This window comes from Barbus barbus, assembly GCF_936440315.1.
Source record: "Barbus barbus genome assembly, chromosome: 27".
In the NCBI taxonomy this organism is placed as follows: domain Eukaryota; kingdom Metazoa; phylum Chordata; class Actinopteri; order Cypriniformes; family Cyprinidae; genus Barbus; species Barbus barbus.
In genome coordinates, this window is record NC_136755.1 from 26,342,988 (window position 1) to 26,404,932 (window position 61,945).

Consider the following 61,945-nt stretch of genomic DNA (forward strand, 5'->3'; position numbering starts at 1 on the left):
ATCTCATTTCAGCGAAAGACAGACCACAGATCTCCAGTAACGTCTGCCCACGTCTCTCTTCCTGCAGGAAAGCAGCTATCACGTTTAATAATGGACCATTTAACGGCTTTCTCCAGGTAATGAGGCAGATGACTCAACTTCCTGTTAACACCAACAGCAGCTAACTGTCTGGGAGCGAGACAAACTAAGAGAGAACGAGACAGCAAGGTGGGAGTAAATACATCGAAATGAAAATGAGATGGGTGTGTGCCAGTGCAAAACTCGATGTTTTCAGTGTTTGCTGGTTTCAGAAAGGGGGTTCAAAATGAAGAAAATGATTGTTTCAAAAAGTGGTTTTCGCAGCAAACCATAGAAGAACTATTTTTGCTTCTTCAAAAAACCTTCCTGTGAACCATTATTAATAGACCACCCTTTCTTAATGTGAAGAACGTTTTAAGATCTAAAGAACTTTTTTCAAAATAAAGAACCATTTGTGGAATTAATAGGTTCCCTGGATGGTAAATGTTCTTCATGAAACCGTCAATGCTATTAAAGAATCTTGATTTTTTTTTATTTTATTTTTTTATTCCAAGCTGGTAATTAACAGATCTACCAGGCATGACGTTCTTTTCATCTTTAAACTGGAATGACTAACCGGTACCTGGTTTGTTGGTGATCCAAGACAAGCCTGGCTTAATCAATATTGGCTTGCTGTAAACCAGTTACAATGTTCTAAAACAAAGCTGCTTAAGATTAATTTCCAGCAGGGTTAGACTTCTCTAATGTAAATATGTGGGATTTGTGTCACTCTCACTTACCTAATAACACAGCTCCTCGAAAAGCCACATGAGTAGAGGCATTTTTCATGCCTGCTCTTAAAAATAAAGGTTTCAGAAGTTTTTTTCAGCAATGCCATAGAAGAACCATTTTGGGTTCCCTAAAGAACCTTTCAGTGAACAGTTCTTAAAAGAACTTGTGCGAAGAACATTTTGAAAAACTTAAGAATCTTTTTCCAGTATAAAGAACCTTTTGTCCAGTGGAAGGATTCCATGAATTCTAAATGTTCTTTCGGAACACACCAAGCCGACGCTGATGAACTAGTGGAAACGAAAGCAGACTGTGGGGTCGGCTCACGCCGGCAGCGTCTGGGTCCAAAGTTGCCCAGACACAACAAGCCGACGTTTGACATCCGATGGCCAAGTAGCACGTCCGTTCTGCACCTGCGTAAGAAAAAATGTCTTTCAGTACCAGCAGGTGGCAGTAGTCTCATGCACTGGTTTGCCAGCTGAACAGCCAATCAGAATAATCAGATGGGCCAACTGACCGAAGATCTCCGATTCAACATGTCGAATCGGCAGAAAAAAAGCAGACGACGACCAACTTCAGCCGACGGTGTGGAACACACTGAGAAGACATAAGCCCGGTACACACCAAGCCGGCGGTTGGTCGGCCGACTAAGTTTTCTCAGTGTGTTCTGCGACATTGGCTGAAGTTGGTCCTCATCGGCTTTTTTTCAGCCGATTCGACATGTTGAATCGGCGTCGGGGCTTCTGTCGGTCAGTCGGGCCATCTGATCATTCTGATTGGCTGTTCAGCTGGTGAACCGGTGCACGAGAAAAGCGCAGAACAGACGTGCTACTTGGCCATCAGGTGTTGAGCGTCGGCTTGTTGTGTCTTGGCAACTTTGGATCCAGACGCTGCCGACGTGACCCAACCCCGCAGTCTGCTTTCATCGCCACTAGTTTGTCGCCAGGAACAAAAACTCAGTGTGCTCTGGGCTCTCGATGCCAACAAAGAACCTTTATTTTTAGCAAAAATGCTGCCAAATGAGTTTAAATCTCTAACTCTAAGCATGAGCAATGGTAATAGTGATTCTTGCCTTTGCAAACACCTCTCATCAACACTTTGCTTTAACATTGTAACAGTGCTCAAAAGACAAAGCACAGATGGCCACATTCATAGTTGATAAGTGTACATCTTCAGCTGTCTCTTAAGAACAAGCCCTTAAAAGTAACTGAACATGGCAGAAAGCGATGTAACATTCACGAGGATGTGTACTGTGATGGACACTTGATTTCTCCGCTGGCTTTAGCTTCTTGTCAAACTTCTGTTTCGAAGGTATTTGGAGTGTCAGGCTCTTGAGAGCGTGTGGATTGAAGAGTAGCTTTGTGTAAAGGAATGTCACGGAACAGAATGTGTTTTATATTAAGTCATCTCATACCTGCAGACTTCATCTGTTTGCTAGCAGAAAACAGCTTGTCAAAAAAATCTTTTGAACCTTTTGCTATATAACATTTATTCAAAGGAATAGTTCAGCTAAACATGAAAATCCTCATGTTATTTCAAACCTGTGTGACTTTCTTTCTTCAGTGGAACATAAAGGGAAACATTTAGCCGAAAATTGAATGGTGACCTTTCTCAAAGCTCAAAAAAAGGACAGAAAGCATCATAAAGTGACTCATCTGTTATATGTGACCCTGGACCACAAAACCAGTCTTAAGTGTCAATTTTTCAAAATTGAGATTTATACATCATCTGAAAGCTGAATAAATAAGCTTTGCATCGATGCATGGTTTGTTAGGATCGGACAATATTTGGCCGAGATACAACTATTTGAAAATCTGGAATCTGAGGGTGTAAAAAAATCTAAATACTGAGAAAATCACCTTTAAAGTTGTCCAAATGAAGTTCGTAGCAATGCATATTACTAATCAAAAATGAAGTTTTTATATATTTACGCTACAAAATTTACAAAATATCTTTATGGAACATGATCTTTACTTAATATGCTTTTGATTTTTGCCATAAAAGAAAAATCGATAATTTTGACCCATACAATGCATTTTTGGCTATTGCTACAAATATACCCCAGCGATTTAGGACTGGTTTTGTGGTCCAGGGTCACATATTCCAAGCCTCCTCAAGTGAGGATCAGACTGAAGTGCTATTGAGCTGCTATTCACTGAAAACCGTCTCTACCACATGCAGCAATCTCATTCACATGTGCATTTTCAAATATGACACATCAAGATGTATTACACCGGGTTTGAAGCCAGTGATGTCATATGCTCTCATAACCAATAAAAACATGCCTAATTTGAATAATGCACAATGAATCGCTGAAAAGGGTAAATCATTTGAATGTGCAAGTATTCAAATGACACGGATGAGATTTGAGAGCTAGAAGATTTACAATGAATAACAACTGAAATTTCAACTGAAACTGAAATGCTATTATATGATTTCAGAAGTCTTTGAATATACACTAGCATTTATTTTTTAAGAAATGAATTATGTTTGTTCAGCAAGGATGCATTAAATCCCTTAAAAGACATTCAAATTATTACAAAAATGTTCTATTTCTAATAAATGCTGCTCTTTTGAACTTTCAGTGACATCAAAGAATTCATCATAGAATCCTGGAAAAATGGTTTCCACAAAAATAACAACATTATGCTTTTTAACATCGATAATATTAGGAAATATTTGTTGAGCAGCAAATCAGCATATTCGAATGATTTCTGAAGGATCATGTGACACTGAAGACTGGATTAATGATGCTGAAAATTCAGCTTTGATCACAGGAATAAGTTACATTTTAAAATATATTCAAATAAAAAAAGTGTGATTTGTTTTTAATTTTTAAAAACCATTTGTGGTCAGCATACAGTAGGTCAAAAACATTAAATACAAAAACATTAAAAAAATATTCTCAACTCCAAACTTTTAAACAGTAGTGTAGCGCTAAATAGAGAATTGAATAAAGAAACTACTTTTATAGCGCCTTTTTTTTTTCTTTTTTGAGCTGGACAGCACTGGGTCACCATTCACTTTCATTGCAGTGAAAAAAATGGCATGAACATCCTGCATAAAATCTCCTTTAATGTTCCAAATAAATCTTAAGAATTTGAAGCAACATGAGGGTGAGTAAAAGAGAGCTAATGAAATTGATTTGTTATAATTTTTTGACCATTTGTCTGGTTCACTTGTGCTGTAACACAAGCTCAAGGATGGGATCCTGAGCTGTTAGGAATGCTTGCAAAATAAGCAAAGATAGCGGCTCAACTTCTTTTGCAGAAAAACATACTGTACAGTAAGAATGCTACTTGCTCCTTTTGTCCTTTTTAATCTGGCTATCATTCTCCCATCGGTGTATCGGTGAGGATAGTACTGTCCATGCAGTTGGATTTCTAGGACGCTAATTTATCCTGCCGGAGTTCTCGTTTATTGACAATGGCTTCCTTGAAAAAGCTCGTCGAGGGACTAATAATGACCAGCTGCTTCCCACACTGCAGCGCAAACTAATGAATATTCTTTCAATCAGGGCTGTGATGGATTTAATGACAAAAATAATTTCCGTCCACAGGCTGCACGAAAAAACGCACCGTTATAAGCAGAATTGCATTGGTCCCAGAAGACCAGCGCCACCCGTTCTTGAAATCCGCGTGACCTGGATCAAACGCCGGTGGTAAATGGGCTTTGCTGTCTTTGTTTCATTTCATTTTGTGCTTGTTTTTGCTTGATAAGTGATGAATGAAAAGCTTTATTGTATCAGCCTGTATCTCAACGGCTGCCATCTGTCTGAGAGCCCCGTTCGTTCGCCGTTGTGGGAGGAAGCGGCTTTATTGATTTGATTCTGAGCTGAATTTCCCGCAAGTCTCCTTGCGGACTATGCCAAATCTTTGAGTTAAATGACAAACAGGCTGACAGAAAAGAAAAATGACTCTTCTAAGCGTGTGCCAGGATGTGAATATATTTCCTGAGGACATTCCTCGCAGTCAGGGGACTCACATTTTGGCAGGCTTTGATTGGTTTCCGGCTGTGCCAGAACGCTTGTTTCTCAACGTGCAAGACCTTTAAGAGGATTTACAGCATTTTGCGCTGGTAGCCTTCGGGTTTGTGTCTCATTAATACCTGGGAATCTCTCTGGATTTGTTCTGGGATGAATTGAATGTTGCGTACTTGCTGTCGTGCTTTGAATTGTGTAATTCTCCTCCAATTTAAGGTCAAGTTATGGAGGTCTGCGCTTCATTATTAAAGGGGTCATCGGATGCCCATTTTACACAAGTTGATATGATTCTGTAGGGTCTTAATGAAAAGTCTATAACATACTTTGGTAAAAAATTCTCAATGGTAGTGTAAAAAACACATTTTTAAACCTGTCAAAATCAGCACGCTGTCCTAGTCCATGGCTGTGTCCAAATTCAGGGTCTGCATCCTTCGGAGTACTCATTTGAAGGATGTTACGTCACAGCGCCGCGACGAAGGCTGTCCAAATTCGTAGGATCCTTCAAATGCGGCCCACAAATACGTCCTCCTTTTCCCCGAATTGGAAGGATGGGTGTGGTGGATCCTTTCCCGTCCTACCTATCCCATAATTCTTTTCGGCAGAGCGTAATGGCGGACGAAGCGAGCGGTAGCGGAGTGGGAGAGGAGTTTCTCTGACAAAACAAGCTAAAGTTTATGCTTCGGCTCAATGAATTTGTAGGAGAAATTAGTAGAATACTTAAAAACAAATAAAAACAGGCTATAATGGCTTACCTGGATGTGACTGTCTTGTAGTCTGATATAAAAAACTCTCCGACAACGAGCAAAGAAAGTATTTAATTTATTTAATTGCTTTATTTCTTCCAAAATAATTAAAATGAGGAGAATAACTCTTTGTTTGTCCATTTTCCCGCTTCTTGCTTGGCGCTGTCACGGTTGCTAGGCGACAGGATATGAGCAACGGGTAAGGGAGGGAACTGAAAGAAGGGTAGGCTGTCCAAATTCACAAACACCGACTTCCGGGTTTTGCGGACCTCGGAGGATCCCTCCTCCTTCAACCGGGTAGGAAGGATCCTAAGGAGGATGCAGACCCTGAATTTAGACACAGCCCATGTCTCTTCATATCCTATTGAGCTCTGCTGACTCCGCCCCTCTCTTCTGTAGAGTGACGAGCAGACCATAGATATGTGTAGATTCCCCATTCGACCGCTCCAGATACGTTGACGCTTCAGCCATCTCTCATTCACCATAATAATCAATGAATATTCAAAGATATACAAGCGTATAACTTGCTGTTGTAGACGCACACAGTCAATGCGCTCAAAGATTCGCAGACCGTTCCAAAAATGGCGGATGGCTTACATATCGCAGCCCATAGAAACAGTCAATAACGAGGCATAGGTATATATATCTATGGAGCATACTAAACTTAAGCTGCGAAACTGGCTAACTAGCACATTATTAGGAAAGGCGATTTGCAAAAATTCACAAAAAACCCTTCTACTCACTTCTTATGTAGATAAAGCGGGATCACGAATGATTCTGGCGAACATAGATGCATTTATGTCTCAGATGTTGGGAGTAAAGGACGATTATATTCATTATTACATCCAACAACTAAACACTTCAATCGCTTAATTGGAGACATCTTGTCTTCCCTTGCATCAGAGGCAGACAGCTCTCTCAGCTCACTCAGGGCAGGTCTAAGGTAAGACGGCTTGTCAATCAACTATTGTGGGAGTGGCCTGTACAGAACTACTCATTCTGACTGGGTGGATTTGTATATTATAGTATGGATGTGTACACACACTTCCAACACACAAATCCCCCCAAAAATACAAAAATTATCCAGTTTTTTTGAGGAAGTTGTTACACCCTCTCAGTAGGTTCTAGTCCAATGTAAGTTTTAGTCCAATGCCATAACATCAACTAGCATTTTCTGAAAAAAAGAAAGTATTGTCTGTGTCAAAATGACCAGAACACAACTTAAATAAAATGTCAAGTGTTTTTTGGCTTATTGTGAGTTTGCTGCAAAGAAACAAAGAAGCAAAGTCTACTTTTAAAAGAAGAATACTATTTATTGTAATACTTCATTTGATCATAATATAATGTCATATTTCTTAATGTACACAGAATATATACTTATTTATATATTTGGGCATAAGCTACTACAAGGGACGCATACAGTAATTAAAGCAAACAGAAAAAAAAACATCAGAATATCATTGGCACAGATGTGAAGAATACATATTGAAAAAAAAAAAACTTTACAGTCTCACAGTGAATACATTTTCATCTGTTTACACATTCATGGCTTAATACACAGATCTGGATGAAAACACAAACATATGCGAAAAAAACAAAAAGGCTCCAAATTAAGAACCACTTACCCAACATTTACAGAGACGAGCTGCCTCTTTGTAGAAACTCCTAAATATTTGATTTGAATGGCAGTTATTTAAATATAAAAATAATACTGAATATGGGTCAATGATAGAAAGTATTTCTTTTTTAAATGTATAGGTTCTGTTAATACCACTGTGAGACAAATACACTTTTTTCCCAGCATCTGAGTAACCATATTTTACACTTGCTTTTGCCCTTGGTCAGTATTCGCACCGCAGATCAGCTCTATTTCCCTAATTAATATGCTTGACTTGTGTGAGCAAACTCTGCCATCAACCCAAATTAGCTAGCAAACAAACAAACAAGCTCAGCGCAGCAGAGCATGATGGGTAATGGAGCGTTATGCCTTATGGCTCCTTCAGCGGTAACAAAAGCAGCAGAGTCACGTGACACAGTGATGTGTGCTGAGAGGTGGAGTTAAATTAGCGTCAATCACGGTGACAGTGTATTTACGACTAATCAAGCGTCAGTCAGCACGTACATAAAAGCTCAGCGGGGACAGAAAGGGCATCTTCTAACTCTGCTGACAGGGCGGCGCTGATCTAAACCCAATCAGACCCTGCTGACTACGGCTGAATTAGACCCAGAACTCACTGAAAACAAGAGCTAAAGATGCTGAACAAGGTGAAAACTTGAGGTGTGGCTGCAGTGAGATGTTTGTAAGTGTTACTCTTGAGGAGCAGACAGCTGAAGAACTCACTTTATGGGAAAACTAAGTGTTATGGGGCCACAAAGAGATCAATTCAAGGTCAATCGAGTGTGATTCAATACAATAAATAAGATAAGCTGCTCAAGAGGAGTACAGTGCTAAAGCGGACCAGAAAGAACCAAAAGCTAACATAACCACATGTGAATTTGAACCTTTTTGCTTCTTACTACAACCAAACAATATGCAGAAATTTGCAAACAGATCGTTACACGACAAAGAACAGATGATACATTTATATAAAACAAACACAACAGGGCTGCAATCACCATAAACACTGGGACATTTCAATGAACGCTTCCTAACTGAAACAATTTTAAATAAAATATGAATCTAAAAATAAATAAAAATAAAAGGAACATCAGTGCTAAAAAGCAAGGTGATAACGTTTTATATATGCTACCGTTCAAGAGTCAAAAGATTCTTTTTTTTGTTTTGAAAGAAATGAATACTTTTATTCAGAAAGGATGCATTCAATTTATCGAAAGTGATAGACATTTAGAATGTAAAAAAATATATATATTTTAAATAAACACTGTTCTTTTGAACTTTCTAGTCATCAAAAAAAATAAAAAATAATTAATAAATTGCAGTTTGCACAAAAATATTAAACGGCACTCTAAAGACTCTCCAGTGTTCAGAATTACTTTCATTATTCCAGTCTTCATGATGCTGAAAATCCAGCTTTGCATCACAGGAATATTTTTTTTTTTCAGCATAGTAAAATAGAAACAGTTTTAAATTTTAAATTGTAATATTTCACAATTTAACTGTAATTGTTGATCAAATAAATGCAGCCCTAGTGAGCATAAAAGTATTCTTTCAAAAACAATCCCAAACTTCAACAGTAGTTTCAGTGTAGATTCAGTGTGAACTGAATTCTGTATTTTTATCCATTTCTGTTTTAAAACTTTCCATACAATCAAATACTTTTCTTTCAAACATATTTTCTGTCAATTGTGCACAAAATCTATTTCTGTGCTTCTTTTGCTGTGTAAAGACGGCTATAGATATTCGGATTCATATAAAAAATGAAGAATGGAATCTACCACATTTCAGTTTTCAAGAAAGAAGACCAGTTGCAATTCAAGTATCTTGCTGTGCTGCCCTGCAAACATAGTAAGTAAAGTATGAACGTGTTATCTTAAGAGTATTTTACAAAAGAACAGCATGTGTTGTTGGCAAAACCTCTGTCCCATTTATTTGAGCCCATCCAATCCTGAATATGTAGTCATCCTGAATGGCAGCCATATAAACTGTTGAACAGCTGCAAATTAATTTGAAAATTACCTATAATAATGTATCATTTTAAAATCAGCTTATAAGGACTGCATTTATCATGTTTCTATAGGGCTATATTATCATTAATGGACACTACACTACTTTGTGTACCATGGAAGAAAGAAGAACACAGGTTTGGAACGACATGAAGGGTGAGTAAATGATGACAGAATGGTTATATTTGTGAACTAACCATTTAAAATGAATGAACGTAACGTTGAAATGATAGAATCGGAGATGTTCAGAAACACTCACTTTGTGAAAGTTAAGGCTGGAATGGTAAACACATTCAGATCATGTTCTCTGCACATCTAATGGACACGTTTAAGGGGAAAACAGACAATGTATTCCATCACAATACAGAAAACACAATGGATTTGGCTTATTTCACAGTGGGACTCACTTCACAACATAACAGTCGAGACACACAAACCATAAAATAATGATTGTAAAAAGAAACATGAAAACACAGGTGTTCTCGTAACGCGAAACTCAAACGCCAGTGACCCAATTTACTCTTCAAGTATAAAGTCCAGTGATATCGACCTCTTCAAGTTACGAACGGCGCAGCAAATATATGTTCGGGGACTGGAGGGAATGAAGAACCAAGGCTGTTTTTACAACACCAGCTACACACCGAATTTACATTCAAAAGATAAGTTTTGCAGCTAGGATTATTCAACGTGAAGTTATTACGCCATAAAGCTTTTTTAAGGCTTGTGTAGGCCTCCAGCTGTTAGTTTCCTCTATTTGCTTAGTATACAATGTTCTTTATATACAGATTTTACATATATGTGCTCAGATTCACCGTCTGAAGCTTCATTTTCTGTTTTATTCTTTGTATCTAAAGACTGAACTTATTGAAAAAACATTCCAGACTCTCTTTGACTCTGAAATGAAATATGATTGGCTGACGTTACATGTAATCTGATTGGCTCTCCCACCCAACTCAAGGCATGATGTCTATTTGAAGTAGTTGAGCCCGGCCACCAGAAGGAACTTCTCCAGGAAGAGTTCAGAGTCGAGCACCGCGATGTGAGCCGCACGTCCGATCAGCGTGTTGGCCGTGTTCGGTAACGCGTGGAACACGTTCTGTCTGATCAAACGACAGTTTGGAGCACTCAGCAATGGCTGGAGTAAGTTATTGATCATCTCCGTATATACTGGACCTGTTAAAAAGCAAATATATTTATCACACACACTGCATACAAGCACAACATTTTGACAATCACAAATATATTATAATAGATGTTTTGCTGATGCTTTTATTTACTTTTTTTGTTTTTTGTAACTATTCATAGCCTACATATTAAAATATAAATAAATAAATAAATAAATATAGTGCTGTCAAATGATTAATCGTGATTAATCGTATCCAAAATAAGTTGTTTACATAATGTGTCTACTGTGTATATTTATTATGTACATATAAATACACACATGCATGCATAAATTTCAGATTGTTATATATATATATATATATATATATATATATATATATATATATATATATATATATATATATATATATATATATATATTTATTTATTTATAATATAAATTATATGAATATAAATATAGACGTAAATATTTTCAAAATATATACTGTATGTGTGTGTATTTATATATACATAATAAATATACACAGAACACACATTACGTAAACAAACTTAGTTTGGATGCGATTTATTGCGATATATCGTTTGACAGCACAAAAATAAATACATAAATAAATAGGTAGGTTGGTAGTTAGTTACTGTTTAAATGATTAAACTTTAAAAATTATTACGGTTTAATTTATTAAATTAAAATTATTAAACTATTAAACTGTTTATATTATTTTAACCATTACTGTTTACTGAGTTTTGTTCGTTCATTCTCGTGAGTGTCTACATTTCACCGCAAGCGAACGTGAGCTCAGCTTTACAGAAACTCGTTGATCTGATCACAGACAAAGAACAAAAACACCCGGACTCTGTTTTAATCATTCTCGGGGACTTTAATAAAGCAAATCTCTCCCGTGAACTGCCAAAATAAAGACAGCACATCACATGTCCCACCAGAGACGGTAATATATCGGATCACTGTTACACAGCGATAAAGGACGCATATCACTCTGTTCCACGAGCAGCTTTAGGACTCTCTGTTCACTGTTTGGGTCATCTTATTTCAACCTACAAGCAGAAACTGAAATCAGCTAAACCTGTATTAAAACTGTTCAAAGTTGGACTAATGAAACAGAAAGGGATTTACAAGCCTGTTTCTCTCTCACTGATTGGACTGTTTTTGAAGCTGCTGCCACCGATCTGGACAAGCTCAAAGAGACTGTAACATCATATATCAGTTTCTGTGAGGATATGTGCATTCCTACCAAGACTCATCTAACTTACAGCAACAACAAACCATGGTTCACTGCAAAACTCAGACAGCTCTGTCAGGCCAAAGAAGATGCTTACAGAAAGGGGGATAAAGTTTTGTATAAACAGGCCAAATACACACTGGAAAAGGAGATCAGAGTGGCAAAGAGGAATTATTCTGGCAAGCTAAGGAACAAATTCTCTTCCAGTGATTCTGCTTCAGTGTAAAAAGGTATGAAAGATATCACCAGTTACAAGACACCATCCCCCAGCACTTTGGAGAATCAACAACAGGCAGATGACCTGAATGAGTTCTACTGCAACCCCACACCTGCACTGAACACCTCTCCACACAACCATTCACACCCCCAGCAACCCAGATGTTCAACAGATCACTGGAGCTGTGCGAAGTCCCCTCATGCTTCAAATGCTCTACCATCATCCCCGTCCCAAAGAAACACAAACTTACTGGACTTAATGACTACAGACCTGTGGCTCTAACGTCTGTGGTCATGAAATCATTTGAAAGACTGGTTTTGGCTTATCTGAAGGCCTCCACTGGACCCTTACTGGACCTCCTGCAGTTTGCCTACAGAGCAAACAGGTCTGTGGATGATGCAGTCAACATGGGACTGCACTTCATCCTGCAGCATCTGGACAGACCAGGGACTTATGTGAGGATCCTGTTCGTAGACTTCAGCTCCGATTTTAACACAATCATCCCAGACACCCTTCAGAATAAACTGACACAGCTCTCCGTCCCCACCTCCGTCTGTCAGTGGATCACCAGCTTTCTGACAGACAGGCAGCAGCTAGTGAGGCTAGGAAAATGCTCATCCAGCACCCGCACCATCAGCACTGGAGCTCCTCAGGGCTGCGTTCTCTCCCCACTGCTCTTCTCCCTCTACACCAACGACTGCACATCTAAAGACCCCTCTGTCAAGCTCCTGAAGTTTGCAGACGAGACCACACTGATTGGCCTCATCCAGGACTGTGACGAGTCTGCTTACAGACAGGAGGTTAAGGAGCTAGCTGCAGTCTTAACAACCTGGAGCTTAACACGCTCAAAACTGTGGAGATGATGGTGGACTTCAGGAGAAACCCCCCTGCCCTCCCCCCACTCACCATCATGAACAGCACTGTGACTGCAGTGGAGTCATTCAGATTCCTTGGCACCACAATTTCTCAGGACCTGAAGTGGCACAATCACATTGAGTCCATTGTGAAAAAGACCCAGCAGAGGTTGTACTTCCTTCGCCAGCTGAGGAAGTTCAACCTGCCACAGGAGCTGCTGAAACAGTTCTACTCTGCGATAATTGAATCCGTCCTCCATTTCAATAACTGTCTGGTTCAGCTCGGCTACCAAATCTGACCTCAGAAGACTACAGAGGGTAGTCCGGACTGCTGAGCGAATCATTGGTACAACCCTCCCCACCCTCCAAGAACTGTACTTATCCAGTGTGAGCAAAAGGGCTGGTAAAATCCCTCTGGACCCCTCACATCCAGCACACTCCCTCTTTGAACTGTTTCCATCTGGTCGATGCTACAGAGTTCTGAGAACCAGAAAGACCAGACATAGGAACAGTTTCTTCCCTCAGGCAATCCATCATGAACACTTGACACTAAACTTGGAACACACAACTCTATTATACATTATTTATTCACCACATACTTATTTTTTCATTTCAAATTTTCACATATCAGACCTGTACACACATAATTGTCTATATTATATATTGTGTTTTTGCTATTTTCTACATTGCCTATTTGTATATTTGTATATTATTCTTTTATTATCTGTGTCCTGTCCTGTCTTTCTGCTGCACTGTGGGGCTTCTGTCACTATAAAAATTCCTCATATGTGTAAACATACCTGGCCAATAAAGCTCATTCTGATTCTGATTCTAAAACTGTGGGGTGAGTAAAATATTTTTCTTTCATATAAATGCTGTTTTTGAGCTTTTTATTAATCAAAGATTCCAGAAAAAAATGTATCACCAAAATAAAATATTAACTTTAAAAATGAAAATATTTGAATAAAATAATTCCTAAAGATATGTATAACAAAAATATTAAAATAAAATGAACTTTTGTTTATAAAATAAACAAAACTAAGATGTTAAAATTGTTTAAATATTAAAATTAAATTGTATTTTATTAACGTCAAACTTGAAAATATCCATCTATATTAAAATAACTGTTTTTAACACTGACAATAGAAAAAAAAAGTTTGTGCACCTAATAAGCATAATAGAATGATTTCTCGAGAATAAATTAAAAAAATCAGATTTGCTATCACAGAAATAAATTACATATTAGAACACATTAAAATAGAAAACAGCTGTTTCATTAATAATATTGTAATAATATTTAACAATATTACTGTTTTTGAATTCTTTATCATTAAATGCATCCTTTGTGCATTTATTAAAACTGTCTTTTTTTTTTTAAAGACTCCTTTCAAACACGTAGATTGGATACTAGTTTACCACAGACCAGGTTAATAAGTGAATTAGCATGTCTATACTTTTTAAACTGTATTCATCATGGCACAATGCCTTGCCCCTTAGACTTGCATTGTAAATGCATTGTAGATTTTTGCTTGTTTTTTAAATTAATCAACAGCATGCAAGGGCATCTTGCATGTTTTTCAAAGATTCGTTGCATAAACCCTGCAAACCCTGCAAGTCTAGTTCTATCCCAGAAGAGCCTGAGAACTCACAAACATGACTTCATCTCCAAGCGGATTGATAAAAACCTGTGCTCGCAGACTCTTGGAAAGCCTACCAATCTGATTGGAACTTGCCATGTTGAGAAAGCTCTTGCCATTTTTTGCCGTCTGCAGCTAGCTGTGCATTGACACCAACAGTCTGAATGCTCATATCTCAACAAAGTCTCTATTTCAAGGCATCCTTCATTGTTCTATGTGATCATAGTCTTGGTGTGTGTGTGTGTGTGTGACTGCTCAGAGTGCGTATCCTTAGCTCTGTCTGTCACACTGACACTCACAGAGAGCCAGAATTCTCTAATCTATCTCTCAAACCGAGAGAAAAATACCTGTCAAAGAGCCGCACGCCACTCTCAGAGGTCTCATAAAATGAAGAATGCTCTCTTCCCACTCGCTCTCTCTTTAACTTCATATCAGTTTCCTTTCATTTCATTTCATTCACACTGCTGGTAGAGTGATTTTCTGCTAATGGAATACGCGTGTAGAAAAAATCCCAGGTTTGTTCGTATTTTTAATATTAAAACTAAGGAACAGTTGAAGCGACTGATTCTAGAGCGTTCCAGCTGGTTATTAGGGTGATGCTATGTGCTTGCTAAAGTGTTCTAGTAAGTTCTGGGTTGGAACAGGAAGTTAACACACCTGTGGTTCTGTCTTTAAGCGCCGTCCGACACATCTCAATGCGGGCCGAGTGGAAGGGCACGTATCTGTCCTGTGGAGAGGCCACCAACACCACGTTCCTGAAGAACTGCAGACCTTGACAAAGAGAGAAAGAAAACATTGGTATGTGTGTATGTGTTTGTGTTCATTCTTGCTTATTTTTCAGTGAATCTCTACCTGGTTTCTTGCTGAGCATGTAGAGGAAGGTCTGTCGCGGGTCAGTGTGGTCTCTGAACGTAAGCTGCAGTAAGGAACCAGACTTCTTCAGTTTTTGCATTAGCCACAGCCCTGAAGAACAAGGATAGAAAGTCATATGGGTTTAGAATGATATGAAGTTGGGGAAATGATGACAGACTCCCAGGTCAACTCTACACCAGCTTCATATACACTACTGCTCAAATGTTTGGGGTCAGTAAGATTTTTATTGCTTTGAAAGAAGTCTCTTGTGCTCACCAAAGCTGCATTTATTTGAGCAAAAATATGGTAAAAACAGTAATATTATTACAATTTAAAATAACCATTTTCTATTTGAGTATGTTTTTAAAATATAATTTATTTCTGTGATGCAAAGCTGATTTTTTAGCATCATTGCTCCAGTCTTCAGTGTCACATGATCCTTCAGAAATCATTCTAAAATGCTGATTTGCTGCCCAAGACACATTTCTTATATTATCTATGTTAAAACCCTTTTTGTTCAAGATTCTTTGATGAATAGAAATGTCCAAAGAACATCACTTATTTAATATTTTGTAACATTATAAATGTCTTGTCACTTTTGATCAATGTAAAAGCATCCTTGCTAAATACAAGTATTAATTTCTTAAAAAACCAGACTGACCTCAAACTTTTGAACAGTGTATGTCTGTATCGGTGTGTGTGTACCTGTGCTGACCAGCGTGCTGTTATTATACAGTGTTCCCAGGTGGGGTCCAGACAGCGACAGGAAGGTGTGGAGTTTACAGAGGTAACAGCGGAATCTGGGTCGGGTCAGCACAGAGCGAATGATGACATTCCCCAAAGAGTGTCCGATAAAACTGGGGAAAAAAGATTTTGAGTAACTTTTTGGTCTCTATTCATTGCAAGTTATTCTTACATTTTACTTAGGAACTACAGTTTTGATCTGTCATGATCATTATGAAACTTTTAAACATTTGATTTTGAGAAGACTTCAGAGAGAAACAATGCAACGTGTATATATATAAAAAAATATTTCTGTGAGTGTAAAATTATTATTTAAAAGCTTTATATGAACTAGGAGACACATTGTTACATTTTCCAGTGTGTTGTGTGAATATCTTTAGATTTCATTTCTTCTGAATGCCAAACACTACCTTTCTTTTACTCTTCTGCCATCTTGTGGTAATAATAAGTATACCATATGCAGTTCTAGTGGGCTCAATGGAGCCATCACACTTCAGCTTCTGTATGCAGCTATTTATTACTCACTCTAAAGCATGTCTTTTATGTGAAGCTTTATACTTCATGCTATGATATCTGGATAATACATTTTGAATGCAAACCTTGTCTACAACATATGATTTTGTAACAAGCTGAAGTTCATAAATGTGTTAAATTGTTCATGAATATCCAGATGTAAAGACAAAACTAATGAGGCTTATATTACATGATTAACTACTCTGAAGTGGTTGTGGCAGATGTATCTATTGTCCAACCACAAGGGGACGCGCTAGTCTGTAATATGTATTTTTGTGTACAGTGTGTGGGATCACAGTGTTTTAATGAATCATATAGCATCGGTGTTAACATGGTGGTCAACACGGACTAGTTAGACCTTGCTGGTCAATGTCGTAACTATACCATCTGGATCAAAAGGCATGAAATTTGAATGTCTACAGACTGTTCAGACCCGTAGTTTGAGCTCTAAAGTAGTGCTGAGATTGACTGTGGTTTGGCTGCACTGATATAATGTCAATATGATGGCGAGTTTTGCTGCTGTTAAATGAAGTAAAGTCCAGAATTGATTAATAAAGGTTAAGGTAATGTGTATAAACCTGATCCGGTGGATGGTGAGGTTATACAGCTGGATGTGCTGAATTATCTCATCCAGAAGTCTGTCAGTCATGGTGTCAAAATCTGCAAATGTGTCCGTCTGCACACAGAAGATGAGAACAGAAACAGAAAGCTGATCAAACTTGTACTAGGAACCATATGAAAGTTGTGATTGGTTGTTGAGGGGAATTGAAGCTTTCTGATTGATTGTTGTGCACAGCTATCGTTAACTGTTCACACATTAAGTGTTGCTTGTTGTTGTGTTATGCCATTATGTCCTGGGTGCTCTAATTGGCTGAAAGCAGTGCAACAAATGTGCTGATTGGTTGGATGTTCTACCTGGTTGTGTTCTGACATGAGGAAGTCCAGTCTAGATCCAGGCAGCCCAAGCTCTATAAATGTCTTAACCAACCGCAGATCTGCACTGTTACCTGGTAATAACAAACACAAAAAACTATTTACTAAAGATGCAGCTATTATTTTTGATCTTTTATGAATCTAAATCTCTTCGAGATTGGCATGTTTACCATCAAGTCCATGGACACACACCACGAGGTGTATCCCATCCTCGAACTCAGTGTCGTCTTCCTCAGGAGGGAAGTATGGATGATCGGAGGCGAGGTAAGGCAGGTCACTGTAAAGAGTGCCTCTGAACACCAGCTCCCTCAGCAAGGCTTCCTTTGCCTTCTGGAAGCTTTAAGACATTAATGAAAAACATTAATGTTACAGTGAACAATGCATTCAAGTAATGTTTGAATAGTAACAGGGTGATCGCTGAAATTTCGGCTTGTACCAAAGATATCTCCTTATGACTGGTGAGTAAATATACATTTAAAATAGAAATATTGTTTTTGTTTTTTAATAATTTAACTTTGAACATGAAACTTGGTTGAAGTCACAGAAAAACTTACTTTATCATTCTTTCGTTGATTTCCTGATCAGCACCGATGAAAGAGTTCGAGGAGATTATTCCAAAGGAGCCCAGGGGTTGATGGGTAATGGGGGAGGTGGCCTGGCGTGTGGAGATTCCACTAACTGATGGCGAATCACGTAGTACGGATGAGAAAGGGAGACACGTGGGTGCGCACGACACCGACAGGTTGACAACCTCCACCACCTTTTTATTCACGAATGCCAGACCTGTACTTGGCACTTTACTGGCTCTGCTCTGCCCATTTAGTGCCTGCTGCTCTCTCTCATTGGCTGGTAGCTTAATGAGATCAGCGGACCTTTCTTTCTCATTGGCCACAATTTTGTGACTACTTTTGCCACTGGTTGGTGAATCTGGAAGGTTCTCCATACTTACTTCCTCAAGTTCATTCAAATGAATGTGACAGACACTGATGTCGTCGGGGTCCTTTTGATTTGTGTTTGATTCTAGCACCCCCTTGTGTTCGCGGTATTCATTTTCACATCTACAAACCTCTTTGTTGTCATTCATTAGACCAGAATATTCTTCAAGTAATACATTTGTTTGACATTCCTGTGAGTTTTCAGCCATTTCCTCCACTGTGGTGTTTTCAACACCATTATGCGTAACAAAGTGCTGGTATAGTAACATTTCTGGATTGGCAAAAATAAGATTTACTGCTTCCTGATTGGACAACTCATCCTTGTCGATCTCCTGATTGGTGTTTTCATTTCTGTCCTCCCTAGTATCGCCTTGAAGATTCTGCTTCACCTCATTGGCTTCTTCCTCACTCTGACTCAACTGATTGGCTGCACAAACATTCCTCTTCTCCTGATTGGTTGCTTCCTCTCTGTCCTCTGTAGTAATGCCTTGAACATTCCACTTCAAATCATTGGCTGCTTCATCCCTCAGACTCAGCTGATTGGCCACACAAACATTCCTCTTTTCCTTATTGGGTATTTCACGATCCTCCTCTGTGTCGTCAGGGCTACTGATCTGCGGCGCTGAGGCGGATTTGGTCAAAGTATTGAGCTGTCTCTCCTCCTCCTCTTCATACGGCAGGGAGCTTATGGAAGTCAAAGAGGCCTGTGTGGCACTGGGCAGGCTGCCATGACTTTCTGTCTTTAGGCCCTCCAAAGAGCTCTGATGCCCTGGCCGATGCCGCGCTAAGTTTTGCAAGACGTCACGACCCACTGCGACAACTCCTCGGCCCTCCAGGGTCCAGGCCACAGAGCTTGGCTCACTCTCAATACCGGAGTCCGAGATCAAGGAGGAGGAGCGGTTCATTAGCTTAGCCCCGCCCAAGAATACACCTTTGGGCGGGGTTTCGGACAAGCGGCGGTTCTGTTGTAGAATGTTACGAGAAGGAGACGTGGCTAAAGTGTCAGTTCCCATTGAGTTGGTGTTTAGTAGATTAGCTGGTGTTGTATCCTTGCTCCCATAATCCTTTGCAGGTGCTTCAATGTGTCTGTTATCCAATACCGACTGTGGCTCATCACTGCCAAGACTCCCAGTATTGCCTGGTGTTTCAAGATGGTTGTCATGGTTATGAGTGGGCAGGAACTCAAAGCTGTCAAGGCTGGTGAGGTCGGGAAGTTCTGCAGCATCCGTCGGAACAAGCAGCAACGATTGTCCGCTACTAAAATCAGTAATATTTGTTTGTTTTAGACCTGCATGATCAGATTCAACAAAGTCAACTGCTTCTTTTTGGCAGCTAGTTTTCTCCTGGTTACCTGTATCTATTGCTTCATCACAGTTTACAGACCTACAGTCAACATCGAATCCTTCCTCAGTTTCATATTGGCATGTGATCTTATCAACAGAATCAATTCTTGAATCTAAGGTCATGGTACATTTGCTTCTATCGATATGGGTCTCACCCACATGGCCAATCAGAGTCTCTGCTTGAGCTCTGGTCTCTTTATAGTCAGTGATGGAGTCCTCCTGCCGGCCAATCAGGGCCATGTATGTGGGTAAGTCCATGTAATCTTCACAGGGAGGTTCCTCAGGGGTTGTTGCTGGTGAATTGGTGTCCTTTGTTTCTTCAACGGTACTGATGATTTGGTTTTCCATCCTTGTTGGCTCAGGACATGGCTGAGAGTTTAAGATGCTTTGATTTTGCACATGGAGGTTGTAGTCTAGAACCGAGAAAGAGAAAATGCTCAGTTGTGTTAGTTTGTTTATTAAAAACTTAAGGATATTTTAAAATGCAACCAAAGATACTTTAAAAGTACCCACCCAACAATTTATTAAATAATTTGGTTTTAAATTCTTTAAATCACATTTTCATTCTTGTTCATGCATTCATTAGTTTAATTTACTCTTGTTTCTTATTGATTTGGTAGTATATTACATTTGTCTTTGTTCATCTGTCCATTATTTCAATTATTTGTTTGTCTGTTTACTTTATTCAGTCTATTTGTTCATTCTTTAGTTGTTAGTTCTTCAGATCTCATTCGTTTATTCATTTATAAATCAATTCATGATTTTTCGTTCATTCATAATGCAGTTCACTGATTTAGTTTTTGGTCATACATAAATTTGTTCATTCAGTGATTTGTTCAATCATTCATTAGTTTGGCCTTTCATTATTTTGTTTGTTCATTCATTCATTTGTACAATGATTTACACATTAATTCATACATATACAGTTCATAATGCAGTTCACTGATTCAGTAGTTCTTGTTTCTAAAACATTAGTTTGTTCATTTATTCTTTTGTTCATTTGTAAGTTTGTTCTTTCTTTCAGTGATTTGCTTGTTTAAAAGCTCATTGATTTGTATGTCCATTTGTTTGTTTGTACAGATGCTCATTCTTTTGTTCATTCATTTGCTCTCTTTTAAACAGGGTTTCTATTGGCTGTCACCTAAACAGGGTGTGTCCACGTATCTGTCCTCAAAGATGATTGGCAGGCTGCTCCAGTCTCCATCGATGTCCAGGCATTCCACAGGAAGTGGAGGCATTCGGAGCAGGTAATCAGAGCTGCGCATCTCTGTGGCCACCTGTGCGTGTCTATTGATACTGTCATCAGAGATACACAGCAGGTTTTTTTAAGGGTTATGAGTAGTTTTAATTAGAGTAGCTTTAATGAAAATATTTTAGTTTATTTCCCTATCTGCATAGCTAGGTATAGTGTGTATGTGTCTAAAAGAGAAAGACAGAAGCTATACTGAAATAAAATAAAAAATAAAAACTCACAGCTCCTCCTGAAATGTGAGCGAGGACTCTTTGGGATGTTCTGTGAAGAAATATGCTTCAGAAAATCTCCTGACCTGCACAGACACACACATTCAGTGTGTAGTTATATCATAGACAGCAGCTGTAAATCACAATGACACAGTCTTTGTTGTTTCATTAGAGTATTCTTTCTTTCTTATTAAAGTTAAATAATAATAAAAAAACAATATTATAATTAAATTAAAATATCCTACCCTAACAGTGTACTCTGAGAGTTAGTAGACATGTAGTTGCAATTTAATGATAATTAGTTGACATGTAGTTACAAAGTTACTTATAGTTGGTAGCATGTCTAAAGTGGACTATCGAAATAAAGTGTAACCATATTTTTTAACAAACTTTTCTTTTGTAAAATTTTTAATTGTCAAAAAAGTTCCCCTGTTGAAGAATCACCCATTTCAAAATAATTTCTATAAAACAAGCATAGTAAGTCACTGTAGATCATGCTGGGTCATATCTCATATTCATGCTGCATTTGAATCATTTCAGCTTTTCTCTCTGTAGTTGTCTTGCAGGTACATTTTGAATGCATTACAATCTTGCATTTTATATTTCTGTTTTAAGATCAGCAACAGCGAGCAGAAATATTTTATAAAGGAAATAAAAACAATTCTAGTAATAAAACTAAATTGGATTCATCTCTTCATCATTATAATAACTCTGTAATTAAAAGCTGAGCTGTCCTGTGGGTGAAATTACTGTATGTATCAAAAGAGATGAGGTTTCTACGTCTAATGCATCACTCAACAGGACGCAGAGTTGTGAGGGATGCTGGGAAATTCAGGATGTTTACGAGAAGCACAGTTTATTTCCGGCTTTAACGAGCAATACTTTAAGTCAGTCTGACTAGAAACTATTTCTCCTATTGGAATCATGTAATTTTGTTGCTAGGATTATTAAATGAGCTGTAAATATTTGAGTTTGTATATTTCATAAAGCAAATATAATCTGTCACGCTCAAAATTCACCCTGTATGGCACTGAATTTCAGGTTAAGCACCATCCATAGTAAGTTCTCGTAACTTAAGGCTGGAATTTAAGGCTTCGTAACCAATTTTTACTTCTTATGTGACATGTTTCTAAATGAAACATGACATTGAACAAGAAACACACTCACCCTGAGTGTGTGGTGCTCCTGGGCCAGATATGAGCGGATATGTGGATTAGGAACTGTGGCTTCCAAAAACTGTGTCCAAAGAGCAGACAGCTGAGCACAGAGCTGCGTCAGATCTTTACTGATCTGTTCTGCTACCTTCTCATGACCGCCCTGCAACTACAGGGAGGGAGAGAATTAAAACTGTCAATCATATTTAGTCACAGTGTTTAACCTACATCATATTGTATGTTTTTACAGGAATTTGATTAGTCAAGTGTTTCAAAAACCTTCAGTTCAATGGTGAGCTGGTTTAATGTTTCTTCAAGGGGGAGGTCCTCTGGAAACGAGAACATAAGGAAAGAGTTAGAGTCACAAACAAAAAAATATCATGATAATTCTGTGTTTTTACATCCCTTTGTATACTATGTAAATACCATGGTAAATGAACATGGTGATCATTCAGTACCACACAGTATAAAGTATGTCTAAGACCTAACATGTCTAATCAGGTTTATGATGTTTTTAGCTGGACAATTACTGATCACTCTGTGACTTGTGTCCTACAGAAGAAAGAAAACCTTATGGGTTCTGAAGGACAATGAGGGCGAGTAAGTGATCATGACAGGGAACCGTCTTTGAGAAATCCACACACATTTGAAGTGAGTGAGTTACATAAGAGTTTGTGATTATACCCATTTCTATGTGTTGCAGATGAGGGATCTCCTTCATTAGCGACGTGTAATAGGAGCGCAGAGTTCTGTGAGCCGCCAGCAACAGTTTACAGATGCGCCGGTGCCACGTGTAAGCTCTCTGCAGACAGTTCTCCGACGGCACGTAAAAACCGCCCTGCAATCAAATACACATTCACACAGGACATACGAGTCGAGGTTAGATTTTACTGCATGTTACACTTCTTTCCTATTATTTCCGCACACGCATAACCAGGTAGATAAACACTGAACAAAGGTTTACCCATGTGAACTAACCTACAACTTTGGTCACACAGCCTCTGTTCTCTTTTAAGAGCTAGGTTTCTCATGACAAAAAGAATATCATATTTGTGTGATGTGGTTGTTATGAGCAGCAGCTGTATGTTTATGTTTGGCTGAGCCTGAAGATCAAACGCAGGGTAAAACTTTAAACGCAGTCAGTTTCCCAGCAGTAAAATAGGAGAAGTGTGCATACGTGGCACTCATATGGAGAACGACACAGAGATGTCCTGTCGACAGGAAGTGCACACACATACAGCTCTACAGAGAGGAAAGACCCTCTCTGTTCATTTCATTTATACCATTTTTAGCAATTTTCACACTTCTGGGTAAAAACTAATTGAAATAAGAATAATAAGAGTACACTATCATTCTAAGGTTTGTTTTTGAAAGAAGTCTTTTATGCCCTCCAAAGCTGCTTTTTTTTTATCAGAATAAAGTGAAAACAGTAATACTGTGAAATATTATTACAATTTAAAAACTGTTTCTATTTGAAAATATTTGAAAATGTCATTTATTCCTGTGATGCAAAGCTGAATTGTCAGCATCATTACTCCAGTCTTGTGTCACACGATCCTTCAGAAATCATTCTAATATGCTGATTTGCTGCTCAAGAAACATTTCTGATTATTATCAGTTTTAAAAACAGTAGCACGTCTCAATATTTTTATGGATACCGTGATGCTTTTTTTTTTTTGCTTTGATGAAAAGAACGTTCAAAAGAACAGAATTTATTTGAAATGGAAATCTTTTGAAACATTGCAAATATTTTTACTGTCACTTTTGATCAATTTAATGTGTCCTTGCTGAAATGAAAGTAGTATTTATCAAAAAAAAAAAAAAAAAAAAACTTGAACTGTGGAGTCTATAAAGTGTCACTGTAAAATGTGTCAAATAAAGTAGACTTTTGACATTTTATTTTATATGACACTATTACCTTGTTACCTTTTCACACTGGTGGAGACAGGCTTCTATGAATCTAAAACACTAAATTCAAGCTATTTTTAAATGTACGGTTTTATGGTTTACAGAAAACGCAGGTGATGCTTTAAATGTTTGGAGCAAAGGCTCATAAAATGCTGATGCAGGGCTGATTGTGAGTCTGCTGGGCCTCTAATTTACTGCATACTTGTGTGTAATGTGTGTATGTTTGAGTGTAAAGAGAGTGCTGAACGCTGTCATTATATGTGTGAAGCTTTGTAATCTACATTCAGTTATGTCCCTTTGACTCAAACAGATTCGTTCTGAATTCAGTCTCTCTCGCACATACACAAACATCTGCTCTGTGTTTCTATTGACATTTCTCACATTTTAATACATGTGACAGCTGAAAACACAGAGTCAATATTACACTCACATACATGCAACAAAGGTTTTGTTCTGTTTGCAGGCAGTATGCGTGTGAATACTTTCATGCAAGTATGTACGCTATATAATATCTTAAGCCTTCAGGACCTATACAATAGTTTGATAAAGAAGTAGTGATGCCCAATTTGTGAACAATTGCTCTTATGAGTTGAATCTTTTCAGTGAATCATCTGATTCACAAAACCAGTCTGAATGATTTGTTTAGGAATCAGTTTGATTCAGTGAAAACAGTGAAAATGAGTGAATGACAATCTAAATTGACTTTTAAGTTGTTCACTGAACTAAGTTTTAGTTCTCACTGAAAGCTGTTGCATGATTCAGAAGTCTTGTAAGAATATATATGACTTTCATGATACTTTTATGCAGTTTTTTTTCATAAATTTAGATGTATATAGAGTCATTTCTCCTTACTGTTCTACGGATGAAAGAAAGCCATATGGGTTTGGAATTGCATAAAGGTGAGTAAATTATTCATTTTTGGGTGAACTGTTTCTTTAAGCGTCCAGATACATTTTGGGTTAACTATAAGTTGCTTTTACAGAAGACAAAAACATTAACCCATCACTAAATAAGCTTGAACAACTTATCTTTTGTCACTGAGTGAAAAGCATCACATTATGTCCTTCATTGTAGAGTAAAAGTGCTGAGAAGCGCTTACAGAAAGCAGAGAGAGAGGGAGAGATGCTTGCTCCTCATGTTTGAGGCTGTTAAAGCTGGGCTCGTTACGATGATCAAACGCTGCCTCCCTCCAGCGGAACACTGTACTTTAATAAAGTGCCCTGCAGGGGGGTGTAAACGTAGGACCCATACGGAGACAAGAGGCCTCGTTACGATTTCCTGCCTAAATGGAAATCTCCATAGGCAAGAGAAACCTCTCAGTTCATCCAGTCAGAAAAAAAAAACCAGAGGGCTACTTTGTCCTCAGCAAATGGCCAGAAAGGTCAAATTATCTATGCCGTTTAACTCTAAATTGCTCTGGTTAAGTGTCTACAGGTATTATTTGGAAATATTCCATGACTGTGTTCTGAATAAATACTGCACATTACATGCACTGCATACTGCCTGGTATTTTTGAAATAATTATAAATAAAGTAACAGGTGAAACTGAATTTTGAACACTTTTTTTATCTATCTATCTATCTATCTGATAGAAAAAACAGACATTTTTAATATTACAAAAGATTGTATTTTAAACAGATATTTCTATTAATAAAAGAATAAATGCATCATAGTTTCCACTAACATATTAGGAAAATCTATCAAGAAAAACTTTTGGTATTCATAATAATAATAATAAGAGTCATTATTAATAACTTCACCACAAATTACAGTTATTATATGTGTGTGTATCTGTGTATATATATATATATATATATATATATATATATATATATATAGAGAGAGAGAGAGAGAGAACGAGTAAATATATTACATTTATCTTTTCTAAAATCTTTGTAAAAAAATATTTTATTGTTATTTGTCTATTAATATTAATTAATATATTTTTATTATTTATTTTATTTAATTTTTTCTTTTAATTTTTTTTTCTATTTTTTTTTTAAGTCTACCAGGGGGTGGGATGGGTTCCACAGAATACAATTAAATAAACAGTTGTTAACAAAAAAAGAGATATTACACTTATAATATTGTGCATTACATTATAATTAAGAAGCTGAAGCATCTCACAGTGGGCCGTGCATTTTGGCAAATATAATCAGTCATTGGGTACAGAAAATATGCATACTGTATGTAAAACTTACTTGTGTAGTACGAATTCTGCTATTCAGAACAAAGCAGCCTTAGTTTCATCACTGTTTTTTTTTCTTAAGGTTTCATCAAAATGTAATGACCATTCTCTGCAACAGGTTTCTTTTTCTGACAGATACAGAAAGAGACTTGAACTATCTAAGAACCCAGAAGAGCACCATGGACCAGTTTCAATGCTGTCAGGTAAGATGTCAGATAGCAGGGTTGGATTTAATAGTTCAGTTGAGATCAGTACAGTCATTTAAACACATTATAATTATGTGTATGTGCAAAATGAGTGAGTTAGGTTAGATGTATGCGTTTACCTCTGTAGGCACAGGTTTGCAATATCCCGCCCCAAACATCAGATTCTCCACTGACATCGCAGAGGGCGGAGCTTCACTCTCTGGAGAGCCTTTACCCATCCATGCCCCTTTTCCACTGCGCGCAAAACTACAGAAAGACAAACGACAGACTGTAAGAACCTGTGGAGTGATCAATGTGTGCTGCTGTTATCAAGTGAATTAACGTAAGGGATCTCGGTGGGAACCGCTCACAAGATTCCTCATTATCCAGACACGCAAAATCATTTATACTGCATATCTGTCTGAAAACAATGTCTTCCGGTCCTCACGGAAAACCCAAAGACGCACAAATGCCTGATTAGTTTGTTAAAGTCAGCCTTGAGAATATTTGTCACTAATGAGGCGTCTGTTCTCTGAAATCCATTACACATGACAGCTGACAAACACACACACTTTGGATTTGACAGCTTTGCTTTCAGGAGAGTTCAGAGAAAGATCTAGCACTTTAAAAGCTCAGTTTTAAAGAACAGCTCCACAGCAGTGAAAATAGATCACATCCTGCCAATAACACCTCCTACGAACAGGAGGTACAGATCCAGCAAACAATACACGGTATTCAACATTCGACTAGAAAAGCTAGCTATTTTATACAACCATGCTAATAAGCACATTGTTGATTTGCAATTTAATTTTTTAAAAATTATTAAATTTTAAAAATTTAATGTAATAAAAAAATTCATTTAATTGGAAAAATGAAAACTAAATAATACTTGTCTTACAAAATTAATGATGAAATTATTAAAATTAAATGCTATACTTTAATGCTGTTTTATTATTTATTTATTCTTTCTTTCTTGTTGTTGTATAGTCATATTGGGTTACATAAAGTGTGAATGCGACCTGAAAATTGAATGTATTATTATTATTATTATTAATTCATATTAAATTAAAACAATATGATTTATCATTAACTATTAAATATACTACTACTAATAATAAGAATTATTATTATTTGATGTAATTTCATTTTGATCATCATTAGTTGTGTAAGGAAAGTATTTCGTTTATTTTTCAATTAAATTAATTAAATTACAAGGCAACAAAACAAAAACAACAACAAATAATAAAGCAATGCACAAAAACGGAACTGGTGGGCGGAGTTTGCGTGATCACCTGATCAGCGGTTGGTGCAGTGCCACCAGGGAGGCGTGGATTGAGACTGAGATGACGGACAGGTGGAAATAGTCAAACATGACGGGCAGGTGATGGTGTAGGCCTTGGTGTGGATGGAAGTGTAAACCTAAAGTCCTGCTGCTTATCAGAGGCACTGAAGAGAGATCTGCCAGCCTAATACAAACACATGACAAAATCACTCATTATAGAGAGACACAGTCACACTAGACCTTGTGTTTAATTTTGTTCATATGCATGTGAACAATGAAGACTGTTTCAAGTCAAAAACTAACAACTATACGGAGATGTGGCAGCCAAAGAATAAGAGCAGGAGAAAATGGACCTGAATAAAGGAAACACAGGAGAAGGAGAGAGAACGTGAGGACAGAGAGATGGACAGGGACTGTAGTTAATGAGCTTGCCTCAATGCCATCCCTTCAGAGCTCAGGGGCCGCAGGGGCCGACCCGCTGCTGCCGCTCTGAACTATGGGGCTCTGCTGCAGGTAATTGCTCTCATTTGTGCTGCTTTGAAACAGGACTCTCTCTCTCTGTCTCTGTGGGTGTGTGTGTATTTTAAGCTGAGGGCTGTTCTTGATTAATACACACACACACACTGTGCATGCCTGAGGCTCTACCATACTCTTACTGCAGCTCCTTAAATACCGACAGACAGAGAGATCATAGAGACGACAGGAAGGAGAGAAAAAATGGTTGTACATAGTGTTATTAACTGCATACTATTTTTTTTAAATAGTATGTGAAATATGCAAATATTTTTAAATGTATGCTACATTGTTGTCACACAGCTTCATTACGTTATGTTTAATTATGTCTGGAAGTTGTTTTCTACTGGATGTTTGGTATACCATATTTGGTATAAAGTACTGAATGGAGTGTGCTGTGTGGAATACACAACTCAATGCGTTTGATTTGATCTTCCATTTTCCCTGTGATGGATGAACCGGAAGCAATATCATTGATTTTTAACTGTGTTGACATTGTTGCATCGGACTTCCAAATGTAAAGATATTCAATATTGGATGGAGTGCATAATGTTTGATATACTATTGTCAAACAGCAAACATGTTATTATTATTAAAAAATTGTGGGCAATAAATAGTATTTCATTCTGGGAATACTGTACAATCCTGTTTAAAAGTTTGGTATCAGTAAGATTTAAAAAAATATATATTTTATTTAGCTAGATGTAATATATTAAATCAAAAGTGGCAAAAAAAAGTATGGTTTCCACAAAAATAAAAGGTGCAGTAAGTGATTTCTTAGAAACACTGTTGAAAGTGGCACAGAGCACCAAATGTATGTTTACACATACGAGGAATTTGTTTTAGTGTCAGAAGCTCCACAGTGCAACAGAGAGACAGCAACGACATTTAGAACGACATTTAACGAAATATGTACCTGAAACAACATAAAAACACAGCAATGCGTGCCTATATCAATGCAACAAATATGTGCCAGGGTCTTGCATTGACCCCGCATTTTAGCACCACTCACTGGACGCTTCACTTTGAAACATGCAGTAAGGTAACAATGGTGTTGCAGAAATGCATTTAGAGGCATGTATTTCCAATGAGCCTGGGTTGAAAAATCCAGCATTGCATCACAGGAATGAAATACATTTTAAGATATATTCAAATAGAAAACAGTTGTTTTAAATATTTTTGATTAAATAAATGCAACCTTGGTGAGCATAAGAGCCTTGTTTCTTACTGACCCCAAACTTCTGAATTCAGTGTAATGTGGTCTGCAGCGTTAAAAATGGTATTGCTTCTTCATTTGTCACTCTGTACATGGAAGATCAAATGCATTGCATTGTGATATACAGTGCTTAATGTTTAATATACAAGCAGAACTTAGGTAAAGATGTTGACATACTTTGCAGAGTATTCTGACCATATACTGCAAAATCATCATGATAGTACAAGCCATTCTGAACACAAGCAGTGATGATGCAGAGGGAGAAAATGATGGAAAAAGAAGTGCAAGAGACTCACTGCTGTTCATTGTCAGTGAAGTGCAGATCTAGTTTGAGCTGGACGTCCACCTCACTCACAGCTTCCTCCACCTGAGAGACACATCAACACACCTGTCAATCAAAACTAACTGCAGAAGTTTCGAAAACAAAGCAAGATCTCTACAGCATTCCTGCAGCTCAAACAATAGAGCATGTGTTCATATTTTCATCGAATGCTTTAGATCAGGGGTGCCCAAACTCGGTCCTGGAGGGCCAGTGTCCTGCAGAGTTTAGATCCAACCCCAATTAGACACACCTGAACCAGCTAATCAAGCTCTTACTAGAAACTTCCCGGCAGGTGTGTTGAGGCAAGTTGGAGCTAAACTCTGCAGGACACCGGTCCTCCAGGACCGAGTTTGGGCACCCCTGCTTTAGATAATCCATAAACGTAATGTGAGATAGAGTAAAGTGCAAGAAGACTCATATCAGTCTGTCATAAAACATAATAGTAATGTACCATCAATCAACTAATCAATATTAGTTTACGAACTGTCAGCTAGTTGAATTTTTTTAATCAAACAACATAAAACGGTTGCTATGTGGTTGCCGGGGTGTTTGGGTGATTGCATTCTATCTTTATGATCTCTGCATTTTGACCCCTTTATGGCTGGTTATTTCGTGAATGTTATGGGAAAAAAATGATAAAAACTAGCACAGCTGTCCTGAGGTGTTATTCATCATGTTGTAACAATGTTTAATGATGTTTCCCATGTGCAGAATCTTTATGATCTCATGTAAGTAAACAGAACCACATGAATCTTGGCCCTTGTATGTGATCATGCCAACAAGCCCATTGTTGCAATTAAATTAAATCGAATTTAATTTCATTATCAAACACAACTAATGATAAATATATCGAAATTAAATTACATTTTATATTTCATAATTAGTAATAGTAAATATAATTACATACAATACAACTTACAATATTAATAATACTAATAATATATATCTCATACATATACAAGAGACCTACCTGCAAAGCTGAAAAACTATGCACGAGTGCACCGAAGGCAAAAGCTGCTTTAAACGCAAAGGATGCTCCCACCAAATGTTGATTTAATTTAGTTACTAGAAGTTAATTGATAAAGAAAATCTATTTATGACATTATTTTTGACAGCATCCTAATTTCACAGCATTTTTACACAAGTGTCTAAAACTTTTAACAGTACTGTAGCTTTGCAGGTAGGTTTCTTGAAGCATCTTGGAGACGTTGCTTGCCACAGTTCTTCTAGATTTAGTCTCAGTTTGTTCTGTTTCTTCATGAGAGACTGGATGATGATCAGATCAGATCTGTGTGTGGAGCACTGGCTGTTGTCAGACAAAAATCTCACTGGATTATTACAGTTAATGGCAAAATCAGTGTTTGGAAATATAAACTGAAATTTCCCATACTGACACACTACAGCAAAAGATAGAAATAACTGAATTAAAACCATTTTAGCTGGTGAAAATACTAGCGTTCTAATAATTTTGGCCACCACTGTATATACCCTGTAAAATAAAATAGTACAACATTTTATTGTAAAATAACATGTTTAAACACTCAATTGAATACTAAAAAATGATTATATTGCAGTATTATTTAATTTTAATTTATATATTTTAATTAGTAGTATAATATTTATTTTCTTTTTTTACATTTTGTATGTTTAATATTTATTTCACATGTTTGCATATTACAGCATTGTTTCCCTTGTGTAGAATCTTTATGTGATCGCGTGCGAGTAACCACATGAATCTGATGTGCTCTCACATGTGCACACATAATTAATATATTATGTTTTTTTTTCACATTAGGATGTTTCAAATGAAAGCATGATTTTAGCATTTGCTGTTCCCACGTATCTCCTCTAGAAAGGAACCCTGATGTGATTTACACAGAAGGCTCCGCCCCCTTCTGAGAAACTGCTGCACTCCGCCAATCTTTGAAAACAAACAGGGTTGCTCCAATTATTGATACACAGATTGATTAAACTCACACTCTGAGGAAATGGAAAGTTATTTTTAGAAGGCTTATCTGAGGGGGAGAGACAGAGAGGAGCGCGGATACAGATAACTGCTTCAAGGTTAATAAGAAAGATGGCCTTAAGAAATCTGATAAGAAACTCTACCCACCCACAATTCCCTACCTCTCTCTGCTGCTCTCATTTCACATATTTCATAGCATCTAAAATGAGCTGGAATGACACAATAGGTCATAATGCTTGAGTATAATACAGTGCTGTCAAAAAGTAAGTACACCTTTTGAAAGGTGTAGCTTTCTTTTTGTTGCTGTTCTTCAATATAGTTGGTCATACTGATAGTAGAATGCAATTTCTGTAAATAGATAAGACAATAACAAATGGCCCTTGGAGTATACATTTTTAAACAACTTACACAAAAAAAAATTCCCTTTTATTGTGTGGAAAAAGGTAGTACATCTCCAACATACTGTAACGTCATAGATTAGTGTCAAATCTTTAAATCAAATACTGTTCAAATTTATATTTCAAATATATTTTTTGCAAAAGATGTTCTGTTTCAAATAAAATAGCTTTCTATTCATCAAAGAATCCTGAAAAAAGTATCACAGTTTCCATAAAATATTTACAATCACCACTATTTTCAACATTGATGATAATAAGAATCCTGAAAAATTGCATTGCTGTTTTTAACAAAATATTAAGCAATTGTTTCCAACATTGATAACAATAAATGTTTCTTGAGCAGCAAATCAGCATAATAGAATGATTTCTGAAGGATCATGTGACACTGAAGTTTGAAGAGTGATGATGCTGAAAATCCAGCTTTGTATCACAGTAATAAATTACATTAAATTAATATTCAAATAGAAAACAGTTATTTTAAACTGTAATACAATTTCACAATATTACTGTTTTTACAGTATTTTTCATCAAATAAATGTAGCAAGAGACTCTTATAATATAAAACCCCTATAATATTATGCAGTTTACCTCTGAACCTGTTTATTTAACAGGATTTTGACTGAATTATGTATAAAAGTTCAAATTATTTCAACTCATACTCGTACTTTCTTGGGGATTTGAACCATCTGGCTGCCATCCTGCTTCTTTAACCGCTAGCTTCACATGTGTTTGTCTCTTCTGTTGTCAGAGCAGCGGGACACTCACCCTCTCCCCGTCCAGCAGCAGGTGCACTCTGAAGTTCATGCGGTCCTCCAGGTTCACCTCCTCATTCCTGTACAGGATCTGAAAGATCCGACTGAACACGGCGCCATCGTGAACACCTGCGCTGCTGAAACTGCACTCGCCTACCCACAGCAAGACAGACAGACAGACAGACAGAGAGGAAGAAAAGGTAGATTATTTATCCGCTGTGCACATCACAGAATCTCCAGAGAGAGATTCTCAACTGCCTGAACATCAAAGCACATTCAGTGATGCTTCCTGCAGAAAGAGAGCTGTAGATGTTTCATTCATATTCAGTCTGTTGTTTTCAGACGGTATTTTCTGACAGCGTTTGGCAGGATCGTGATTTGAGGCTTTTAGAATTCGAGAGGAAATAAAGCATCAAATGAAAATACTTATGCTGTCAGAGAGCAGGGCCTGCAGGAATACTATTATTATATATCTCAATTGCAGCTCCTAGATAGTACCCTAGCTCCTAGATGGAGAACAAGAGGAGACTTTGGGTTGAAAGATAGCCCAAGTTTAAAACATTTGTACATTACATTTTTGTTTTGTAATGTCACAGTGCACTTTTACAATAATGCACGATTATAAAAAAAAAAAAAAATCTGTACAATATTTGTAATTGTTTTATGTTGCTGTGCAATATTTTAAAAATGTTTTAGAAAATAGTATATTGTTTTATCTTTTTGTTTTGTTTTATTATCAATTTATTTTATTTAGTTAAGTAATGTTGTAGTACAGTGTTTTAAAATATTTTAGAATGGACACAAAAAAAACGTAGTGTTTTGTAATTTATTAGTAGTAGTTGTTGTAGAAGTAATTTATTAAGTAATTTTGGAGTGCAATGTTATAAATATATTTTAGAAGCAGCCCAAAACACAGTATATTATTTTTTTTCTATTTTTATTTCTATTTTCTTTAGTAGTGCTTTAAAAATGTTTTAGAAACCACACAAAAACAGTACTTTTTTCTTTTCTTTTTTTATTCAGTTAGTTATATCATAGTGCAATGTTTTAAAACTATTTTAGAAAACACAAAGAAAACAGTATTGTTTTTATTAATTTAATAATTTTTTTTTTATCACTTGCCCCCATGTCGTTCCAAGCTCATAAAAGCTTAATTCGTCTTCGGAAACACAATTTTTTGATATTTTGGATGAAAACTTGGAGGATTGTGACTGTCCCATTGACTGCATAGTAAATTGCTATGTCCATAAAAGTATGAAAAGTATCATCAGAATAGTCCATCTGCCATCAGTGATTCAATCTGTATTTAATGAAGCGACGAGAACACTTTTTTCTGTGCAAAGAAAACATAAAAAGATTTTATTTTCTTAAAGAAAATCCACTGGACGCAAGCAGTGTTTTCATTCAATTCAAAGCGTAAACAAATGTAGAAGACGTATGCATGTGGTGTGGCTGACACAGAACAGCGTACGCTGCTGGCGTCCAGTGGATATTCTCCAAAATGGCGATACGCTGACACAGAGGAGACGAATTGTTGAATAAAATAGTTGTTTTTGTTTTCTTTGCGCAGAAAAAGTGTTCTTGCCGATTCATTAAATTCAGATTAAACCACTGATGGCAGATGGACTATTCTGATGATACTTTTCATACTTAAGTCGTGACATATTGTCAAGTATGGTGACCCATACTCGAAATTGGTGCTCTGCGTTTAACCCATCCAAGTGCACACACACAATAGTGAGTAGTGAACAAATGCACACACACACACACCGTGAACACACACCCGGAGCAGTGGGCAGCCATTTATGCTGCGGCGCCCGGGGAGCAGTTGGGGGTTCGGTGTCTTGCTCAAGGGCACTTCAGTTATGGTATTGAGGGTGGAGTGAGCGCTGGACATTCACTCCCCTCAACTACAATTCCTGCCGGCCGGGGACTCGAACCCGCAACCTTTCGATTACGAGTCCAATTCTCTAACCATTAGGCCACGACTTCCCCGTACTTTTATGGACCTTGACAATGCAATTTACTATGCAGTCAATGAGACAGTCACAAGCCTCCCGGTTTTCATCCAAAATATCTTAAATTGTGTTCCGAGGACAAATGAAGCTTTTACGGGTTTGGAACGACATGGGGGTAAGGGATTAATGACAAAATGTTCATTTTGGGGTGGAGTACTCATTTAAAAATCTCTTTAGAGAGCCACTAGATATAAAAAAAAAGAAAAAAACATTTCTTTATGGCTAAATTTGCATTGCAGTATAATTTGATAAAATAATAGACTTGATTATGTGAGAACAACAGAGTTTGAGTCCCAGTGTGTCAGTTTTGCTACGCTTAGAAAAATATATGACTGTTCAACATTTCAAGACTTTTAAAGTGCCGCTATTATGGATTTTTGAAAATTACACAGTGTGTAACACATCTCGAAGTGAATGAAAACGCCCTGCAAAGTTTTAAATCTGAAAGTGCACCGTGCATAAAGTTATCCTCTCAAAAGAAAGAGTTGACTCTGAATCATTGAAACGAGTCGTTTTTAAAACAAATCCCAAGCCTTTTCATGTTGACCTCAACATGAAACAGTAGCATATTTATGGAGTCAATTTAATGCCATATATATTTGCAAGAGAATTGAAGCACTGCAAATGAAAATTAAAATATTGAGAAAAAATAAATGTGCTTTTTGTAAACAAAAATAAAGAATTGCAAAATATAAATGAAACAGAGCAAAAGCAATGATAGCAAAGCAGTACATATTTTCCATGGCCATATCTACTAATTTATTTGCATCGCTGCTTTTATTTTGTGTTTCAGTCAAGTTTGAGCCTGCGATTCCGTTTTCCCCTTTGTGGCACTGTTTTTACATGGGGGTGGAGTCAAGGGAAGGGGGCGTGTACAACAGGCCTGGGCACGCCTCCCAGGAAGTGACGTCATTGGCCCGAGATGCAGATCACAACTGATCCAGGCACCGTCATTGAGCAGAAGCATGCAGGTGGATCGTTTGCTTTCATTCACTAGCTTTAAAATGTGCATGTTTTAATTTTATTATCTTTATTAACAAATGTATATGTGTATTAGCAGCGTTTGCTCAAGTTAAAGAAGTTGTTAATATGAACATCTGCTGTTTATTTCTCATATGTGCACACTTTTATAGCATTAAAATGTGTATTGTTTCATTTGGTTAACTAAATGTGCATTAACAGCACTTATTTAAAATCTCTTAACCTGTGGGAGGACGCCAGCACACAGTGTTCTTTGTTTACATTAGTTCAGAGTTACTGCTAGTTTTAATGTAAACGAATGCAGTTAACTTCATAAACTATACATCATTAAAAAGGTCTAAGACTAAACTTCATATCGATCTCAAATTCGTTTTTCATTTACATAACTCCTGGCATAAATTAAGAAATGACTGTCACTGGAAGATTAAAAAAACGAAGCTTGAGTCTTTTTGGTTTAGTTTTGTCGTGTCCACGAGATATTAAGTCATGGGATAGGGATAATATTGTATGTCGTGGCCACGAGATCCTATTGAGGGAACATCAATTTCTCTTGGCCACGAGTTTAATCATGCATAAACAAACCTGCGTGACCATAGCAATTTGGGATTATTTATAAATTATATTTATCCATCCCACAGTCCGTTGATCGTGTCTTTTTATGTAATATACAGTGCCCTACATAAGTATTGGAACAGTAAAGACAAAATTGCTCTGTTGGCTGTGGAGTCAAGACATTTGCAAATATGATTAAAAGATGAATATGAGACAAAACTACAGAATGTCACATTTTATTATTAGCTGTTTCAACACAAATATGTTTTACCAAATAAAAAGAACAGCACTTTTAGAGTTCATCCCACTCATTGATGTGAGCAGAAGTATTGGGACAGTTGAACATAAGGCAGATATAAATGCTTAAAAGCTATTATTTAGTTGCAGATCCCTTGCGCACAATCACAGCAGTGAGTCTGTGACCCATAGACATTACCAGACTCTTGGTCTCATCCTTTGAAATACTTTTCCCAGCCTTTAATGCAGCCAATTGTTGCTTGTTTTGGGGAGTTTCTGCCTTTACTCTCCTCTTCAGCTTGTGAAATTCATGTTCAATCAGATTTAAATCTGGAGATTGACTTGGGCAATCCAAGACTTTCCATTTCTTTGCCCTTATAAACTCCTTGACTGAATTGGCAGGGTGTTTTGGGTCATTGTCCTGATGCAATATGAAGCACTTCCCAATGAATCTGGTGGCATTTTCTTAAATATTGGTAGGCAAGATGGTTTTGTACCCTTCCAAATTCATTCTGCTACTGTCATCATACATTAAGTCATCAGTAAAGTTGAGAGGGCCTGTTCCAGAGGCAGCCATGCATGCCCATGCCATGACACCACCTCCACCATGCTTTACAGATGAGGCTGTATGCTTGGGATCATTGCAGTTCCTTTTTTTTCTCCACATTTTTGCTTTCCCATCACTTAGATAAAGGTTCATCTTTGATAACCCATGTTATTTAAATGACTAAAATATCCTAAATAGACTATTATAAGCAATAATAATTCACCACACTGCAAAAGGATGTATTATACAATGACAAATTCAAGCGCACAGTTTCACCTAATTAATTATTAATTTATTTAGTTATATAATTTATAATTTGAATAAGAGAACAACACCAATAAACTTGGGGTAATCATAAAAATTGTTTTATTACATCATAATTCAGATTTTTTTTTCAGGAATAAATACGCAACACAGTAGTGAACCATAAACCATTTGAACCATTTGAACGTGCATAACACATACAATGACAGAGCAAGAATAAAGGAATTATGCGTAAATTTATCCCGATGGCACTTATAGGATTGTAAATAACACAATTTTAGTAAAAATCTATAACTGTAAGACTTTTTTTATTGAAAATATATTATGTAGCCTATTTGAAAAACAGCCATGGGTAAAATTACCCTGTGGTGGTGTTAATATAATAATTGAATAATGTAATTTTTTTATTTATTTATAATTTCTTAATTCAAAATAAATGAAATGAATGAATGAATGAGGTATTTATATAGTGCTTTGTGTATTGCTGTACACCCAAAGCGCTTTACAATCATGTGGGGGGTCTCTCCTCTACCACCACCTGTGTGCAGCATCCACTTGGATGATGCGACGGCAACCACAGCACAACGGCGCCAGTGCGCTCACCACACACCAGCTATAGGTGGAGAGGAGAGAGAGTGATGGAGCCAATTTAATGAATGGAGATTTTTAGGAGGCCGTGATTGAAAAGGGCCAGTAGAGGGAATTTGGCCAGGACACCGGGGTTACACCCCTACTCTTTACGAGAAGTGCCATGGGATTTTTAATGAACACAGAGAGTCAGGACCTCGGTTTAACGTCTCATCCGAAGGACGATAAAATATTAATAAATACATCTCTGATAATCCCAGGTTGCTATGGTCACGTGCGTTTGTTTACTCATTAATATCTCATGGACACGACAAAACTAAACCAAAAAGACTCAAGCTTCGTTTTTTTAAAGACAGTCATTTTTTAATTTATGCCAGGAGTTATGTAAATGAAAAACGAATTTGAGATCGATATGAAGTTTAATCTTAGACCTTTTTAATGATGTATAGTTTATGAAGTTAACTGCATTCGTTTACATTAAAACTAGCAGTAACTCTGAACTAATGCAAACAAAGAACACTGTGTGCTGGCGTCCTCCCACAGGTTAAGAGATTTTAAATAAGTGCTGTTAATGCACATTTAGTTAACCAAATGAAACAATACACATTTTAATGCTATAAAAGTGTGCACATATGAGAAATAAACAGCAGATGTTCATATTAACAACTTCTTTAACTTGAGCAAACGCTGCTAATACACATATACATTTGTTAATAAAGATAATAAAATTAAAACATGCACATTTTAAAGCTAGTGAATGAAAGCAAACGATCCACCTGCATGCTTCTGCTCAATGACGGTGCCTGGATCAGTTGTGATCTGCATCTCGGGCCAATGACGTCACTTCCTGGGAGGCGTGCCCAGGCCTGTTGTACACACCCCCTTCTCTTGACTCCACCCCCATGTAAAAACAGTGCCACAAAGTGAGACACGCAGAAACTTGAAGCGCAACGGGGAAAATGGAATCGCAAGCTCAGACTTGACCAAAACACAAAATAAAAGCAGCGTTGCAAATAAATGAGTAAATATGGCCATGGAAAATATGTATTGCAAAATCATTGCTTTTGCTCTGTTTCATTTATATTTTGCAATTCTTTATTTTTGTTTACAAAAAGCACTTTTTTCTCAATATTTTAATTTTCGTTTGCAAAACTTTATTTTCTTTTGCAGTGCTTCAATTCTCTTGCAAATGTATATGGCATTAAATTGACTCCATACATTTTGCCCCTGTTGGTCTTTTCGCGTTGGTCTGAATAAAAATGTAAATTCATTCTTTGCCACTAGATGCTGCTTTTGGAGTGGTAAACATAGCGGTTTCCCCGGTAACGGCTGTACACAAAGCAGCACTGCACTCACAAATCCTGCTTTATCAGGCATTACAGACATGATGAAATGAAAATGAGACCAATTGGACCAATAACCACAGATTAGCGTCACTCAAAGGAGGAGTTTGGGAAAATGAATCGTTAAACGAATCGTTTGAGTGTCATTGAGCAAATAAGGTAAAAATTTATTTATTTATAAAACAGAAGACAATGAAAGTGTTTTTTGACCTTGCATGCATGTCAAGCTGTTGTTGGGGACTCCCAAAACCAAACTATGAACCTTTCATTACCCATAATGTTTCTTCTTTTGGCATTTTGAAGCAATACTTACAACCTGGTTACGATCCACCAGCGCGAAATGTGAATACTTGTAATATTTCCCCCGGTCTTAAGATTTTGTTCAGGTGTGTATTTTTTCAACTTCAATACTTTTTTTGGTAACATATTAGGTACTTCACAGCTCTCCTTTTATCAAGCAAATGCTGATAGCGTTTGATGGACACAGTAATGGATAGTGGATCAGGACAGTGTGTTTCTGATGAACGACTGAAAAGAAGGGACTGTTTCTGCAGTCGTCTGATTGCAGTATGGTAATTCACAGCACTGCACTGCAATATCACATGGTGTACAGTCAGAATTAGCATTTTAGCTCATATCTCCAGGACTTTATTGTCATATGATGTATGATATGTTATTCATTCTCTTCATACCTACAATATTATTCCTGCTGTTAACATTTTAATATGATTTATATACATAGACAACGCTGCTTAAACATACTGAATGACGTACATGAGTAAACCAAAACAGGTCAGTTTGAGGAAAAACTTGTAAAGCACAATGCAACATAGATTTTGGTTGTACCGTTTTAATCATTTGAGTTAGAGAGCACAAAGATCCTGAAACACTTCAGTTTAGTCAGCCAACCAATTGTCCGGATGACATTTTGAAACTGAAAATGACATCCCATAAGAGCCGGAATGGCTGACAGATCCAAAATGGCTGCTGATGCCAGTGAGTGTGTGAGTTTGAGTCAGACCGCTGCTGGCGTTCAATCGAACGAGCAGCGCCAAGACTCAATGTCAGACAGAGGCAGCGGGGCTTCTGCTGCCAAATACACACTCACACACACACAACTCCTCAATCAGGTCATTAAGATACAATAGCTGCGTAGAAAACTGCTGTGTTATATCATATGACTCGAGCAAAATGAGCAACTGGACAAAAAGGAAATACTTAATTTATCACTGTACTAGTTGGATAAATGTAAAATGGACAAGATGAAAAGATTTGTTGCTTATGGCTTTGTTTTGGGTCAGTAAGATTTTTATTTATTTGTTTAGTTTAAAACAAATAAATAATTTTATTCAGCAAGGATGCATTCAGTTGATCAAAACTGACAGTGCAGGCTTTCATAAAAGAAATATTTCATGTGTATATTTCAATTTCAAGTATCATGGTTTCCATCAAAATATGAAGCAGCAGAACTTATTTCAACACTGATAATAATAAGAAATGTTTTTGAGCAGCAAATCAGCATATTAGAATTTCTGAAGGATCATGTGACAATGAAGACTGAAGTAATGATGCTGAAAATTCAGCTTTGCATCACAGGAATAAATGACATTTTAAAATATATTCAAATAGAAAAGAGTTATTGTAAATTGAAATAATATTTCACAATATTACTGTTTTTACAGTATTGATCCTAAACGACACTGTGTGTAAAGTGTATTTTTTTTGTTTGTTTGTTTAGAAACACTAGAATTACAACCAAGCAACCCCCCCCCCCCCCCCAAAAAAAAAAAAACCCACCAAGACAGCAGACATCCAACAACAAACTTGTAGTCTTGTCAGTTCCTCGCATATAAACAGAAGATGAAAGTTTGCCCAGAAGCTCATTATTGTGCAGCGATATCAGTCAGACAGCAGTATTTGATCTTGAATCACACGATTCAGACGAGTATCTGAGGACTCAGTGAATAAACCTCTGTCACTTTCAGAAGCATGCTAACACACTAACTGAATGCAAAATAGGAAGTAAACAGCAGTCCCATAGGTGGTTGTTTGTGGTAAGATATTACAAACATGGTGTCTTGATAGTATAGTGTTAAAGTTGATTTTATAAGGGGCTTTTCTGTGGGTTTTTCAAAAAATTGTTATTTTGGATCTTTTGAACATGGTCTTAAACAGGTGTCATAACAGCAGTGTGTACACTGATAATTGTGTGTGTGTGTGTGTGTGTGTGTGCAGGCAACCCGTGTGTGTGAGAGACCAAAGAAGCCGTCAATGTTGTGAAAACAGACTATATTTTCACCTGACACAACATGAACTGTGGAAACATGGTGCCCGTGTCCCTGACTGCCATCAGATGTCCATAAAACTAAAGCAGCCTGTAGATTACTGTTTTGAGAACAGAGTATGTGTTAAGAATGTGAGAAGAATGCAAGTTAGACACAGGACAAGACATAGGTAACAGGTAAATTCCATAGAGGGTGTATGTTTGTAATCAAGGGCTCATAGAAAATCATGATAAAATGTCTGTAATCATACCGCAAACGCATACCTTTATGTGTGTAATATAATAGAATCAGCCATGAGAGGCCATGTGTTACAGTGATATTACTATGCTAAAAGGGTAATGCATATTAAAAAATGGCAGCAAACAATAAAGTAAACGTAACAAATAATTACATATATTAGTTTTATTAATAATAGGTGATATAGTTTGTTGATGTAAATATATAAGATGTTACAATATGAACATTATATTAAAATATATGAAAATATATTAAAAAGTAATAGTAATAAAATATTAATAAATTGTAAATTTATAAATTATATTTTAAAATATTTAGATATTAATTATATATATTATATAATAAATGTGTGTGTAAATATGTAAAAATGAAAAAAAAAATTTAAATTATTATTTTTTTTTGTATCAGTGCTGAACTAATCAGTTGTTGTATTGCACACATTGTCGATTTGTATTTGACTTTGAAAGCAAGTGATAGAGTATTGCTTCATGATCAATAATTTATCCAACTCTAAAAGCCTTATAGATAGTAAATTCTAGAGACGTTATCTCTGTATCTTTGTCCTTTAAAGGCTGTGTTTTTTGTCTCAGAAAGACCTCTGTGTGTCTAAGTGGTTTATTCTGCACATTTATTTTTAACAGAAGGAGCGTAGACAGTGAGGGGAATCCTCCCAAAGCCTCTGGGAAGGAGCCCTCGAATGCTCGCATGCATTCGATGGGCTTCACTATCATCCTCTATCCAGCAAAACAAGGTAAATAGGCTGTATAATTGTAACCAAAATGAAGTCCTCACAAACAAATGCATTGTGCAGAATAATAGGAGCATTTCTTACAGCAATTGAATTAATATTCGACAGTAATTGTCTAAAGTTAAACTAGTTTCAAAAGTACTGCTTTAATGTGCCTTTAAAGGGAATGAATTTTTGCATCTCCTCAGAGAAGATTTTAGCTTGCTGACAGTTTAAAACCCTCTCTCAGATGATGCATCTTGAACCACCACCACTAAAAATATTAGGTCTAACAAAAGAAAAGAATCTAGACACACACACACAAACCGATGTCGCTGACTGATTAGTTGCATGTTGTCTGACATGTTGATGCTGCACACATGGATTTATGGAAACATTGGGATGAAGAAAGTAAATATATGAAGTTCTCACCTGTGTATCCAGGTGTTGTGGCAGTGATTCTGTGGGGAACCCGAGGAGACACACGCAGACCTGCCCTCACCTGATAGAAGCTGTAATTGACAGAGAAATGTTGAATTATTATAGATTTTATTCCCAGATTACAAAGTGGAAAAGTCACTGGAATACAAATAATTTGTAAAAACATTCATTATCATACAAGATTACAGTTAAACAACTGAAAACCGCACAAATTACAGTTTGTTTTATTGGGGTTGGGGGGGGGGGGAACTAGGTCGTTTGCTGGTGTTAAAATGGTCTAGATGCAATGAGAAAACTGCCATACTCAAGGCAACCAGCTTCAGGTCATTGTTGAAAATACTCAACATGAAAAAAGTTGCGGAATGGAATGTATAACTTTGAGATTGTTGAATATATATACTTTCAACAAACACTATAAACTGTGAACACAAAACTGATATTTTTGCTCAAGTTCAGTAAGTTTTCCTGTTAATTAGATCCTCAAAACCAAACTTTGAGGATAAAAATGCATGTCAGGGAACACAAAATTAAAGGCCATTGCACACTGAGTCCGAAATGTTCGCACGTTGAAACATAAATACATTGAAATACGTCAAATCACGTTTACACACTGCCTCCGAAACTTTCGTTTGTCATTAATAAAATCAGATCGGGTTTGATTTTCTGCATTTTTTGCATCTGGAGCAAGCATTTTGAGAAGTGTTTTGACAATTCAGAGCCACCGTACAAGCTAAAATCAAGAACGGCATTGTCAAGTTTATCCACTTCGTTTCGCAGCTCAAATTTCCGTAAATATCCTTAGTAGTAGCCCTTTATTGTCACTAGTCACAAGTACCAGCGAAATTAGCCATCAACCTGTCCATACATACACAAACATACATACATACAATATGACAAGGGGGTAGACAGGACAGGAAGACAGGGAATTTTGGAAGATAATACAGCATAAACATGAGGAAGGGAGAGGAGAAAAAAAATATAACCCCCAGACTATGCTCCTGCGGGAGTACAGTGTGAGAACAGGAAAAAAACACCTCAGCAACAGAAGCACATAATCATAACATAGACACATGACTAGCAACGGGGGGAGAGTTGATCCAGCTCTGGCAAGCAGCCATCCGGTCCTGCAGCCCAAGGCGCCGGTCACAGACCCGCTTATCAGGTGGCGGTGCGAAGCGGCGAAGGCGTTGGATTAGGGTTGGGATGTGAATGCATATCAGTATATGAGTGGAGTTAGTGTGTTCGTTGGCCTGGTGAGTCGTCACGCCGGAATTCAAAACAAGTTGCCTCAGTCCGCAGATTGTAATAGCGACACAGCAGGTTGCCAAGGAAACAGCCTTGGTCAGGACCCCGACAGAGTCAACAACATCAGGTGTCTGGAAGGGGGGAGGAACGCATGTTCCTCCTTGCACACTGAGTTCACAGAAATTGGTGGATTAATTAATATGCATCAGAGTGTGCAAGGTTATGTGCATGACAAATTTTTAGGATGACGAATACGACAAAACAATGCGTATGAAAATTTCAGACTCAGTCTGCAAGGACCTTAACACCCGTGGCTCCTGATGATACATTGAGGTCTTGTGAAGCAAAACGATCGGTCTGTGTAAGAAACTGAACATTATTTACAACATTATTAACTGTAATCCAGAGCCTCAGGCAAACAGGGAAATCTGATTATTTTCCACAAACTGGTTCTTTCGGACAGTTTGTCCAATCATGTAATTGAAACAGTGACGGAACGTATATATATACACAAAGCACTCAATAATGATGTGAAAGTGGATGTTTTACATGTCTAATGCATATAAAGTGAATAAAATAATATTTTTCACATTTTGCCCCTTTATTTAAAGGGGTCATATGACGTTGCTAAAAAGAACATTATTTTGTGTATTTGGTGTAATGCAATGTGTTTATGTGGTTTAAAGTAAAAAACACATTATTTTCCACATACTGTACATTATTGTTGCTCCTCTATGCCCTGCCTTTCTGAAACGCGTCGATTTTTACAAAGCTCATCGTTCTGAGAAGCGAGGTGTGCTCTGATTGGCCAGCTATCCAGTGCGTTGTGATGGGCCGAATACCTCATGAGGTACCTCATCACGAATACCTCGTGAGACGGAAATGTTACGCCCCCCTTACCATAATGTGATGCCGTGTCCCGGCACGACGACACTAAAACAATAAAACCCATTACAAACGAGGCATTTGTTGCATCCAGTGAGGACATAATTACTGATTATAATGATGGTCTCTTTACGTAAATTACCATGTATGCCTTTGTGATCGGAGAAACGACAAACAACAAACACTACTCTACACTGCTCAAAACTCGTATTTGAATCGTCAGTGGCAAATTCTTTAAATATGAAAACATACTTCAAGTTCAAGTTCAAGTTGAGCTTTATTGTCATTCCGCTACATGTGGGGACATACAGTGGAACGAAATGTCGTGTCTCGCAGGACCACGGTGCTACATAAATACAGACATACAACAATGAAGTAAAAAACACTATAAACCTATACACTACTAACCTACTGACAGATTTAACTATAAGTATACTATATATATAAGTATTTACCCTATACAAACTAAAAGAATAAAGGATAAAAAAATACAACTATACGAATGCTTCACATAAATATTACCCTATACAAATTAAAAAATAGAAGATAAAAAATACAAACTATACGAATGCTTCACAAATACTGTACATGTGCAAAGAGAGACATTTGAGTCAGCAGCTGGTTGGGGAACAGTGCAGGATGATTTGTAGTGCATGACTTACAGGCTGTGAGTCAGAAGCGCCAGACTGTCCTTGCAAAGTTGAAATTGCCCCACTTTATAGAAACAGCATTTGTGCAAGCCAGCATTGTAGGCTACTCTTCCAGGTTCAGGAAATAGTCCTGAACACACACTTTAATATTTGCGTTGAACTGTTCTGGAACAGTGTTGTAAATACAACTTAACCACTGATTTCTAGTTGTGTCCTCTTTTGGAAGCCCAAATAAATTACTTTCGCTTTCACAATGAAGCACAGCGTCTCCAGGACATGGCGCCGGGGGGCAGCAACAATACTACAGCGAGAATAGTTCCGCCTTCTTTATGTTTGGGCGGTGTTTTGCAATTCTTCCCACACCGTGATGTAGAAATGTGGGAGCGTGGCAGAGTCTTAATTTTTATAAAGAATATCTCTTTGGTTTTGAGACTTTAGTCTTTGCAACTTCAGGGATCTTATCTTTGCACAAACAGCTTGTAACACTCCAAAGACAAAAGGAAAACTTGAAATCGTATTATATGACCGCTTTAAGTGCCTGGTTGGTTCACACATGCGCTTATCAGGAGCTCTTTGGTCTTCGGTCCGAGTTGGATCTGTTTCCTCAGTTCAGTGACTGTTGGAGAAACTGGAGCACTGAATGAGTTCATTCATCAAAGGATCATATACACCGGTATTTTGGCTCATTTCCAGTTGGAGTGATTGTCATGTGTCCGAAAGTGAGCTTGTAGATTAGACCATTTCAGACGGTTCTGTCTGATTTGGTGTGCTGGTTCAACTAGTTCACCAAAAAAAAAAAACGATTCATAAGAATGATTAGTTTGCAAACCAAACTCTGGACCATTTTCCTGAGGCTCTGGATTAAAGGTGATAATATTGTAAGTAATGTACATTTTCTTCACAGACCGATCATTTTACTTCCATATGACTTCAATATGATGTTAGGAGCCACATGTGTTAATATTGTGTTCCTTGATATGCTTTTTTGACTCTCAGAATGACGGTAGCCGCTGACTTGCATATTATGAATGTCTTTACTTTTCTGTCTTGGAGTCTTTTTTTTTTTTTTTTTTTTTTTTAAACTAGGTAATTGTAAAGCAATAGTTCCCTCAAAAATTATAGTTTATTACTCCAGGTGACTGAGCACATACTACAGATATAACATATTAATTCAATTTCATATGTTTATACAATGAATGTTTCTGAAATCTGGTCATTTGAACTCTACAAACACCACCAAACTTGTGTTACCTAATAAAAGACTGCGGCATTTTTTTTCAGCCGTACCGGTGAAGTCCTCCACAAATGTATCTAAATTATTAATTCCTTCAGGACAAAATGGCAATAAATAATGGATATAATGCATGTTCCTATACCACTTTCACTGACCAAGATCAAGATAAACAGCTGTTGATCTGGTCAGTGTGAAGTTTTATGCAGTGAATCTCTATTAAATCATAAATAATGATGGTGAATTAATGTGAAAGCATAGTGTCAGAGAATCACAGTCACCTGCACCTTCATTAGCCAGATCCCAATCACCTGAGTACTGATTCCCCGCACCTGTCACCGGCTAATGAACAGCACTATATCCACTCACCACAAGCACTCCTTCCTCGTCCGGTCTACCGTTCACTACCCGAACCTAGCCTGACTACTAACCTTGTGTTACTTACCTGCAGACCTCCAGATTCCCCCTGTTCCAAGTCTCCACCGCTCCTAGTCTCCACCGCTCCTGTTCTCCACCGCTCCTGGCTCTTCCTGGTCCTGTTCCTCCCCGCGGCAGTGCGCACCGCCGACTTCCCTTCCAGGATCCTGTTCCCGCTCCTCCACTCAGCATTCACCCGTGCACCTTTCACAATAAACCCTGTATTGACCTTACTCCTCCGTGTCTCCTAGCCTGTTCGTGACAGAAGACCGGACCAACTACAGCACCGCGTGTCATGGAGTCCCGGCCACCCTCGGCCGTCGACACGCTGGAGGAGTTGGTCAATACTCTCCGGGCTTCCCTTCTTCCACCACCTGCCTCTGAGAGTCCCGTGGCCATTCCATCCAAGTACGCGGGTGATGCGGCGGGGTGTGGCGGCTTCCTGCTTCAAGTGTCCTTGTACATCGCGGCACAACCCCGTAAGTTCACCACCGAGAGATCGAAGGTGGCTTTTCTTACCTCCCTCCTGTCTGGCAAGGCGTTGCTATGGGCGCAGGCTATCTGGGACGCGCAGAGCACCATCATCAACTCCTACGAAGCGTTCACCAGCCACTTCAAGGAGGTCTTCGGAGTCGCCGCGGGACGCATCTCTGTGCAGGATCGTCTTCTTCGCCTACGCCAAGGAGAGGCGTCCGTGGATGACTACACCTTGGAGTTTCGCACTCTAGCGGCCACAAGCGGCTGGAACGAAGCAGCTTTACTGAGTGCCTACCGCCTCGGCTTGAATCCCCGCCTGCGCGCCCAGATGGCCATCTACGATGACAGTGTAGGACTAGAAACCTTCATGCAACGCGCTTCTCGCCTCTCTCAACGCCTCACCGCCTGCCTCGAGGATGAGTCCGCCCCCCCGTCAGCTTCACCCGCTGCAAGCTCCCCAGTACCAGAACCCATGCTCGTAGACACCGCCCGCCTCTCCCGCATGGAACGCGCGCGCCGCCTCGCGGCCAACCTATGCCTCTACTGCGCGAAACAAGGACACTTCATCCGGGAATGCCCCGTCCGACCTCCACGCCCCGCGGTGAGTACCCTTCAACTTGAGCCAGATATTTCTTCATTATCACTGATGCCAGTGCAACTCCTCACCCCAGACTCCTCTCTTACAGTCTCCGCCCTGGTCGACTCGGGCTCCTCGGGGAACTTCATTTCCCAAGCCCTACTAACCCACCTCAATCTCCCCCGGAGGCGGCAACCCCAGGAGCTCCGAGTCGAGACCATCCAGGGAAAACCGCTGGGGCGTGGTAGAGTGAGGTATCGCTCTCCTCCCGTAACACTCCGGGTCGGCTGTCTACACGAGGAGTCCATCACCTTTCTGGTACTGGAGGGGCCCACGGTGGATATCATCCTGGGACGCCCATGGCTCAATCTCCACTCTCCAGTAGTCAGATGGGATCCATGCGAAGTCACTCGCTGGAGCGAGTTTTGTTCCCAGTCCTGCCTGCAGTCAGTACAGAGGATCCCTACGAACCCCGCCCCCCTGACAGTCTGTTCCACTCTAGTAGAAAGTCCGGAGCCCCAGGTGAAGTGTACCGTCCCATCTGACTACCAGGCGTTCCAGGATGTATTCAGCAAACAGGCAGCCACTCGCCTACCACCGCACCGGCCATGGGACTGTGCCATTGACCTGCTGCCTGGGGCAAAACTTCCCAAGGGTAAGATTTACCCCCTGTCCATCCCGGAGCGCAAGGCAATGGAGGAGTACATCAAGGAGGCTCTTCAACAAGGCTTTATCCGGCAGTCAACATCCCCCGCCGCCTCGAGCTTCTTCTTCGTGGGCAAAAAGGACGGAGGCTTGAGGCCCTGTATAGATTACCGCACACTCAACGAGCAGACCGTCAAACTCCCATACCCGCTTCCCCTGGTCCCGGCCGCCCTCGAGGAACTCCGTGGGGCCCGCATCTTCTCCAAGTTGGACCTGCGAAGCGCGTACAACCTCGTGAGGATAAGGGCGGGCGATGAGTGGAAGACGGCGTTCCACACTCCATCTGGGCACTACGAGTACCGGGTTATGCCGTACGGCCTCTCCAACTCACCGTCCGTCTTTCAAGGCTTCATGAACGAGGTGTTCCGGGAGTTCCTCCACCAATTCGTGATCGTCTACATCGACGATATCCTGATTTACTCCCGGAACCTGGCCGAACATCGCCACCACGTTGAGCAGGTCCTCCAGCGGCTCAGAGAGCACCGGCTCTACCTTAAACTGGAGAAGTGCGAGTTCCATCGCTCCACGGTACAGTTCCTCGGCTATACCATCAGTCCCGAAGGAATCCAGATGGACCAGGGGAAGGTCCAAGCGATCCTGGACTGGCCCCTGCCACAGACGGTCAAGGAGCTACAGCGCTTTTTGGGCTTCGCCAACTTTTACAGACGTTTCATCTGCCAATTCAGTCGACTGTCGTCACCCCTCACCTCCATGCTCCGTGGTAAGCCCAAGTCTCTGTCCTGGAGCCCCGAAGCCCACGAAGCGTTCCAAAAGCTCAAGGAAGCCTTCAGCACGGCCCCTATCCTACGCCACCCGGATCCCCAGCTCCCCTTCGTCGTGGAAGTCGACGCTTCCACCACAGGAGTCGGGGCCGTGCTGTCCCAACACCACGACGAGCCTCCCAGCCTCCATCCTTGCGCTTACTTCTCGCGGAAGCTGTCCCCTGCGGAGGTAAACTACGACATTGGCAATCGAGAGCTGCTGGCCATCAAACTAGCCTTGGAGGAGTGGCGTCACTGGCTGGAGGGAGCCGCCTGCCCCTTCACTGTCATCACGGACCATAAAAACCTCCAGTATCTAAGAGATGCCAAACGCTTAAACCCCCGTCAAGCACGCTGGGCCCTCTTCTTCACTCGGTTCTCCTTCACTATCACCTACCGCCCCGGAATCCGCAACACCAAGGCCGATGCTCTCTCCCGCTTGCATGCCCCAGAAACACCCACAGACCCCGAACCTATTCTCCCTCCAGCCCTCATAGTCAGCCCCATCCAGTGGACACTTAACGACAACATCCGTGACGCCACTCTCACCGAACCCGCCCCGCAGGGAGGCCCAGAAGGGAAAATTTATGTGCCCCGCTCCCAACGCCTCACCCTTCTGGGCTCAGCTCACGAAGTACCGGGCTCTGGACACCCAGGCAGCCAGCGAACCCTCTCACTCCTCCAAGCTCGGTACTGGTGGCCCGGTATGACCGCGGATGTCATCAGGTACGTCCGAGGGTGCTCAGTCTGTGCCATGTCCCAGTCTCCTCGCCATCTGCCCGCGGGCAAACTGGTTCCCCTGCCCATTCCCCAGAGGCCCTGGTCCCATCTCGGTGTGGACTTCGTCACCGACCTCCCTGAGTCTGAGGGCCACACCTGTGTCCTAGTTGTGGTTGACCGCTTCTCCAAGGCCTGCAAACTCATCCCCCTCAGGGGCTTGCCCACGGCATCGGAGACCGCCGAATGCCTATTCCACCATGTGTTCCGCAACTTCGGCCTACCGGAGGACATTGTGTCGGATCGTGGCCCTCAATTTGTGTCCCGGGTCTGGAGATCCTTCTTCCGCCTCTTGGGAATCACCGTCAGCCTGTCCTCGGGCTACCACCCCCAGACCAACGGCCAGACTGAGCGTAAGATCCAGGAGCTCGGACGCTACCTCCGGTCATACTGCTCCCCCGATCAGCACAGCTGGAGCCGTTTTCTCCCATGGGCCGAGTATGCACAAAACTCCCTTCGCCAGGCCACCACCGGTCTCACCCCGTTCCAGTGCATGCTCGGCTACCAACCCCCTCTGTTCCCCTGGACGGAGGAACCAGCGGAGGTTCCAGCTGTGGACCACTGGTTCCGAGAAAGTGAGAGGGTTTGGGACTCAGCACATATCCATCTTCAGCGGGCAGTGCGGAGACATAAACGCTTTGCGGACGTCCGGAGATCCGAGACCCCCCAATACCAGCCAGGAGATCGGGTCTGGCTGTCGACCAAGGACATCCGTCTCCGCCTGCCTTGCAAAAAGCTGAGTCCCCGCTTCATAGGTCCGTTTAAGATCCAGAGGCAGGTGAACGACGTCACCTATGAGCTTCAGCTCCCCCCCAGGTATCGCATCCACCCCACCTTCCACGTCTCACTGCTCAAACCCTTCTCCCCCTCTACACCAGGAACCACGGGACCGGACGCACCCCCTCCTCCGGAGATGATCGATGGGGCTGAGGTCTACCGGGTCCGCAACATCCTGGACTCGCGGCGACGGGGCGCCCGGCTCGAGTACCTGGTGGACTGGGAGGGGTATGGCCCAGAGGAAAGATCCTGGGTGGCCAGGGACGACATCCTCGACCCCTTGCTCCTCGAAGAGTTTCACCGCAATCACCCTAGTCGTCCCGCACCCAGAGGCCGAGGCCGCCCCCGTCGCCGTGGTAGGGCGTCAGGAGCCGCCCCTGGAGGGGGGGGTAATGTCAGAGAATCACAGTCACCTGCACCTTCATTAGCCAGATCCCAATCACCTGAGTACTGATTCCCCGCACCTGTCACCGGCTAATGAACAGCACTATATCCACTCACCACAAGCACTCCTTCCTCGTCCGGTCTACCGTTCACTACCCGAACCTAGCCTGACTACTAACCTTGTGTTACTTACCTGCAGACCTCCAGATTCCCCCTGTTCCAAGTCTCCACCGCTCCTAGTCTCCACCGCTCCTGTTCTCCACCGCTCCTGGCTCTTCCTGGTCCTGTTCCTCCCCGCGGCAGTGCGCACCGCCGACTTCCCTTCCAGGATCCTGTTCCCGCTCCTCCACTCAGCATTCACCCGTGCACCTTTCACAATAAACCCTGTATTGACCTTACTCCTCCGTGTCTCCTAGCCTGTTCGTGACACATAGTCAGACTCAGCATGAATTAAGTCAGGTCATCCTGAGCTCGACAAGAACATCTACAGTATGTTGACAGTACATGCTAAAATATATCTACAACACACGCCACAAGAAAAAAAAAAAAAAAAAAAAAAAAATTTATATATATATATATATATATAACATCCACAAGTCTCACTGCATCTATAGTACCTATTAGACACAACCACAATTTACACTGAAATGTCAACAGACCATTAAATCACATGCTAAAACAAACAAATAGCATGATATGCACTGTAGCATGTGTAAAACACTTTATATAATGTTAAAATGTCTGTAGCACATGCTGTAGCACAAGTATATGAAATGATATACAGTAGCACTTGCTAAAAAATGTCCATAGCACGTTAAACATATACAGCACTGCTCAAGTTACAAAATATATTAAATGCATGATATCGCTGCAAAAAAAAAAAAAAAAAAAAGCTTATGGTATTTTGCTGGTGTTTAAAAGTTTTTGTGGTTACCACCATGCTTGTGGTTTGGTTGTAGGATGGTTAGATGATGACTGTGTTTGACAATTAATTCAGTGAACATAGCTGTGCTGTCAGTGCAGTGGCAAACAGTAACAAAACAAAAAAAAAGTATATAAATATACTTTATAATTTATTATTTTAATTTATAATATAAATGAATTCTGTGTAAGCATTTGCTTTTTGAGGAAAAAATGAGAACTTATTTATTCACTTTGTTAATTTTACTTAAAGTAAGTGCATTTTAAGTACAAAATCTTGTAGTAAAAAAAAAATAATAATTTTACATTTTTCCAGTGGGGAAAAATATGGTGTAGAAGCAATTTTTGATTCAGAAATTGCAAGTAAATTTCACAATTAATTACAAGGAAAGAGCAAGTAACATTGAATTAAACATAACATTTTAAAGTAGCTTGACTGAAGTAGTATTTTCTAGTTTATTTTCATGTATTTCCCTTTACTCAAAAAATGCATAAAATATAATTTAAATACATCATCTACTCTCCCAATTCAACACTGTGCAAAGTGTGCTGGGAATTAAAAATGCACCCATACAGTTTCAGTTAATGCAACAAAACTGATTTATATGGTTCCAACACAAATGTATTTCAAATGACTTGCGGAAGAAAAAAAAAATCACACAAGCTATTAAATCATAACCATGTATGAGTTTCTCTCTTCTGTTGAATGTAAAAAAAAAAAGGAGGGGGGGTGAAGCATATGCATAGCCAAGCATTGCCCCCATTGACTTCCTAGAGTATTTGTGACCCTGGACCACAAAACCAGTTTTAAGTTTTAGGTCACATTTTTCCCCCATACTGCCCAGACAACAGCATAGTGTTGGCCCAGATCTGGCCCACATCTAGCCCGTGTGAAATCCATATGGGACAGATGTGGGCCGGATCTGGATCGACACTGCTTGCTGTCTGGGTGTGTAAGTCAATGTAGGATTCTAACCCCACATATTATCTTTATTTTAGCTTTTAGGGAATCACTCTTAAGATGATTATATGACTTATATGATTAATTGCTATTAATCAGAATATCCAACTTATACCTGGTTAACGGTACCTTATTAACGACTTGTCCAGCAAGTATTAATATTAGCACGTTATTTCTTAACCATTTGTCTATCTTATTCGCTGGCCAACGATAAAACAACCCAAATAGTTAACTTTAGTTATCAAGCTCATGAGCGTAGGTAACGCAACCTTTTTGGCAAATAATTACGATTGCAAAATCACATAGCACAGACAAGAGATTTCTTAATATAATCAAAGTTTATTTCACTACTCTAACACAATACTAACTAGACAACACAAAACAGACGATTTAAACAGACATACATACAGGTAATGAGTTGTTTTGATCTGAAGAGAGTCTTAGGTTCTAATGCTCGTTTCAACCTGAGGGAAATCACACGCAGGTACTCTTTATCCTTACTCTTAACAGATAGATATCACCAGTTTCAGCCAATTTAAGAGATTCTGCTTGCCTTACTGTTTCTTCAGTTGTTTCCGATCGAACTCAGTCTTTTTCGGTTGAAGACGTCTCTGCTGAAAACTTTGCTCTCAGTCGAGATCGGTTCTTTCCGGGTTCGAGGTGGACCGTGCGCTGATTGGCTGCTTGGTAGGTCGTGTCACGAGGGTACTCTTCAGTGGTTGGAGGGCTTCGTTCTGACTCGATGAAGCGCTCAGGAAGTCGTTCGGTTCTTGGCTTCAGATGTTAGTTTCTTTCAAAGTTGAACTTTGATCGTGGTTGCAATGCTCAGCTGTGATGTTAGTGGCAAGAAGCGCTTTGCAGTGCGTGAGCAGAACGAGAGACGAGCGTGAGCTCTTCCTTTTCAGTTTTCAACTCCAACACAAACTTTTCAGTTGTGCATCTGTTTTTAACGGGCCGATTTGGGATCCGCGCACAGGCACCTGATCCAATCGGATTCTTCCTGTGGGGCGTTTGATCCAATCGCAAGTGTTTCTGTGGGGCGGAGCCCCGCCCTGCACAGCTGCGTGTTTTTCTATGCATACATTGTCCATTCATTTATTTGATCACATTAAGACTTATCGACAGCAGATTTCTATCCGTATTGTAATCATGCATTGATGAAAACAGATAATTTTCATTCATACCACAACATTATTCATGAAATTAGTATTCGTCTGACACCAAACATTAGGCATTTGACATGCACAAAAATACATATCCTTTATATTCATTACGTGGTTAATGCATTGATTAAACGATCCTGAATTCTAAATAATCGCATCGAGCATGTGAACTGACATCTAGGGACCAGTTTAAATTTATGCATTCTGGAAAAAGATTACCAAGTTCAAAATAACGCAACAAGCTTTCACATGTCACAAAAACATCCTTTAACATATATGTTGTAAATATATGGTATATAGTGTTTTTGTTTTCGAGTATAATTTCAGTCGCAGAAACTTAGTATAACTCGTTCGCTTTTAAAAATGTCTTTAAGCAAAGCTGTGGCTCTCTTTGCCTGTTTCGATGGCCGGAGAAAAACAGGCGAGTTTCCCCCATCCTTTGGGAGAAGGGCGAGGTCGTAAAAGTCTTCTTCAGCGATTACTTTCTTGAATTACGGCGCTCAACGAGTCAGATTCAGGGGAGTATCTGGCGCCACGTAAATTAGAATCCGGGAATATGAGTTCTGTTTTCTTTCAAAATGACAAAACGGGAATTTTCTTCGCTAGATCCTGGTTTTATGGTCTCAGGAGATAAGGGAGTTAATTCCAGAAGACGCCAGCCTGTCTGGAAATTGGGTATGTGTTGAAAATAAGTGTGTGCGTATCAGCAACAAGACCAGTTTTTCTTACATCAATGTAGACAGAATTTTCATTTTTGGATGAACTATCCCTTTAAGTGGGCTTGGAACATACTGAGTTTTTTGGACTACTTTTAGGATACCTTTATGGTGCTTTTGTGTCCTTTTCAAAACTTGAAAGCTTCAGTGTCAGCTCAATTTAATGGAAAGCTGTTTTAAAATGTATCTTTTTCTCTTCCACAGAGAAAAATAAGGCTTTGGAATAACATAATGGTGAGTAAATGATGACAGAATTCTTCTTATTTTTCTTCTTCTTCCTCTTCTTCTGTTCATTATATCTACATTTTCAGCTAGTGCACATTTGTGTTTAAGTTAGATGTCATATGTCAGTGATTTGTTCTCTATTTGTCAGCATGTTCTGTTGAATATGAGAAATCTGCATTGATTTTGTTCTTTTCGGTTTCATTAAATCCACACACATTTTTCAAACCACTACCTCACACCCCAGTGAACCACTGCCCAGTGAATTCTTCCCATACAGATTATCAGCGCTCATTATAATTCATACGGTTTGGCTTCATCAGACATATATAGGCCAAACGTCCATTGGTTAATTCGGCCCCGTTCTATTGTTAGCTGCTTCACTTCGGAGCAGGAACTATACAGGGCTGTTAAAAACAAACAGTATATTAGAGCAGTGTGTGTCTTGTGGGGATTATTTCAGACGAGAGCTTTAGCTTTTTGCTTTATGGAGGGGGGAAGGGCCGGTCAAACTCTGCAAAGCTGATGTTTCAGCCAACGGCCTTGCTTTAATCTCAGAGCAGAAGGGCTGAGCTCAACAACATTACGAGTGACCTCTACTGCATCACAACCTCTGCTTCACGCAGCTGTCAGGAGAACAGTGGAGGATAGAGAGGAAATTCTAGACTAGATCTGCTGACAGACAGCTGTCTAATAAGACTGTCTACTGTAGATATGATATGGGGGTCTCTAGTGTTTCTAGCTTTATAGACTCGCTTTTTCAGAAACTTTGTTGATCACCCTTGGGATTGAACTTGCAAGCTTTGTGTTAGCACTGCCCGGATCTTTAAGACAACATGAACTTTCTCTTTGTAGTAAACAATGCTTTCAGCCTTGTGTGGTCTTTGGAAAAGTTACCTATGAGTTTGGAAATCATAGTTACAGTGTGATGGGCATTCAAGTGATTTTTGTCAGAATAAAAGTAGCCACATTTCTGTTTTATTTTTTAGACTGCCAGCCTTTTGTGTTATAAAATAAGTCGAATTAGTAGATATTTTCTTCAATTTGTATCACTTTTTTTAATCAACAAATGCTAATACTGTTAACATAACATTACATAATTATGTTAACATAATGTTATCATATTATACTGTTACCATAATTATGACTAATACAATTTTTTATTTGCCTCCATAAAATGTCTAATTTTTTACAATAAAATAGAAGAATGTATTAAATAAATAGTACATAGGATAGAATTTGATTTCATGTTGTCTTTAAATTGGTAGTTGACAGGTTGTTTTTCTTATTTTTCTTTAATCAACTTTAAGATGGTTACATTTTAATGGAAAGTATCCATGTAAAAAAAGAAAAAAGAATAAATAAATAAAAAACTGTGTTGGGATATCAATTTTTGGCAGGAATCATTTCATTCCATTGTCAAAAAAAAAAAAAAAAACTAATTAAAAAGTACTAACTAGCACTAACTAAAAAGTACACTACCTATAAATGTATATTTAGTGTATATATTTAATGTGTTTTATATTTAGCAATATATTTTATATGCACTCACCGGACACTTTATTAGGTACACCTGTTCAATTGCTTGGTAACACAAATTGCTAATCAGCCAATCACATGGCAGCACCTCAATGCATTTAGGCATCTAGATGTGGTGAAGACGACTTGCTGAAGTTCAAACCTTGCATCAGAATGGGGAAGAAACGAGATTTAAGTGACTTTGAACTTGGAATGGTTGTTGGTCTCAGACGGGCCGGTCTGAGTATTTCAAAAACTGCTGATCTACTGGGATTTTCACGCACAACCATCTCTAGGGTTTCCAGAGAATGGTCTGAAAAAGAGAAAATATCCAGTGAGGACTACAGCAGCAGAAGACTACACCGGGTGCTGCTCCTGTCAGCTAAGAGCAGGAAACGGAGGTTACAATTCGCACAGGCTCACCAAAATTGGACAATAGAAGATTGGTAAAACGTTGCCTGATCTGATGAGTCTCAATTTATGCCGCGACATTCAGATGGTAGGGTCAGAATTTGGCGTAAAGAACACGAAAGCATGGATCCATCCTGCCTTGTCTCAACGGGTCAGGTTGGTGGTGGTGGTGTAATGGTGTGGGGGATATTTGCTTGGCACACTTTGGGCCCCTTAGTACCAATTGAGCATAATTTAAACGCCACAGTCTACCTGAGTATTGTTGCTGACCGGGTCCATCCCTTTATGACTACAGTGTACCCATCTACTGATGGCTACTTCCAGCAGGATAATGCACCATGTCACAAAGCTCAAATCATCTCAGACTGGTTTCTTGACATGACAATGAGTTCACCTTACTCAAATGGCTTCCACAGTCACCAGATCTCAATCCAATAGAGCACATTTGGGTCGTGGTGGAAGGGGAGATTCGCCTCATGGATGTGCAGCCGACAAATCTGCAGCAACTGCGTGATGCTATCATGTCAATATGGACCAAAATCTCTGAGGAATGTTTCCAACACCTTGTTGAATCTATGCCATGAAGAATTAAGGCAGTTCTGAAGGCAAAAGGGGATCCAACCCGGTACTAGCAAGGTGTACCTAATCAAGTGGCCAGTGAGTGTATACTACCATTGTAGTCAGTAGGATTGTTTTACTATCAGCAAGAATGCATTATATTGATCAAAAGTGACAGAAAAGAAACTTCTATTGTTAAAAAAGATTTACATTTGTTTGAGAATAAGAAATAAATGTTAAATAAATAAATCAGCACGTGAATGATTTCTGAAGGATCATGTGACATTGAAGACTGGAGTAAAATTCAGCTTTGCATCACAGCAATAAATTACGTTTTAAAATATATTCAAATTGAAGTTAAATCCATAAATTGTGGTAAATTTCACAATATTACTGTTTGTACTGCATTTTTTTTACTGTATTTTGATCAAATGAATGCAGCCTTGGTGAGCATAAGAGACTTCTTTCAAAAACATTTTCCATCTCAAAACTTTTGAGCGGTAGTGTGTACATATGCCAATGTCATTGAATGTCAACCGCTGAACTAGCACCAAACTCACACCACAAAGGTCATGGAAGCACAGTTTTGTCCCTGAATCTCAAATGAGTTCCTAGTCATATCCCTATATGCTGCATAGTTAAAAATCAGCGACCTGAAAAGTCATTCAATTCCCCGTAGACTTCACCTGCTGCTCGCAGCAAGACTGTAATTGATTTAGCTTGAACCGATGACAGGAACATAATTTACAAAAACAGCAAAAATCAATCATTAATCTACCAGTCTACTGAAGCGAATACCTTCATGTGATACCTCATGGTCTTAGAGGGGAGATGTATATGAAAACACTGTTTAACACCCAATCAACACAAGCTGTCTCTGTTATAGAAGTTATTTAGATTAAACATGCATACAGTAGATGCAGATAATCCTAAAATAGGTGTCAGATCCACATTTAGATAAGTGTGTCATTTTTTGCATCGCTAGTGATACCAAATAGATTGTTTCCAAATAGGATTCTTATCTGCTATTGGTCAGACAGATAGTCCCGCCCCAAATTCATGCTATTGGTTGAGTGAATGTTATGTCTGCGCCAATCAGGCTGCTTAAATATATTACAAATTTCGCTTGTTACTAATAATGGCCCAGAAATCACACTTCACCTTTAAAAAAAAAAAAACTATGAAATTGTATGAGAAGCAGTTTTCTTTTCCTGTTAACTTACTACATTACATTACATTAATACTTTAATTCAGCATTAAATTAATAATAAATGACAGTATTGGCATGTATAATGTTGCAAAAGCTGTCCTTTTCAACTTTATATACATCAGAGTTTCAACAGCTGTTTTCAGCATTTATAATAATAATAAATGTTTCTTGAGCAAAAAATCTGCATATTAGAATGATTTCTGAAGGATCATGTGACACTGAAGACTGGAGTAATGATGCTAAAAATTCAGCTTTGCATCACAGGAATAAATTACATTTTAAAATATATTCAAATAGAAAATAGTTATTTTAATAGTAATAATATTTGGCAATATTACTGTTCTTACTGCATTTTTGATCAAATAAATTCAACCTTGGTTAGCAGAAGTGACTTCTTTCAAAAACATTAAAAAAAATCTTACAACATTTTTTTTATTTTTTTTCCGTTAGAGACAATGCATATATCTGCTAAAAGTTAATTTTGTCAGCTTTTAGGAATAAACTCACTGTTAGCATAATGAGCCATGAACCAAAACTCCAGTTTTTATTTTTCAGCTCCAGTCTTCCAGTCCAGAATGCCACACAACGCCGTCTATTCATTGCATCCAAAAAGAACATGAAAAAAATGCCTGGAATGTGATAATTAAACTGATTCAAAGCAGCTCATAGTGTTTATAAGTGATGCTGTCACCATGTGCTCTTCCTGAACAGGTTGTTTAGAGAACAGGCGCTTAACAAAGCCTTCATTAGACATACAGAAGAACTCAGAACTTACCCTCTCTGGAAGAGATCCACATTGTGAAACATGTGCAGCTCCAGCGAGAACTCCACAGTGCCCTGTACTTCCGACATCGTCTATTCCATCACCTAGAGACAAACAAAAGTTCATTTACAGCTGAACACATCAAGACTTCCATTGTCTTCTTATCTAATCCAGAATGCATTTCTGTTTTAGGACTCTGAGTGTTGCTGTACCGTTGTTAGCTGAGCCTGTCGCTCATTGTGAGAGAGTGTGTTTACCGTGGTAACCTCAATGAACACAATCCAGTGACTCTAGATCCGCTAGAGCGGCGGACGCACACACGTGACTCAGGAACACGCCATCTCTAATTACTCAGGCCGTGACTCATCTCAGCCAATATTTGTTCTGAGAACCTGATGTGCCGCTCTGCAGCAAACCAATGTACGACACGCGGCTCCAAGACAGATGACAGCAGTGGCATTTCTGGACGTGATCCCAAATCATACTTATGACACCATCCGTCTGAGAGACGCTGCAGCTCAGGCTGATCCTGTGTGTGTGTGTGTGTGTGTGTGTGTGTGTGTGTGGCAGTAATCATATCTAATGGCTTCTTCCCACACAACAGGTTGTGATGTGAGTCTAGTGCTTGTGACATGAGAGCAATGTCTGGAATGTTCAGAGGATATTTGCTTTTTCAGACTGGCTTAATGGAGGAAAAATCAGTCTGTTTTAGACAGCAACACTCAGCAGTGAGTCAATTATTTCTTTTTAATATTTTTGTCCTGAAATTTTGTGTGTATTTAAGACAATAAAGCACATTTCCCCCAAATTTTCATTACTGTGAAACACAAAGTTGTCTCCTCATTACTGTTACATGGAAAAAAATATGGCAGCATTTGTTATACTGCCTTTCATTCATTCAAAATTAATTCAGCTTAATTGAAAAAAATGGGAAAGCAATATTTATTCTGTAATAAAGAAAAGAGTGTATTACAGCAATGAGAATCATCATTAAAATTCTGAGAAGGGCAATATCAGGCTCATTATTGTAATGAGAAATGAGGGGTAAAATGTGCTTAATTATCCTGAAAATAATGTTGCAGTGCAGAAACTCCTAAGGGTTTTTATAATAGAAACATTGGCTTTATTTTTTGCATTATCTGTATCTGTCTGATTTGCCTGATATTGGAAGAAGATCGTATCAGAGTAATTGCCGTGTTACAAGAACTGAACTGTCATCTATATTTTCAATTATGTTACTGTGTTTCAATGTCTTAAAGCTAAAAATATCTTGATTAGAGCTTACTAATAAATATTTATTAAAAACAACAGACAAAAATGTATAGACATAAAATTAGCTGTCGTATCAGTAATCATATATGTATTGATTGGAAACAATTCTAGCGCTTATATTTGATTAGTAAGCATAAGTTAATTTTGTGTTGACTTACCTACCATTTTTTTTTTCCAGTGGTTTAATGAAGATGCATCAAGGCATTTTTCTATGAAATATGCAGCATGTGTCTAGAAACTGAATTGCCATATT

At 38.9% G+C, this 61,945-nt stretch overlaps 1 protein-coding gene across 1 annotated transcript; it reads right to left on the reverse strand.

The window, feature by feature from the left end:
- Positions 1-10,045: 10,045 nt before the first annotated feature.
- LOC306847350 (protein FAM135B-like) lies at positions 10,046-60,679 on the reverse strand. Its single transcript, XM_079381257.1, has 20 exons — positions 60,633-60,679; positions 60,433-60,524; positions 43,083-43,162; positions 32,885-33,024; positions 29,730-29,800; positions 27,715-27,888; positions 26,563-26,689; positions 22,826-22,979; positions 22,421-22,470; positions 22,155-22,310; positions 21,000-21,073; positions 20,668-20,822; positions 17,803-19,939; positions 17,419-17,585; positions 17,231-17,322; positions 16,894-16,991; positions 15,764-15,915; positions 15,059-15,169; positions 14,864-14,977; positions 10,046-10,308 (listed from the first exon to the last, which is right to left on the reverse strand). Exons 2-20 carry the CDS (start codon positions 60,507-60,509, stop codon positions 10,103-10,105), a joined length of 4,335 nt encoding a protein of 1,444 aa, XP_079237383.1. The 5' UTR covers positions 60,510-60,524; positions 60,633-60,679; the 3' UTR covers positions 10,046-10,102.
- Between the last annotated feature and the right edge of the window lie 1,266 nt (positions 60,680-61,945).

Bases quoted from the DNA above. Each gene is read 5' to 3' on its own strand.
- LOC306847350 (XM_079381257.1), bottom strand. From the start codon at position 60,509: ATGTCGGAAGTACAGGGCACTGTGGAGTTCTCGCTGGAGCTGCACATG. The intron at 19,940-20,667 runs GTGACAGCCAAT...TCTCGGTTCTAG, and splicing joins CGTGGACACACCCTGTTTAG to ACTACAACCTCCATGTGCAA. The intron at 17,323-17,418 runs GTAAACATGCCA...TGTTATTACCAG, and splicing joins GTGTGTCCATGGACTTGATG to GTAACAGTGCAGATCTGCGG.